The sequence below is a fragment of the Tachyglossus aculeatus genome, chromosome 4, assembly GCF_015852505.1.
Source record: "Tachyglossus aculeatus isolate mTacAcu1 chromosome 4, mTacAcu1.pri, whole genome shotgun sequence".
Classification (NCBI taxonomy): domain Eukaryota; kingdom Metazoa; phylum Chordata; class Mammalia; order Monotremata; family Tachyglossidae; genus Tachyglossus; species Tachyglossus aculeatus.
In genome coordinates, this window is record NC_052069.1 from 133,905,162 (window position 1) to 133,975,706 (window position 70,545).

General features: G+C 52.0%; 4 protein-coding genes across 4 annotated transcripts in view; 1 reads left to right on the top strand and 3 right to left on the bottom strand.

Moving 5' to 3' along the window:
• The window catches only part of CCDC142 (coiled-coil domain containing 142), a 4,410-nt gene extending 1,967 nt beyond the window's left edge, over positions 1–2,443 (bottom strand). Inside the window, exons 1-4 of the mRNA XM_038745719.1 lie at positions 2,017–2,443; positions 1,891–1,907; positions 1,355–1,441; positions 917–1,255 (exon numbers count right to left, since the gene is read on the bottom strand). Coding sequence (XP_038601647.1) covers positions 917–1,255; positions 1,355–1,441; positions 1,891–1,907; positions 2,017–2,443 — 870 coding nt within the window. The remainder of the gene's footprint in view (positions 1–916; positions 1,256–1,354; positions 1,442–1,890; positions 1,908–2,016) is intronic.
• Positions 2,444–9,721: 7,278 nt separating this feature from the next.
• On the top strand, positions 9,722–23,869 carry TTC31 (tetratricopeptide repeat domain 31). Its single transcript, XM_038745720.1, has 14 exons — positions 9,722–9,976; positions 16,089–16,400; positions 16,734–16,817; positions 16,901–16,963; positions 17,048–17,122; positions 17,726–18,034; positions 18,147–18,327; positions 18,929–19,019; positions 19,108–19,249; positions 19,349–19,453; positions 19,535–19,632; positions 19,697–19,821; positions 20,593–20,654; positions 23,508–23,869. The coding sequence occupies exons 2-14, from the start codon at positions 16,146–16,148 to the stop codon at positions 23,742–23,744; spliced, it is 1,827 nt and encodes a 608-aa protein (XP_038601648.1). The 5' UTR covers positions 9,722–9,976; positions 16,089–16,145; the 3' UTR covers positions 23,745–23,869.
• Positions 23,870–27,648: 3,779 nt separating this feature from the next.
• Positions 27,649–50,370, bottom strand: LBX2 (ladybird homeobox 2). The gene is given in 5 exon segments (XM_038745721.1): positions 27,649–27,989; positions 38,675–38,766; positions 38,768–38,954; positions 49,345–49,504; positions 50,350–50,370. Coding segments are annotated over 5 exon segments (789 nt in total). The 3' UTR covers positions 27,649–27,660.
• An 8,875-nt stretch (positions 50,371–59,245) lies between these two features.
• PCGF1 (polycomb group ring finger 1) lies at positions 59,246–64,130 on the bottom strand. Its single transcript, XM_038744525.1, has 9 exons — positions 64,015–64,130; positions 63,683–63,788; positions 61,528–61,680; positions 61,363–61,434; positions 61,091–61,196; positions 60,961–60,994; positions 59,680–59,766; positions 59,511–59,591; positions 59,246–59,429 (listed from the first exon to the last, which is right to left on the bottom strand). The coding sequence occupies exons 1-9, from the start codon at positions 64,105–64,107 to the stop codon at positions 59,382–59,384; spliced, it is 780 nt and encodes a 259-aa protein (XP_038600453.1). The 5' UTR covers positions 64,108–64,130; the 3' UTR covers positions 59,246–59,381.
• Positions 64,131–70,545: the final 6,415 nt, after the last annotated feature.

Sequence of the window (70,545 nt, forward strand, 5' to 3'; positions counted from 1 at the left end):
GGCCGTGGGCCCCGTTGATCAGCTCAGTCCGTCTTCCCCTCTAGACCCTAAGCTCGTTGAGGGCGAGGAATGGGTCTGTTTCTACTCTTCTCTCCCAAACGCCTAGTACAGTGCTCTGCACACTGTAAGTGCTCAATCAATAAAATCCAATCACGATTCCCCCCCACTTCAAAGCCTTACTGAATCAATCAATCAATCGTATTTGCTCAATCAATAAAATCCAATCACGATTCCCCCCCACTTCAAAGCCTGACTGAATCAATCAATCAACCGTATTTATTGAGTTTATTTACTGAAGGCCCATCGCTCCCAAGAGGCCTTCCCCGAGCCCCCCATTTCCTCGTCTCCCACTCCCTTCCGCGTCACCCCGACTCGCTCCCTTCTTCATCCCGGCCGCACGGCACTGCGTGGCCCCGCGGCAAGAGCGCGGCTTTTGGAGTCGGAGGCCGTGGGTTCAAATCCCGGCTCCGCCAACTGTCGGCGGTGTGACTTGGGGCAAGTCACTTCACTTCCGTGGGCCTCAGTTACCTCCCCTGTAAAACGGGGGTTAAGACCGTGAGACCCCGCCGTGGGACAACCTGATCACCTTGTAGCTATCCCGGTGCTTAGAACAGTGCTTTGCACGTAGTAAGCGCTTCATAAACGCCATCGTTATTATTATTATTTACCGATCTCTATTCGCGTCCGTCTCCCCCTCTGGACTGTAAACTCGTCGTGGGCAGGGGCTGTATCTGTTCTACTGTCCTCCCTCCGGGGCTCTGTACCCAGTAAGCGCTCAATCGAGACGACTGATCGATTCACATGGACCCCGGCGCGGAGCAGGCGCTTAATGGACTGTGCAGAAAGAGGGTGGGGGTGACCGCGACCCCCTCCCAAACCTCAAATACCCGCCGGCCCGGGCCGGCTCCGAACTCACGGGCAGGTCCCCGTGGGTCAGCAGCAGGAGGGGCCCCGGGGCCCAGCCGCTCACGTGTCGCTGGGTCTGCCCCAGGAGCCAAAGGGCGGCCGTCTGGAGAGTGGAGCGTAGGTGGGCGAGGGTCCGCAGGCGGGCCGGGGGAGACCCCTGGGAGGAGGGTGGACGGGGCCCCGGGGGGGGTCGTTCCGGACCCACCGTCGGGGCCGGCCCGGTCCCGCAGCGCTGACCGGAGCGTGGCGCACAGCTGCAGCAGAAGACCCCCGGTGGGGGAGTGGGGGGTCCCCGCAGAAGGGGCCTGGCCGTGGCCGCCCCCCAGGGACCCCAGGACCCTGCAGAACCCTGTTGGGGGGCAAGAGGTGGTGGGGGGCACCGCTCAGGCACCCAGCGTCGTCCGTGTCCGTGCGGCCCGCCACCCTCGGCCCCCCCGCCCCGCCGTACCTCGGTCCCAGGCCCGGCTCCGGCTCCGGCAGCGCAGGCCGCGGACCAGCCCGTCCAGCGCTTCTTCGCCTTCTCGGGGGAGCGAGGCTGCAGGGTGGGGAGAGCCTGGGGTCAGAACCTCGGAGGAGACCCTCCCCGCGTGGAGGAGTCCAGCACAGCCCCCACCCTCCTGGGATGAAGGAGTCCAGCGCGGCCCCCTACAGTGGGGCATCCGGCTCGGCCCCCACCCTCCCTGCATGAAGGTGCCCAGCTCAGCTCCCATGTTGTGGGGGGTCCAGCTCAGCCCCCCGCCTTTCACTCATACAATTGTATTTAATGAGCACTTCCTGTGTGCAGAGCACTGTACTAAGCACTTGGAAAGAGCAATTCGGCAACACGCACAGTCCCTACCCACCACCGGGCTCACGGTCTCGAAGGGGGTGACAGACAGCAAAACGGAACAAGTAGACGGGCGAAGGCGCCCGGCACAGGCCCCGTGTTGGGGCGTCCAGCTCAGCCCCTGTGTTGGGGTGCCCAGCGCAGCCCCCGGCTCTCACCTTGCCGGACGGCCCCGCTCAGCTCCCGTGCGGCCTCCTCGGGGTCCCTCCAGGGTCCCCAGTGGCGGTGGAGGCGGCGGGCGCAGGCGGACCACAGCAGCGCCCAGTACGGCCCCGAGGCCGGACGGGCCGCCCCCGGGACCCCCGCCAACAACGCGGCCAGCGCCTCCCGCTCTTCTACGCACAGGGCGTCGAGTGTGGCACCCAGGCCTGGCTCCGACCCCAGCCCTGACCCCTCCAGTGCCGCCCACAGCCGCCCGGCCGCCCGCCGCCCCCGCTCCGTCGCCACGACCCTCCAGGCCCGGGCTGGGGGGAAGGGGCTTGCCCCGGCCCCCAAGGTGCCCACCGCCTCCAGCGTCTGGTTGTAGGCCGGAAGCGCCCCCAGAAGTGGCGTCGGGGGGTCTCCCAGCGTGCCCGGGGAAGGGGAGCACGTGGCCGAAGGGCCCGTGGCGAGGGCTGCCGGAGGGACGGGGCCTGGGGTGGTGGTCCCCTTGGAGAGGGGGCCTGCGGAGGTGGTCCTCGTGCTCAGGATCGCCGGGAAGGAGGCGGCCATGGAGGGCATCTCCGTGGAGAGGGGAGCCACGGAGGGGGAGCCCGTAGCCGAGGTGGCCGGGGGGCCCGTGGAGGAGGTCCCTATGGAGACGAGGCCCACGGAGGAGGTGACCCTGGCGAGGGGGCCTGGGGAGAGGGGGCTCGTGGGCAGGCTGGCTGTCGCCATGGAGGAGGGCCCCGTGGAGAAGGTGGCCGTGGAAAGGGGGCTTGGGCAGAGAGGGCTTGTGGTCGGGGTGGTCATGGAGGTGGCCATGGAAAGGAGGCCCGTGGAGAGGGGGCTTGTGGTTGGGGTGGCCGTGCAGGTGGCCATGGAAAGGAGGCCCGCGGAGAGGGGGCTTGTGGTTGGGGTGGCCGTGGCCGGGGTCTCCGGGGAGGAGGGGGTTCGTGTGGAGAGGGGCCCGTCTGGGGCCAGGGTGGCCATGGAGGAGGTGGCCACGGGGAGGGGGCCCGGGGAGGAACTGCCCCTGGAGGGGGGGCCTGGGGAGGAGAGGGGGTCCATGGAGGAAGTGCCCCTGGAGGGGGGGCCCGGGGAGGAGAGGGGGTCCATGGAGGAAGTGCCCCTGGAGAGGAGGCCTGGGGGCCCCAAGGAGGAGGTGGCCATAGTCGGGGTGGCCACGGTGGGGGTCCCTGTGGAGAAAGGGTCTGTGGAGGAGGTGGCCATAGTTGGGGTGGCCATGGTGGGGGGGCAGTGTGGACAGGGGCCCGCCTGGGGACACGGTGGTCATGGAGGAGGGGGCCGTGGGGAGGGGGCCCGCGGAGGAACTGCCCCTGGAGAGGAGGCCTGAGGAGGAGGAGGAGGAGGAGGTGGCCGTAGTTGGGGTGGCCATGGTGGGGGTCAGTGTGGAGAGGGGCCCGCCCGGGGACAGGGTGGCCATGGAGGAGGGGGCCGTAGTTAGGGTGGCCATGGCGGGGGTCAGTGTGGAGATGGGCCCGCCCGGGGACAGGGTGGCCATGGAGGAGGGGGCCACGGGGAGGGGGCCTGTGGAGGAAGGGCCTCTGGGGAGGAGGCCTGGGGGGGAGGAGGTGGCCACGTCGGGGGGCCCTGGGGACAAAAGTTCTGTGGAGGAGGCGGCCATGGCGGCCATGGTCGGGGTGGTCGTGGACAGAGGGCCTGTGCAGACGATGGGGCCGGAAGTTGGGGCCCCTGGGGGGAGGAGGCCCAGGGAGGGGGTGCCCGTGGCGGGGGGCCCTGGGGAGAAAGGCTCCGTGGGGAAGGTGGCCGTGGAGGAGAAGGGCGGCGGGGGGCGTCGGGGGGCCTCCCGGGCCCTCAGCAGCAGCAGCAGCAGCAGCAGCAGCTCGGCTCGCTCCGCCTCCAGCCGGCGCAGGAGACCCCCGGCCCGCCGCAACGCCCGCCCCGGGACCCGCTCCCCGACACCGCCCGACGGCATCGCTCCCACAACGCGACCCCCGCCCGCTACTACGGCGCCCGCTCCCACCAAGCGAGGCCCCCACACGTTGCCCCGGCAACGCTCCAGCCCCACCGCGCGCCGACCGGGGCCCCGCCCCGTTCCCCCGGCAACGCCCCTGCCCACCCCCTCCGCGCGCCGACCGTGGACCCGCCCCGTTGCCCCGGCAACGCCCCTGCCCACCCCCTCCGCGCGCCGACAGTGGGCCCGCCCCGTCGCCCCGGCAACGCTCCAGCCCCCACCGCACCCCCCCACCGAGCGCCGGCCGTGGCCCCTCCCCGTTTCCCCGGCAACGCTCCAGCCCCACCCCCCCACCGCGCGCCGGCCGTGGCCCCGCCCCGTTTCCCCGGCAACGCCCCTGCCCACCCCCTCCGCGCGCCGACAGTGGACCCGCCCCGTTTCCCCGGCAACGCTCCAGCCCCACCCCCCCGCCGCGCCCCGGAAGTGGCCCCGCCCCGTTTCCCCGGCAACGCTCCAGCCCCACCCCTCCGCCGCGCGCCGGCCGTGGCCCCGCCCCGTTCCCCCGGCAACGCCCCTGCCCACCCCCTCCGCGCGCCGACCGTGGACCCGCCCCGTTCCCCCGGCAACGCCCCGGCCCACCCCCTCCGCGCGCCGACAGTGGACCCGCCCCGTTCCCCCGGCAACGCCCCTGCCCACCCCCTCCGCGCGCCGACCGTGGCCCCGCCCCGTTTCCCCGGCAACGCCCCGGCCCACCCCCTCCGCGCGCCGACAGTGGACCCGCCCCGTTTCCCCGGCAACGCCCCGGCCCACCCCCTCCGCGCGCCGACCGTGGACCCGCCCCGTTTCCCCGGCAACGCCCCGGCCCACCCCCTCCGCGCGCCGACAGTGGACCCGCCCCGTTTCCCCGGCAACGCCCTTGCCCACCCCCTCCGCGCGCCGACCGTGGACCCGCCCCGTTCCCCCGGCAACGCCCCAGCCCACCCCCTCCGCGCGCCGACCGTGGCCCCGCCCCGTTTCCCCGGCAACGCTCCAGCCCCACCCCCCCATCGCGCGCCGGCAATGGCCCCGCCCCGTTTCCCCGGCAACGCCCCTGCCCACCCCCTCCGGGCGCCGACAGTGGACCCGCCCCGTTTCCCCGGCAACGCCCCTGCCCACCCCCTCCGCGCGCCGACAGTGGACCCGCCCACTTCCGCCTGGTCTCTGGGCCGCGCCCCCAGCCCGTTCCCCCGGCAACGCTCCTGGCCCCCCCGCCATTACTCATTCATTCATTCATTCACTCTTCATTCATTCATTCATTTATTTATTAATTTATATATATTTATTTATTTATTTAGCTTGTACATAATTATTCTATTTATTTTATTTTGTTAATATGTTTAGTTTTGTTCTCTGTCTCCCCCTTCTAGACTGTGAGCCCGCCGTTGGGGAGGGACCGTCTCTAGATGCTGCCAGCAGCGTGGCTCAGTGGACAGGGCCCGGGCTTTGGAGTCAGAGGTCGTGGGTTCAAATCCCGCCTCTGCCAGTTGTCAGCTGTGTGGCTTTGGGCAAGTCACTTCACTTCTCTGTCCCTGCTAGCTCATCTGTAAAATGGGGATTAAGACTGAGCACCCCATGGGACAACCTGATCACCTTGTAACCTCCCCAGCGCTTAGAACGGTGCTTTGCACGTAGTAAGCGCTTAATAAATGCCATTATTATTATTATTATTATTCTTCACTTCTCTGGGCCTCAGTTCCCTCATCTGTCAAATGGGGATGAAGACTGGGAGCCCCCCGTGGGACAACCTGATCACCTTGTATCCCTCCCCGGCGCTTAGAACGGTGCTTTGCACATAGTAAGTGCTTAATAAATGCCATTATTATTATTATTATTTATTATTATTATTATTATTATTATTATTCTTCACTTCTCTGGGCCTCAGTTCCCTCATCTGTCAAATGGGGATGAAGACTGGGAGCCCCCCGTGGGACAACCTGATCACCTTGTATCCCCCCCCGGCGCTTAGAACGGTGCTTGGCACATAGTAAGCGCTTAATAAATGCTATCATTATGATTATTATTAATCATCAAGCGTATTTATTGAGCGCTTACTGTGTGCAGAGCACTGGCGCTCGGCGCACAGTAATGAATGAGGAAGAACGGCCCCGCCCCCAGCCCGTTCCCTTGGCAACGCCCAGTCTCCCCCCACCCAATGGGAGCGAAGAGCCCCACCCACTTCCCCCCGGCAGTAGTTGGCCACGCCCTGGCCCTCCCCTCCCCATCCTTCCGTTCCCCTGGCAACGCCCAGGCCCGCCCCCTCTTCCTCCTCCGTGCACTACCGGGGGTGGGCCGGAGGGTGGCGGCAACTGCTTCCGGGTCAACCTCGCCGGCCCCCCCCGTGGGGAGGAGGGGCGCTTCCGGCCGCCGCCACTTTTTCCGGAAGTGGCGTCACTTCCGCTTCCGGGTCCCGGGAGGCGGGAGATGTCACCGGTTCGAAAGAGGCCGGGGTCGGCGGAGCGGGGTGAGCGGGGACGGGGGGGGGAGGGGCGTCACCCCATCTGCCCTGGACCCTTGGGCAGGTCCCTTCCCCTCTCCGGGCCTCAGTTTCCTCCTCTGGACAATGGGGATGAATAATAGGACTAATGACAATGGTATTTATTATGCGCCTACTATGTGCCAAACACTGCTTTGGTTTGTTTTTTTAAAATGGCATTTATTAAGCACCTGCCCTGGACCCTTGGGCAGGTCCCTTCTCCTCTCCGGGCCTCAGTTTCCTCCTCTGGACAATAGGGATGAATAATAAGACTAATGACAATGGTGTTTATTAAGCGCTTACTATGTGGCAAGCACTGTTTTTGTTTTTTTTTTAAATGACATTTATTAAGCGCTTGCCCTGGACCCTTGGGCAGGTCCCTTCTCCTCTGCGGGCCTCAGTTTCCTCCTCTGGACAATGGGGATGAATAATAAGACTAATGACAATGGTATTTACTGAGCGCCTACTACGTGCCAAGCACTGCTTTTGTTTTTTGTTTTTAAATGACATTTATTAAGCGCCTGCCCTGGACCCTTGGGCAGGTCCCTTCTCCTCTCCGGGCCTCAGTTTCCTCCTTTGGACAATGGGAATGAATAATAAGACTAATGACAATGGTATTTATTAAGCGCTTACTACGTGCCAAGCACTGCTTTTGTTGTTTTTTTTAAATGGCATTTATTAAGCACCTGCCCTGGACCCTTGGGCAGGTCCCTTCTCCTCTCCGGGCCTCAGTTTCCTCCTCTGGACAATGGGGATGAATAATAAGACTGATGACGATGGTATTTATTAAGCGCTTACTATGTGCCAAGCACTGCTTTTGTTTTTTTTTTAAATGGCATTTATTAAGCGCTTACTATGTGCAAAGCACTGTTCTAAGCGTCTGCCCTGGACCCTTGGGCAGGTCCCTTCTCCTCTCCGGGCCTCAGTTTCCTCCTCTGGACAATGGGGATGAATAATAATACTAATGACAATGGTATTTATTAAGCGCTTACTACGTGCCAAGCACTGCTTTTGTATTTTTTTTTCTATGGCATTTATTAAGCGCCTGCCTTGGACCCATGGGCAGGTCCCTTCTCCTCTCCGGACCTCAGTTTCCTCCTCTGGACAATGGGGATGAGTAATAAGACTAATGGCAATGGTATTTATTAAGCGCTTACTATGTGCCAAGCACTGCTTTTTTTTTTAAATGGCATTTATTAAGCGCTTACTATGTGCAAAGCACTGTTCTAAGCGTCTTCCCAGGACCCTTGGGCAGGTCCCTTCTCCTCTCCGGGCCTCAGTTTCCTCCTCTGGACAATGGGGATGAGTAATAAGACTATTGACAATGGTATTTATTAAGCGCTTACTATGTGCCAAGCACTGCTTTTGGTTTTTTTAAAAAAAATGGCATTTATTAAGCGCTTACTATGTGCAAAGCACTGTTCTAAACGTCTGCCCTGGACCCTTGGGCAGGTCCCTTCTCCTCTCCGGGCCTCAGTTTCCTCCTCTGGACAATGGGGATGAATGATAATACTAATGACAGTGGTATTTATTAAGCGCTTACTATGTGCCAAGCACTGCTTTGGTTGTTTTTTTTTTTAAATGGCATTTATTAAGCGCTTACTATGTGCAAAGCACTGTTCTAAGCGTCTGCCCTGGACCCTTGGGCAGGTCCCTTCTCCTCTCCGGGCCTCAGTTTCCTCCTCTGGACAATGGGGTTGAATGATGAGACTAATGACAATGGTATTTATTAAGCGCTTACTATGTGCCAAGCACTGCTTTTGTTGTTTTTTTTAAAAAATGGCATTTATTAAGCGCTTACTATGCGCAAAGCACTATTCTAAGCGTCTGCCCTGAACCCTTGGGCAGGTCCCTTCTCCTCTCCGGGCCTCAGTTTCCTCCTCTGGACAATGGGGATGAGTAATAATACTAATGACAATGGTATTTATTAAGCGCTTACTTTGTGCCAAGCACTGCTTTTTCTTTTTTTTTTTTAAATGGCATTTATTAAGCGCTTACTATGTGCCAAGCACTGTTCTAAGCACCAGAGTGGATACGAGGTGGCCAGGTTGCCCCACATGAGGCCCACAGTCTTGAGAATTGGCGTGGCTCAGTGGAAGGAGCCCGGGCTTTGAAGTCAGAGGTCGTGGGTTCAAATCCCGGCCCCGCCAACCGTCAGCTGGGTGACCTTGGGCAAGCCGCTTCACTTCTGGGCCTCAGTTCCCTCATCTGCAAAATGGGAATGAAGACTGTGAGCCCCACGTGGGACAACCTGATCACCTTGTAACTTCCCCAGTGCTTAGAACAGGGCTTAGCACATAGTAAGCGCCTAATAAATGCCATCATCATTATTATTATTATAAGTGAGCCCCCCGTGGGACAACCTGATCACCTTGTAACTTTCCCAGCGCTTAGAACAGTTCTTTCACATAGTAGGCGCTTAATAAATGCCATCATTATTATTATAAGTGAGGCCCCACTGGGACAACCTGATCACCTTGTAACTTCCCCAGGGCTTTGCACATAGTAAGCGCCTAATAAATGCCATCATTATTATTATAAGTGAGCCCCCAGTGGGACAACCTGATCCCCTTGTAACTTCCCCAGCGCTTAGAACAGTGCTTTGCACATAGTAAGCGCCTAATAAATGCCATTATTATTATTATTATTATGAGTCCTCAGTTGGACAACCTGATCACCTTGTAACTTCCCCAGCGCTTCGAACAGTGCTTTGCACCTAGTAAGCGCCTAATAAATGCCATCATCATTATTATTATTATAAGTGAGTCCCCAGTGGGACAACCTGATTACCTTGTAACTTACCCAGCGCTTCGAACAGTGCTTTGCACATAGTAAGCGCCTAATAAATGCCATCATTTATTATTATTATGAGTCCTCAGTTGGACAACCTGATCACCTTGTAACTTCCCCAGCGCTTCGAACAGTGCTTTGCACATAGTAAGCGCCTAATAAATGCCATCATTATTATTATTATGAGTCCTCAGTTGGACAACCTGATCACCTTGTAACTCCCCCAGCGCTTCGAACAGTGCTTTGCACATAGTAAGCGCCTAATAAATGCCATCATTATTATTATTATTATGAGTCCTCAGTTGGACAACCTGATCACCTTGTAACTCCCCCAGCGCTTTGAACAGTGCTTTGGACATAGTAAGCGCTGAATAAGTGCCACCATTGTTATTATTCTCTGGGCCTCAGTTCCCTCATCTGTAAAATGGGGGTTAAGACCGTGAGCCCCCCGTGGGACAGCCTGATCCCCTTGGAACCTCCCCAGCGCTTAGAACAGTGCTTGGCACATAGTAGGCGCTTAACAAATGCCATTATTATCATTATTCTTCCCCGTGAGGGCGGTGGTTGTTCCGGGTGGCCACCAAGGTCGCCGGGCGACTAAAGAATTAGTCAGATGGCACGCGACTGCCGAAAGTTTTAATAAAGTTTTTATCGGCGAGGCCGAAGACCGAACAGGTATTGACCGTTTGGGAGAGTAGATGGAAGAGAAGCCGCCTGACCCGGGGAAGGAAAGCAACCGACGCCATCAATCAATCGTATTTATTGAGCGCTTGCCGTGTGCAGAGCACTGTACTAAGCGCTTGGCGCAGAACCGACTGCGTGAGGGAGAAGCTCCGTCTTCACCCGAGGATAATAACCGCACACGGTAAGCGCTCAATAAATACGAATGAATGAATGAATGAATGAACTGGCGTCTGCTAAGCGCTGACACTGTACTAAGCACCGGGCGGGGGTGGGGGGGGGATACAAGGTAATCGGGTTGGACACGGTCCCGGTTCCACGTGAGGCTCACCCTCCCCATCCCCATTTTACAGATGAGGTTCGAGTGCTAGTGGCCACAGCCCGGACCTGGGTTCTAATCCCGGCTCTGCCCCTTGTCTGCCGGGCGACCTGGGGCAAGTGGCTTCCCTGGGCCTCAGTTCCCTCCTCCGGAAAATGGGGGCGGAGACCGGGAGCCCCGCGCGGGACGGGGACCGTGTGGAAGCGAATTAGGCCGTCGCGGCCCCGACGCTCAGTACAGCGCCTGGCACGCGGTAAGTGCTTATTAACGGATGCCAGGAAAAGAGAACTAAGAGGTACAAACCCTGTCTTAAAGAAGCATTTATTAATAATAATAATAATAATGATGGCTGTGTTCAAAGCACTGTTCTAAGCGCTGGGGGGGGGGATACAAGGTGATCAGGTTATCCCACGGGGGGCTCACAGTCTTCACCCCCATTTTCCAGATGAGGGAACTGAGGGCACAGAGAAGTGAAGTGACTTGCCCGAAGTCACACAGCCGACAGTCGGTGGAGCCGGGATTCGGACCCACGACCTCGGACTCCAAAGCCTGGGCTCTTTCCACTGAGCCACACTGCTTCTCTTTTAGCTACATGAGGGAGGTGGAGGGCTGGAAGACAGATTGCAAGTACTGTAGCAATAGTCATGGTGCTACTACTGATAATAATGGTATCTGTTAAGCGCTTACTATGTGCCAAGCACTGTACTGAGTACTAGTAGACCCTTCCTTCCTCTCCCCCTCGTCCCCCTCTCCATCCCCCTCATCTTACCTCCTTCCCTTCCCCACAGCACCTGTATATATGTATATATTTTTGTAAATATTTATTACTCTATTTATTTATTTTACTTGTACCTATCTATTCTATTTATTTTATTTTGTTAGCATGTTTGGTTTTGTTCTCTGTCTCCCCCTTTTTGACTGTGAGCCCACTGTTGGGTAGGGACTGTCTCTAGACGTTGCCAGCTTGTACTTCCCAAGCGCTTAGTAAGCGCTCAATAAATACGATTGATTGATCGAGGCACAGAGAAGTTAACTGAGTTGCCCAAGGTCACACAGCTTAACGTTGCTTCCGGGCCCCAGCCGAGTCCAGCTCGATCGGAGAGCAGGGACAACGGTAACTCTTCCGTTCCTCCGAACAGGGAAAATGAGTCACGGGAGCCCCGCGAGAGACGCTGACCGTGTCCAACCGGACTAGCCTGCCTCTCCCGCGGCGCTCAGCACAGCGTCCGGCACGTAGCGGGCGTCTAACAGATACCAAAAAGTATATAGAGAGAGTCCTCCTGGGAGAGATGGGTTTTCAGGGAGGCGTCTTCGGTCATATTTACTGAGCGCTTACCGTGTGCGGAGCGCTGTCCTAAGTGCCTGGGTGAGTCCAATGGAGCAGTCAAACGGACACGTTTCCCTGCCCACAGCGAGCTGACGATCTAGAGGGGGAGGCGGACATTAATAGAAATCAAAAAATAGAAATAAAAAAATTCTAGATATATAAATAAATGACAGGTGGGTACCCAAGTAAATGACGGATAGAAACAAATAAATGACAGGTAGGTACCTAAGTAGATGACAGGTATAGAAGTAAATAAATTTCAGATGGGTGCAGAAGTAAATGGCAGATATATATGTAAATATATATATATGTATATGTAATAAGTACGATTGATTAAAGAAATGACATGTATAAATGAATCACAGATAAGCACATAAATGACAGATGTAGAAATAAATAGGTACAGGAGTAAACGACAGATATATAAATAAATGCCATAAATGAACAAATTACAGATATGTACATCAGTGAGATATATAAATAAATAAACTACAGATATGTACGTAAGTCAGTGAGGTATATAAATAAATAAACTACAGGTATGTACAGAAGTCAATGATAGGTCTATAAATAAGTGTTACAGATAAGAAGTAAATGACAAATATATAAATGAACAAATTACAGATATGTACATAAGTTGTATAAATAGGTACAGGAGTAAATGACAGATATATAAGTAAATGCTGTAAATGAACAAATTACAGATATGTACATAAGTCAGTGAGGCATATAAATAAATAAATTACAGGTATGTACAGAAGTCAATGATAGGTCTATAAATAAGTGTTACAGACAAGTACAGAATTAAATGACAAGTATATGAATGAACAAATTACAGGTATGTACATAAGTTGTATAAATAAACAGGTACATGAGTAAATGACAGCCATATAAATAAATGCTATAAATGAACAAATTACAGATATGTACATAAGTCAGTGAGGTATATAAATAAATAAACTACAGGTATGTACAGAAGTCAGTGATAGGAATATAAATAAATGTTACAGACAAGTGCAGAAGTAAATGACAAATATATAAATGAACAAATTACAGATATGTACATAAGTTGTATAAATAAATAGGTACAGGAGTAAATGACAGATATATAAGTAAATGCTATAAATGAACAAATTACAGATATGTACATAAGTCAGTGAGGTATATAAATAAGTAAATTACAGGTATGTGCAGAAGGCAATGATAGGTGTATAAATAAGTGTTACGGGCAAGTACAGAAGTAAATGACAAATATATAAATGAACAAATTACAGATATGTACATAAGTCAGTGAGGTACATAAATAATTTACAGATATGTACAGAAGTCAATGATAGGTATATAAATAAATGTTACAGATAAGTACAGAAGTAAATGACAAATATATAAATGAACAAATTACAGATATGTACAGAAGTCAGTGATAGGCATACAAATAAATGTTACAGATAAGTGCAGAAGTAAATGACAGATATATAAATGAACAAATTACAGATATGTACATAAGTCCGTGAGGTATATAAATAAATAAATTACAGATATGTACAGAAGTCAATGATAGGTATATAAATAAATGTTACAGATAAGTACAGAAGTAAATGACAAATATATAAATGAACAAATTACAGATATGTACAGAAGTCAGTGATAGGCATACAAATAAATGTTACAGATAAGTGCAGAAGTAAATGACAGATATATAAATGAACAAATTACAGATATGTACATAAGTCCGTGAGGTATATAAATAAATAAATTACAGATATGTACAGAAGTCAATGATAGGTATATAAGTAAATGTTACAGATAAGTACAGAAGTAAATGACAAATATATAAATGAACAAATTACAGATATGTACAGAAGCCAGTGATAGGTATATAAATAAATGTTACAGGTAAGTACAGAAGTAAATGACAAATATATAAATGAACAAATTACAGATATGTACATAAGTCCGTGAGATATGTAAATAAATAAATTACAGATATGTACAGAAGTCAATGATAGGTATATAAATAAATGTTACAGATAAGTGCAGAAGTAAATGACAAATATATAAATAAATGAATTACAGGTATGTACATCAGTAGATGATAGCTGTATGAATAGGCGGCATCTATGAGTAAATTTCAGATGGGTACATAAGTAAATGACAAATATATAAATAAATGATGGGGACGTAAATTACAGCTATGTACATATGTAAATGCCAGATATATAAATAAATAAATGGCATGTATAAGTAAATTACAGATATGTACATAAGTAAATGGCAAATATATAAATAAATGACAGGTATATGAATAAATGAATGGCAGATGTGAACATAAGTAAAAGAGATGTAGAAATAAATGACAGGTACAAATAAATTACAGATGGGTACATAAGTAAATGACAAATATATAAATAAATGATGGGGACGTAAATTACAGCTATGTACATATGTAAATGCCAGATATATAAATAAATAAATGGCATATATAAGTAAATTACAGATATGTACATAAGTAAATGGCAAATATATAAATAAATGACAGGTATATGAATAAATGAATGGCAGATGTGAACATAAGTAAAAGAGATGTAGAAATAAATGACAGGTACAAATAAATGAATTACAGATATGTACATAAGTAAAAGATATAGAAATAAACTAGTGACATCTATCAATAAATTACAGATATGTCTATCAGTCACTGACAAACGTAAATGAATGACAGGTATACCCATAAACGAGTCGCAGATATGCACGTAAGGAAATGATCGATATAGAAATAAATTAATGACATCTGAGTAAATTACAGATACGTACATGGGTCAGTGACAAACATAAATAAATGACAGGTATACCTATAAATGAATCGCAGATATGTACATAAGGAAACGATAGCTTTAGATAAGTAAATGACATCTGTAAATGACAGCGACGGACATAGGTAAATGACCGATGCAGAAATAAAGACATTCATTCAGTTGTATTTATTGAGCGCTTACTGTGTGCACTTGTACTTCCCAAGCGCTTAGTACAGTGCTCTGCACACAGTAAGCGCTCAATAAATACGATTGAATGAATGAATGTGCGCAGAGCACTGTAGTAAGCGCTTGGGAAGTACAAGTCGGCAACATATAGAGACGGTCCCTACCCCACTGGCAGAGCTACCCCAGTGCTTGGCGCACAGTAAGCGCTCAACTGATACCCTGATTATTATTATTATTAGATGCAGACACCAATGAGAGATACATGAGGAAATGACAGGCGTGGAAATCAGTTAAGGGCAGATGTATATATGTTCATTTATAGATGTATATATGTTTGTACATATTTATTACTCATTTTTTACTTGTACATATCCTATTTATTTTATTTTGTTAGTATGGTTTTGTTCTCTGTCTCCCCCTTTTACACTGTGAGCCCACTGTCGGCTAGGGACTGTCTCTAAATGTTCCCAGCTTGTACTTCCCAAGCGCTTAGTACAGTGCTGTGCACACAGTAAGCGCTCAATAAATACGATTGATGATGACGATGATGAAGTCGGCAACATATAGGGACGGTCCCTACCCCACTGGCAGATCTACCCCAGTGCTTGGCGCACAGTAAGCACTCAACAGATACCCTGATTATTATCATTATTAGATGCAGACACCAGTGAGAGATCCTTACATGAGGAAATGACAGGCGTGGAAATCAGTCGAGGGCAGATGTATATATGTTCATTTATAGATGTATATATGTTTGTACATATTTATTACTCTATTTTTTACTTGTACATATCTATTCTATTTATTTTATTTTGTTAGTACATTTGGTTTTGTTCTCTGTCTCCCCCTTCTAGACCGTGAGCCCACTGTTGGGTAGGGACCGTCTCTATATGTTGCCAACTTGTACTTCCCAAGCACTTAGTACAGTGCTCTGCACACAGTGAGCGCTCAATAAATGCGATTGATGATGACGATGATGAAGTCGGCAACATATAGGGACGGTCCCTACCCCACTGGCAGAGCTACCCCAGTGCTTGGCGCACAGTAAGCGCTCAACAGATACCCTGATTATTATTATTATTAGATGCCGACACCAATGAGAGATACTTACATGAGGAAATGACAGGCGTGGAAATCAGTCGAGGGCAGATGTATATATGTTCATTTATAGATGTGTATATATGTTTGTACATATTAATTACTCTATTTACTTTTTTATTTTACTTGTACCTATCTATTCTATTTATTTTATTTTGTTAGTACGTTTGGTTTTGTTCTCCGTCGCCCCCTTTTAGACTGGGAGCCCACTGTTGGGTAGGGACTGTCTCTATATGTTGCCGACTTCATCATCATCATCAATGGTATTTATTGAGCGCTTGGTACAGTGCTTTGCACACAGTAAGCGCTCAATAATACGATTGATTGAGATGTAGAAATCAATCGACGACAGATGTAGAGATAAAGGGGAAGTGTGCGCTTACTTCATGCCCACCACCGTCCTGAGGGCCGGGATTTTCATTCATTCATTCATTCAACCGTATTTATTGAGCGAAAGCACTGTACTGAGCGTTGGGGAAGTCCAAGCCGGCAACATATAGAGACGGCCCCCACCCAACAGCGGGCTCACAGTCTAGAAGATGACGGGGATCGGGATCCCGTGTCTCCCCAGGAGCCGGCCGACGTGTTGGAGCAGCTCGTGGAGCGCGCCGGCCGGGGGCTGCCGCCGATGAGCGCGGGCCGGGACTCGGGGTCCCCGGCGGCCCGAGGGAGCCCCTTCTTCGGCCCCCCGGGCCGGGCCGAGGAGGAGGAGGAGGACCGGAGGGCGGACGGCCCCGGACGTCACACCTTCTGCGGCTTCCAGAGGTCGTTCCTGTGCCCGCGGCCCGGCCCGGCCCCCGGCGCCCCGCGGCCCGCCCGCGGCGCCCTGAACCCCCTGAAGCCGAAGCTGGAGATGCCCCAGAGGGTCCAGGTGTCGGCGGAGGTAAGAGCCTAACGGGGACGGCCCGGGCACCCCGTGACCCCGGGCGGCCGGCCTCCCTCCTCGGGAAAGCGGGGACTCGTCCGTTGCGTCGGACGCACTGAGCGCTTACCGTGCGCGGACCGCCGCACCCACCGCCCGGGAGAGGACTGATCCCGCCGTAGACAGACACGCTCCCTGCCCGCCACGAGCTCGCAGGCTAGAGGGTGAAGACCGGGGGCGTGGACGGCGTCCCGCCTCGTTCCTGTCCCGGCGCCCAGCGCGGTGCCCGCCGCGTCGGAAGCGCTTCACGGGCACCGGTTAAAAAAAAAAAAAGCAACTTACCGCGTCCTTCAGGAAGCTAACCGCCTGGCGGAGGAACTGGTAGCGGAGGAGGAGCGGGCAAAGCGGCGGGCGGAGAAGAGGCGATCCAAGAAACAGGTGTCCGGGCGGGGCGGCGGGTGGGGGGCCGGGGCCCCCCCGGGGGAGGCGGGGGGCTTGACCCGCAGGGGGGTCCATTGCAGCGGCAGAAGGAGCGGAGGCGACTGGAGAGGCTCGACGGGAGCAAGGAGGATGGAAGCGTGAGGGTGAGCGAAGCTCGGACGAAGCGGCGGGGCCGGGGCGGGCAGGGGAGGTGCCAGCTGTGCCCACCCACCCGCCTCCCGCCGCAGCCCGACCAGAGCAAGGAAGCAACCTCAGGAGGAGACGGCTCGACCCAGAGCGTCAAGGAGGAAGAAGAAGAGGAGGTGAAGCCCACCTCCTTTCCCCTTCCTTCCTCTCCTCTCCCCCTGCTTTGTTTTGTCTTCACGGCATGTAATCAGCGCTTACTACGTGGCAAGCACTGTACTAGGCGCTGGGGGGATGTTCAAGAACGTCAGGTTGGACGCGGTGTCCCCGTTGGGCTCGCGGTCCTCACCCCCGCTTTGCGGACGGGGGAACCGAGGCCCAGAGAAGTGAAGTGACTTTTTTTTATGGTATTCAATCAATCAGTCGTATTTATTGAGCGCTCACTGTGTGCAGAGCACTGGACTAAGGGCTTGGGAAGTCCAAGTTGGCAACATATGCGTTAGGCGCTTACTCTGTGCCGGGCACTGCTGGGGGAGATTCAAGGTCGTCGGGTGAGGGACGGCGTCCCCGTCCCCCGTGGGGCTCCCGGTCCTCGTCCCCACTCTGCAGACGAGGAAACCGAGGCCCAGAGAGGCCAAGTGACCCGCCCGGGGTCGCCCAGGTGACGGAGCCGGGACCGGAACCCGGGTCCTTCGGCCGCCCGGGCTCCGTCGGCTAGGCCGTGCCGCTCCTGTCCCTCAGCCCCGTGTCCCCTCTGTCTCGGCCCCCGGCCCCGTCCCCAGGAGGAGGAGGAGGAGGAGCTGGACCTGTCCAGCACGTTCGTGTCCCAGGCCCGGCGCAAAGTCGGGGAGCGGCCCCCCACCGCCCGGCGAGAGCGAGGCCCGGGCCCCGAGGCGGCCCCGGGGAGTCCGGACCCCGGCCCGGGGAGCGCGGACCCCGGCCCCGGGAGCGCGGACCCCGGCCCCGGGAGCCGGACCCCGCGGCCCGAGGTCAGCTGGGCCCAGGGGCGGGACCGCCCGGGGACAGTCTCGCGGCGGGACGGGGTGGAAGAGGTTTCGGGGGCCCGGGGGGTGACCCCGAGGGCGGCCGAGGTCTCGGGGGTCATCATCATCATCAATCGTATTTATTGAGCGCTTACTATGTGCAGAGCACTGTACTAAGCGCTTGGGAAGTACAAATTGGCAACATATAGAGACAGTCCCTACCCAACAGTGGGCTCACAGTCTAAAAATCCCGGGAGTGACCCCGGGATTTGTCCGGCGTCAGGTGACCCCGGGGACGGACGAGGTTCCGGAGGCCCGGGGGGTGACCCCGGGACGGGCCTGGTGTCCGGCGGCCCCGGATGGGCCGGCGGCCGCTCTGAAGCGCAGCCTGGAGCTGGCGGGTGAGTGACGGACACCCCCTTCCTCTCCCGCGCTCCCCCCCCCCCCCCCCGTCCTATTTATTGAGCGCCCACCGGGTGCAGAGCGCTGGAGCTAGCACCCGGGAGAGGACGGTGGAACAACAGGGAGACGCGTTCCCCGTCCACAACGAGCTTACAGGCTAGAGGGCGGGGACGGGCATTAGTCTGAATCATCAATCGTATTTATTGAGCGCTTACTATGTGCAGAGCATATCAAATAGCATATCATCGTAAATCGATAAATGACAGATGGGGACATCAGCGCCGTGGGGTGGGACGGGGGGGGTGGGGGGGTGAAGAAAGGGAGCGAGTCGGGGGGCAATGCAGAAGGGAATGGGAGAAGAGGAAAGGGGGGCTTAGTCAGGGAAGGCCTCCGGGAGGAGGCATGGAGGGGAGAGGGCTTTCCAGGCCGGAGGCGGGACGGGGGCGAGATGGAGGCCCTGGGAGAAGCTTGGCATTAGAGGAGCCCAGCGGGCGGACTGGGTTGGAGGAGGAGAGGAGCGAGGTGAGGGAGGAGAGGGCCTCAGTTTCCCTCCCCCGCGGGGCTCTCCTCCTCCTTGCCGCCCTGTCCGTCCCTCCTCAGAGCTGGGGACCGCGGCGGCCCAGGAGGGCCTGTACCACGAGGCGGTGCTGCTCCTCACCCAGGCCATCGCGCTGAACCCCAAGGATCCCAGGTGCCCGAGGTCCCCGGGATCGGGGGGCGAAGGGCCGCCCCCCCCCCCCCCCCGGCCCCTGACCCCCTGCCCGCCCTCTCCCGCCCAGGCTGTTCGGGAACCGTTCCTTCTGCCACGAGCGTCTGGGCCAGCCGGGCTGGGCCCTGGGGGACGCCCGCATCGCCCTCGCCCTCCGGCCCCGCTGGCCCCGCGGCCTCTTCCGCCTCGGCAAGGCCCTGAGTGGGCTGAAGGTAGGGTGGGCGGGGGGGGCCGGGGGGCCGCCCGCCGGGCGGGGGGGAGGCCCCGGGGGCCCGGGGGAGCCCCCAGCCGTGCCCCTCCGTCCCCTCCAGCGGTACGGCGAGGCGGCCGCGGCCTTCCGCGAAGCCCTGCGCCTCGAGGGGGCCGAGCCGGACGCGGCCGGGGAACTGCGGCTCTGCCAGCTGGAGCTTGCCCTGGTGAGGGCCGTGGGCGCGGGGGCACGGGGGCGGCGGGCGGGCCGGGGCCCCGGGGTGACGGCCGCCCGGTCGCCTCCGCAGGAGCAGTGCAGGATCGGCCGTCCGCCCGCGCCCCCGGCCTGGACCCGCAGCCCCCGGTGCCCGCCCCCCGCGCACAGCCCCAGCCTCCTGCCCTTCCCGCAGCTGCCCCTCCCTCTGCCCCTGCCGCTGCCCCCGCCGAGCCCCCTGCCCCACCGGGCCCAGCCCAGACCCCCCCACTGGCCCGGGACCCCGGCCCCCGACCGGGCCGGCCCGCTCGGCGGCTCCTCGGCCAAGGGGAGGGGGATCCTGGGGCCGCAGCCCCTGCGGCTGCTGCCGTCGGCAGCCAGGTGAGAATCGGGGCGCGGTGGGGCGGTTTCTACAGTAGCTCGAGCGTGACTAGTAGCTGGTTAATACAGCCCCCGTTCCGCTTAGCTCTCGCCCTCCTCGTCCCCATCGTGACGCGTGGGAAACAACGCCTTGTGGGGTGTAGAGCCTGGAAATCGGGAGGTCACGGGTTCCGATCCGGGCCTCGCCTGCTGTGCGACCCTGGGCGGGTCACTTGCCCCCTCTGGGCCTTCCGTCCCCTCATCTGGGAGAAGGTCATCATCGTCATCATCAATCGTATTTATTGAGCGCTTACTGTGGGCAGAGCACTGTGCTATCATCATCATCAATCGTATTTATTGAGCGCTTACTGCGGGCAGAGCACTGGACTGTCATCATCATCATCATCAATCGTATTTAGTGAGCGCTTACTGTGGGCAGAGCACTGGACTAAGCGCTTGGGAAGTCCAAGTTGGCAACTTATAGAGACGGTCCCTACCCAACAGCGGGCTGACAGTTTAAAAATGAGCCCCCCGTGGGGCCGGGACCGGGTCCAACCCGATTTGCTCGCATCCACCCTGGCGCGGAGTAAGCGCCTAGCGCAGATGGTCACCGTGGTTATTACGACTTTTATTATTTCGTGAAGCGATTGGCCCAAGGCGATGCGGCAGACAAGGGGCCGAGCGGGATCGGAACCCAGGTCTTTCCGACCAGGGAGCGCGGGGTGGGGGGTCGGTGGGGGGCTTTGGCTCCTTCTTCCCTGCCTGACCCCCTTCCCTCACCTCCTCTTCCAGCCCCAACTCTTCCAACTCGCAATTCCTGGCTTGGCGCCGTCCTTGGGACTTCCCGCCATCAGGTAGTCCGGCCCCTCACTCCGCAGCCCTCATCGAGTGCCTCCCCCCGGGCGCGGGGCGCTGTGCTGAGCGCTGGGGACGGGAACGTGCGGGAAGGCTGCCCGACGCGGGCCCTGCTCACAAGGAGCGTACGGTCTCGGGGGGAAGATGGGTAGACATCCATCGCCGCCCCCCAATTGTTCAGTGGTATTTATTGAGCACTTACTGCACACAGAGCGCTGGACTAAGCAATCGATCGGTGGTGTTTATCGAGCACTTAGGATGAGCAGAGCGCAATCGGTGGTATTTATTGAGCACTTACTACGTGCAAAGCGCTGGACTAAGCAATCGATCGGTGGTATCTATCGAGCACTTAGGATGAGCAGAGCGCAATCAGTGGTATTTACTGAGCACTTACTACACGCAGAGTGCAATCAATCGGTGGTATTTATCGAGCACTTACGATGAGCAGAGCGCAATTGGTGGTATTTATTGAGCACTTACTACACGCAGAGCGCTGGACTAAGCAATCGATCGGTGGTATTTATCGAGCACTTAGGATGAGCAGAGCACAATCGGTGGTATTTATTGAGCACTTACTACACGCAGAGCGCAATCAATCGGTGGTATTTATCGAGCACTTAGGATGAGCAGAGCACAATCAGTGGTATTTATTGAGCACTTACTACACGCAGAGCACTGGACTAAGCAATCGATCGGTGGTATTTATCTAGCACTTAGGATGAGCAGAGCACAATCAGTGGTATTTATTGAGCACTTACTACACGCGGAGCGCTGGACTAAGCAATCGATCGGTGGTATTTATCGAGCACTTAGGATGAGCAGAGCGCAATTGGTGGTATTTATTGAGCACTTATTACACGCAGAGCGCTGGACTAAGCAATCGATCGGTGGTGTTTATCGAGCACTTAGGATGAGCAGAGCGCAATCAGTGGTATTTATTGAGCACTTCTGCGTGCAGAGCACTGGACTAAGCAATCGATCGGTGGTGTTTATCGAGCACTTTAGGATGAGCGGAGCGCAATCAGTGGTATTTATTGAGCACTTACTACATGCAGAGCGCTGGACTAAGCAATCGATCGGTGGTATTTATCGAGCACTTAGGATGAGCAGAGCGCAATCAGTGGTATTTATTGAGCACTTCTGCGTGCAGAGCACTGGACTAAGCAATCGATCGGTGGTATTTATCGAGCACTTAGGATGAGCAGAGCGCAATTGGTGGTATTTATTGAGCACTTACTACACGCAGAGCGCTGGACTAAGCAATCGATCGGTGGTGTTTATCGAGCACTTAGGATGAGCAGAGCGCAATCAGTGGTATTTATTGAGCACTTCTGCGTGCAGAGCACTGGACTTGAACGGTATTTATTGAGCCCTTACCATGTGCAGAGCACTGGACTAAGCGCTTGGCAGAGGACAGGCACGTTCCTGGCCCACAAGAAGCTCACAATCCAGAGGAAATTGAGTCCTCCCTCCCCGCCGCAGCGTGGGCAGGGAACGTGTCCCCGAACTCTGTCACGCTGTCCCTTCCTGAGAGCTCAGTACAGTGCTCCGCACCTAGTAAGCGCTCAATAAATAACGATAATGGCTCACTGTGCGCCAGCCACCGTAGTCAGCGCGGGGTCGGACACAAGCAGAAAGGGCTGGACGCAGTCCCTGTCCCAGTCTCCATCCCCATTTTACAGATGAGGCCACTGGGGCCCAGAGAAGTGAAGTGGCAGCGGGGCTCAGTGGAAAGAGCCAGAGGTCATGGGTTCGAATCCCAGCTCCGCCGCATGTCTGCTGTGTGACCTTAGTCAGTTCACTTCTCCGAGCCTCAGTTCCCTCATCTGTAAAATGGGGATGAAGACCGCGAGCCCCACGTGGGACAACCTGATCACCTTGTTTCCCCCCCAGCGCTTAGAACAGTGCTCTGCACATAGTAAGCGCTTAACAAATGCCATCATTATCGTCATTAAGTGACTTGCCCAAGGTCACCCGGCGGACAAGTGGCGGAGCCGGGATGAGAACCCGGGCTTTAGCCCCATCCCCACCCTTGTATCTCCCTCAACGCTTAGAACAGTGTTGGGCACATAGTAAGCGCTTAACAGCGTGGCTCAGCAGAAAGAGCCCGGGCTTTGGAGTCCGAGGTCGTGGGTTCAAATCCCGGCTCCACCACATGTCTGCTGTGTGACCTTAGTCACTTCACTTCTCCGAGCCTCAGTTCCCTCATCTGTAAAATGGGGATGAAGACTGGGAGCCCCCCGTGGGACAACCCGATCACCTTGCATCCACCCCAGCGCTTAGGACAGTGCTTTGCACATAGTAAGCGCTTAACAAATGCCATCATTATTGTCATTAAGTGACTTGCCCAAGGTCACCCGGCGGACAAGTGGCGGAGCCGGGATGAGAACCCGGGCTCTAGCCCCTCCCCCGGCCTTCTATCTCCCCCAGCGCTTAGAACAGCGTTGGGCACATAGTAAGCGCTTAACAGCGTGGCTCAGCGGAAAGAGCCCGGGCTTTGGAGCCGGAGGTCGTGGGTTCAGATCCCGGCTCCACCACACGTCTGCTGTGTGACCTTGGGCAAGTCGCCTGACTTCTCTGAGCCCGTCACCTCACCTGTAAAGTGGGGATTAACCCCGTGAGCCCTACACGGGGCAACCTGATCGCCCTGTATCCCCCCCCGCGAGAGCTTAGAGCAGTGCTCTGCACATAGTAGGCGCTTGATAAATGCCATCATCATTATTATTATTATTATCATTACGCCGCGCTGCTTCTGGCTTAGGGCGGCGCTCAGTCAAATCCGAGGGATCGATCCGTGCGGGCTGTCTAACCGTCCTCTCTGTCGTCTCTCCGTCTGTCCGCCCCGTCCCCAGGGACCCCCTCTCCTAGGCTGGTCTCCCCCGGAGGTGTCGGACCCCCGCTCTGGTTCCCGGACCGAACCGTGCCTGCCGCCGCCGCCGCCGGCCCCCCGGGGCCTGGAGACCCCCTCCCCTGGCCCCGCTTCCAGTCCTGACGGTGACCCGCATCTCCCACCACCACCACCACCACCGCCTTCCTCCTCCTCCTCCTCCTCCTCCGCCGCCAAGCCATCGTGGAGCCTGAAATGGTGACCCCCCGTCCACCCCGTACTACCTCAGGCTGGGACCGATTCTCCCTGGCTGGCACTTCCACCTCCGCAGGGAGGGGCTCAGGGAAACGCCGCACCTAAGAACTCAATAAAACAGTTGAACTCAGACCCCGGCCTTGCCCCCCCCCCCCCCCCCCCGGAGCGGCCCCGGTGGGCCCAGAGCAGCACGAGAAGCAGCGCGGCGTAGGGAGTCGACCAAGTAAGTGGACCGCGAGCCCACTGTTGGGTCGGGACCGTCTCTATACGTTGCCAACTTGGACTTCCCAAGCGCTTAGTACAGCGCTCTGCACACTGTAAGCGCTCAATAAATACGATTGATGATTGATAATCCCGGCTCCGAGCCTCAGGGACCTCATCTGCCAAGCGGCAGCGAAGCGTCACAATAACAGTGGTATTTAAGCGCTCACTATCATCATCATCCTCATCAATCGTATTTATTGAGCGCTCACTGTGTGCCGAGCACCGTTCTAAAGCGCTGGGGGAGAGCCCCCTGTCCCACCTGGAGCTCCCTGCCTTTAATCCCCATTTTAATAATAATAATAATGGCATTTATTAAGCGCTTACTATGTGCAAAGCACCGTTCTAAGCACTTGGGGAGGTCACGGGGTGATCAGGTTGTCCCACAGGGGGCTCACAAGTCTTAACCCCCAATTTACAGATGAGGTAACTGAGGCACAGAGAAGAATAATAATAATGGCATTTATTAAGCGCTTACTATGTGCAAAGCGCCGTTCTAAGCACTTGGGGAGGTCACGGGGTGATCACGTTGTCCCACGGGGGGGCTCACAAGTCTTACTCCCCAATTTACAGATGAGGTAACTGAGGCACAGAGAATAATAATAATGGCATTTATTAAGCGCTTACTATGTGCAAAGCGCCGTTCTAAGCACTTGGGGAGGTCACAGGGTGATCACGTTGTCCCATGGGGGCGCTCACAAGTCTTAACCCCCAATTTACAGATGAGGTAACTGAGGCACAGAGAAGAATAATAATGGCATTTATTAAGCACTTACTATGTGCAAAGCGCCGTTCTAATCGCTGGGGAGGTCACGGGGTGATCAGGTTGTCCCACGGGGGGGCTCACAGTCTTTATCCCCATTTTCCAGATGAGGGAACTGAGGCCCAGAGAAGTGAAGTGACTTGCCCAAAGTCACACAGCCGACAAGTGGCGGAGCCGGGATTTGAACCCATGACCTCCGACTCCAAAGCCCGGGCTCTCTCCACAGAGCCACGCGAAGTAACTGAGAGCCAGAGAATTGAAGTCCAGTGCTCTGCACATAGTAAGCGCTCAATAAATACGATTGATGATGATGATGATGATGAAGTGACTTACCCAAGGTCACCCGGCAGACCGTGTCCAACCCGATGGACTTGTAACTACCCGGGCGTGTAGTACAGTACACAGTGGCTGGAGCCCGGGCCTGGGCGTCAGAAGATCGTGGGTTCTCGTCCCGTGTCTGCCGGGTGGCTTTAGGTAATAATAATAATAAAGTCGGTATTTGTTAAGCGCTTACTATGTGCCAAACACTGTTCAAAGCGCTGGGGGGGGAATACAAGGCGATCAGGTTGTCCCATGCGGGGCTCACGGTCTTAATCCCCATTGTACATCGTCATCAATCGTATTTATTGAGCGCTTACTATGCGCAGAGCACTGTACTAAGCGCTTGGGAAGTACAGATGAGGTAACTGAGGCACAGAGAAGTTAAGTGACTTGCCCAAGGTGAGTTGCTTCCCTTTTCTGGGCCTCAGTCTCCTCATCTGTAAAATGGGGGTGAAGAGTGTGCGCCTCAGGTGGGACGGGGTCCGGCCCGATTTGCTTGAATCCCCCCCCAGCCTGACCCCAGTAAGCGCTCAATAGATACCGGAATTCTTAGTGGTGGTAGTAGTAGTAAGCACCTAACAAATAGTATAAAGAAAAAACCAAGCCCGTGGTGGGCCGGGCCGGTCCTCGGCTGCCCCGGGGGGCACCGTCCTGGCCGGGGCCACGAAGGGGCCCACGCCTTGCAGCTGTAGGTGGGTGAGGGTCGCCCTTAGCCCCCCATCATCATCAGTCGTATTTATTGAGCGCTTACTATGTGCAGAGCACTGGACTAAGCGCTTGGGAAGTACAAATTGGCAACATATACAGTCCCTCTTCACCGGGGCCCCCCGTTAATTCAGCCCAGCTGAATGCCCCCCCCCCCCCCCCGAGAGGTGCCCTTCCCTCCCTCTCCCCTGCCCTGGGAAATTGGGGTCTGGGGTCCGCCCTGCGGACCCCCTCCATCATCATCAGTCATATTTTATTGAGCGCTTACTGTGTGCAGAGCACTGTACTGAGCGCTTGGGAAGTACAAGTTGGCAACATGTTGGGGGAGGGAGGGGGTCTCTCTGGGGCTGGGGAGGGGGAGGGTCCGGCCCTGGCTGCGCCTCTCGTCTGTGGGACGGGGGGAGATAGGGGGACGGGATGGGGGGTCTCACCTAACACGTAGCTACTAAATCCGCCGCCGTGCCCGGATCAAAGGCGCGGCATCCCCCCCCGCCTGGGCCCAGTGACAAATGGGGCGGCCCCCCGCATGGCCGGCTTGTTGGGGGGGGTCTCCATTTGGGGAGGGGGCCACCCCTTAGTTCCCTCCCCTGGTTCCAGAATGAGTCGGCTGAGGCCCTCTTCCGCTTTATTCATTGGGGAGGGGAGGGATGGATGAGACCCCCCTTGCCCCCCAACCCTGGCAGCGTCCTCCGAGGGCCCGCACGGGGGGTGGGGGGAGAGGGCGGCCTGGTCGCCCACCGGAGAGGGTTAGCGGCGAAGGCCCAGGGAAGGGCCCTCCGGTCGCCCACCGGAGAGGGTTAGCCGCGAAGGGCCGGGGAAGGGTCCTCCGGTCGCCCACCGGAGAGGGTTAGCGGCGAAGGCCCAGGGAAGGGCCCTCCGGTCGCCCACCGGAGAGGGTTAGCGGCGAAGGCCCGGGGAAGGGCCCTCCGGTCGCCCACCGGAGAGGGTTAGCGGCGAAGGGCTGGGGAAGGGTCCTCTGGTCACCCACCGGAGAGGCCTAGCGGCGAAGGGCTGGGGAAGGGTCCTCCGGTCGCCCACCGGCGAGGGTTATCGGCGAAGGCCCGGGGAAGGGTCCTCCGGTCGCCCACTGGAGAGGCCTAGCCGCGAAGGGCTGGGGAAGGGTCCTCGGGTTGCCCACCGGAGAGGCCCGGGGAAGGGTCCTCCGGTCGCCCACCGGAGAGGGTTAGCGGTGAAGGCCCGGGGAAGGGTCCTCCGGTCACCCACTGGAGAGGCCTAGCGGCGAAGGGCCGGGGAAGGGTCCTCCGGTTGCCCACCGGAGAGGGTTAGCGGCGAAGGCCTGGGGAAGGGTCCTCCGGTCGCCCGCTGGCGAGGGTTATCGGTGAAGGGCTGGGGAAGGGTCCTCCGGTCGCCCACCGGAGAGGGTTAGCGGCGAAGGCCTGGGGAAAGGTCCTCCGGTCACCCACCGGCGAGGGTTATAGGTGAAGGGCTGGGGAAGGGTCCTCTGGTCGCCCGCCGGAGAGGGTTAGCCGCGAAGGCCCGGGGAAGGGTCCTCTGGTCGCCCGCCGGAGAGGCCTAGCCGCGAAGGCCCGGGGAAGGGTCCTCCGGTCGCCCACCGGAGTGGGTTAGCGGCGAAGGCCCGGGGAAGGGTCCTCCGGTCGCCCACCAGAGAGGGTTAGCGGCGAAGGCCTGGGGAAGGGTCCTCCGGTCGCCCACCGGAGAGGCCTGGGGAAGGGTCCTCCAGTTGCCCACCGGAGAAGGTTAGCGGCGAAGGCCTGGGGAAGGGTCCTCCGGTCGCCCGCCGGCGAGGCCTAGCCACGAAGGCCTCGTCCGGGAGGTCAAGTTCGAGGGGCGTCGGGACTGGCCCGCCGAGGGTCCTTCGTCCGTCCCCCCGGGCCGGGGCGCGAGGAGGCCTTCAGTCGTCCACCCGGATCTCCTCGTCCGACAGGTCGGGGGTCCCCCGGGGGCCGGAGGGGCCGAGGCGGCCCAGGGCGGCCACGTCGGCCCTGGCCTCGTCCAGGTCGCGCTTGAGCTTGGCCCGCCGGTTCTGGAACCAGGTGATGACCTGGGCGTGGGCCAGGCCCAGCCGGGCGGCCAGCCGCTCCCTCTCCGCCGGCGCCAGGTACTTCTGGAAGACGAAGCGCCGCTCCAGTTCCAGCACCTGCTGCGCCGTGAAGGCCGTGCGCGTCTTCCGCCGCCTCTTCGACGCCGGGCGGGCGCCCGGCCCGGCCGGCGGGGCCCGGCCTGCGGGGACAAGGACGGGGCCCGGCCCCGGGTGGGCGGGAGGTACCGTGCTCGGCGCCCGGGGAGCGCTCAGTAAGTACGACGGCTGGGTGGACGGAGGGGGCCGGGACCGACGCTCCCCCGCTCTGCGGCCCCCTCTGATAAGAAAGGCGGGCGCCGGGGTGGACGAGAAAACAACAGCAACGATGGCGTTTGTTCATCATCGATCGTATTTACGGAGCGCTTACTATGTGCAGAGCACCGTACTAAGCGCTTGGGAAGTACAAATTGGCAACGTTTGGTGCTTAACAGTGTTAAGCACTTACTACGTGCAGAGCGCCGTTCAGGATACAAGGTGATCAGGTTGTCCCACGTGGGGCTCACGGTCTTCCTCCCCATTTGACAGAGGGGGTAACTGAGGCCCCGGCTTGTTAGTATGTTTGGTTTTGTTCTCCGTCTCCCCCTTTTAGACTGTGAGCCCGCCGTTGGGTAGGGACCGTCTCTATATGTTGCCAATTTGGACTTCCCAAGCACTCAGTACAGTGCTCTGCACATAGTAAGCGCTTAATAAATACGATCGATGATGATGATGATGATGATGAAGTGACTTGCCCAAAGTCCCACAGCTGGGAGCCGGGGATTCGAACCCACGACCTCCGCCTCCCGAAGCCGGGCTCTTTCCACTGAGTCGGGCCGGACACAGCCCCCAGCCACTTGGGGGATGGCCGTCTTCCCGTTTTTCAGAGGGGGAAACTGAGGCCCAGAGGAGTGAAGTGACTCGCCCGGGGTCACACAGCAGCGGCGGAGCCGGGATTAGAAGGCCCGAGTCCTCTGCTCCCGGGCCTGCGCTCTTGCCACTATAATAATAATAACGACGGCATTTATTAATCCCCAATTTACAGATGAGGTAACTGAGGCACAGAGAATAATAATAACAATGGCATTTATTAAGCGCTTACTATGTGCCAAGCATCGGGGAGGTTACAAGGTGATCAGGTTGTCCCACGGTGGGCTCACAGTCTTCATCCCCATTTGACAGATGAGGTCACTGAGGCCCAGAGAATCAATCAGTCGTATTTATTGAGCGCTTACTGTGTGCACAGCACTGTACTAAGCGCTTGGGAAGTGGCTTGCCCAAAGTCCCACAACTGACAGTAGGCAGAGCCGGGATTTGAACCCATGACCTCTGACTCCGAAGCCCGGGCTCTTGCCACTGAGCCACGCTGCTAGGCCTCGGGGCCTCTAGACCGCGAGCGCGATGTGGGCCGGGCAAGGGTCTGTTTAGCGCCTAGTACAGTCCTCTGCACTCGGTGCTCAATAAATAACAGTTGGCCGATTGACCGGGAGGAGCCGGGCCCCACTCACCCCGGGGGTCTCCCAACCGGGGGGATTTTGGGATTTGTCAAATAGATTGGGTAGGTGGGGGTCACGCTCTCCTGACTGGACTTTATTAGTGATAATAACTGTGGTATTTGGCGCTTATTGGGTGCCAGGCACTGTACTAAGCGCTCAAGTGGATACGAGCAAAGCGGGCCGGGTACAGTCCCTCTCCCCCGTGGGGCTCACACTCTCAATCCCCATTTTACCCAGGAGGGAACTGTGGCCCAGAGAAGTGGCAGAGTCAGGATTAGAACCCAGGTCCCAGGGTTACCGTGGGCAAGCACTGTACTGAACGCTTGGGAGAGGACAGCATAACAGCGCGGGTAGCCACGATCCCTGGCCTCAAGAAGCAGGAAACTTGTGGAACCGTATTCACTCAATCAGTCCTTTCAATTCAGTGAATCAATTCATTCAATCAATTCACTCAATCCTATTTATTGAGCACTTACTGTGTGCGGAGCACTGTACTGAACGTTTGGGAGAGGGCAGTATAACAGTGCGGGTAGCCGTGATCCCTGGCCACAAGAAGCAGGAAACGTATGGAATGGTATTCATTCAATCAGTCCTTTCAATTCAGTGAGTCAATTCATTCAATCAATCCTATTTATTGAGCGCTTACTGTGTGCAGAGCACTGTACTGAGCGTTTGGGAGAGGACAGTATAAGAGCGTGGGTAGCCACGATCCCTGGCCTCAAGAAGCAGGAAACTTGTGGAACGGTTTTCATTCAATCATCAGTCCTTTCAATTCAGTGAGTCAATTCACTGAATCCTATTTATTGAGCGCTTACTGTGTGAGGAGCACTGTACTGAGCGTTTGGGAGAGGGCAGTATAAGAGCGTGGGTAGCCACGATCCCTGGCCTCAAGAAGCAGGAAACTTGTGGAACGGTTTTCATTCAATCATCAGTCCTTTCAATTCAGTGAGTCAATTCAATCAATCCTATTTATTGAGCGCTTACTGTGTGCGGAGCACTGTACTGAGCGTTTGGGAGAGGACAGTATAAGAGCGTGGGTAGCCACGATCCCTGGCCTCAAGAAGCAGGAAACTTGTGGAACGGTTTTCATTCAATCATCAGTCCTTTCAATTCAGTGAGTCAATTCACTCAATCCTATTTATTGAGCGCCTACTGTGTGCACAGCACTGTACTGAGCGTTTGGGAGAGGACAGTACAGCAGCGCAGTAGCCATGATCCCTGGCCTCAAGAAGCAGGAAACGTATGGGACGGTATTCATTCAATCAGGCCTTTCAATTCATTCAGTCAATTCACTCGATCCTATTTACTGAGCGCTTCCTGTGTGCGGAGCACTGTACTGAGCGTTTGGGAGAGTCCAAAGGAACACCAAACAAGCCGGCCCCGAGCAGGGTAGCCTCCAGCCGACTCTCCCAAGCGCTTGGCTCAGGGCGGCACGTACTGGCCGCCTCTCTGGCTACCTCTGATGGATAATGGCTAATTAGGGGGCCAATAAGGGGCACAGGGAGGGAGGGAGGAGTCGCCCCCCCGGCTCGGGACAAACGGTCCCAGCGGGGGGCGGTGAAACAAATGTCACAGTTGGGGGTTGGGGGGGCTAAATCAATCAATCAGTGGTATTTATTGAGCGCTTCCTGTGCGCAGAGCACTGTACTAAGCGCTTGGGAAGCCCAAGTTGGCAACACCTAGAGACGGTCCCCTACCCAACAGCGGGCTCACAGGCTAGAATCCGACCGCCCTGGCATTCATTCGGTGGTATTTATTGAGCGCCTACCGCGCGCCCAGCACTGTACTGAGCGCCTGGGAGCCATAAACATTCAATCGGATTTGTTGAGCGCCTACCGTATGCTAACTGGTCGGAAAGGTCAGTGGAGCAACGAGCTATCATCAATCGTATTTATTGAGCGCTTACTGAGGGCAGAGCACTGTACTAAGCGCTTGGGAAGTCCAAGTTGGCAACGTATACAGTCCCTACCCAACAGTGGGCTCGCAGTCTAAAAGGTCATTCATTCCATGTATTTATTGAGCGCTTACTGCGGGCAGAGCACTGTACTAAGCGCTTGGGAAGGCCAAGTTGGCAACATAGACAGTCCCTACCCAACAGTGGGCTCGCAGTCTAAAAGGTCATTCATTCCATGTATTTATTGAGCGCTTACTGCGGGCAGAGCACTGTACTAAGCGCTTGGGAAGGCCAAGTTGGCAACATATACAGTCCCTACCCAACAATGGGCTCACAGTCTAAGAGGTCATTCATTCCATGTATTTATTGAGCGCTTACTGCGGGCGGAGCACTGTACTAAGCGCTTGGGAAGTCCAAGTTGGCAACATATACAGTCCCTACCCAACAGTGGGCTCGCAGTCTAAAAGGTCATTCATTCCATGTATTTATTGAGCGCTTACTGCGGGCGGAGCACTGTACTAAGCGCTTGGGAAGTCCAAGTTGGCAACATATACAGTCCCTACCCAACAGCGGGCTCACAGTCTAAGAGGTCATTCATTCCATGTATTCATTGAGCGCTTACTGACTGCAGAGCACTGTACTAAGCGCTTGGGAAGTCCAAGTTGGCAACATATACAGTCCCTACCCAACAGCGGGCTCACAGTCTAAGAGGTCATTCATTCCATGTATTTATTGAGCGCTTACTGAGGGCAGAGCACTGTACTAAGCGCTTGGGAAGTCCAAGTTGGCAACATACAGTCCCCACCCAACAGTGGGCTCGCAGTCTAAAAGGTCATTCATTCCATGTATTTATTGAGCGCTTACTGCGGGCGGAGCACTGTACTAAGCGCTTGGGAAGTCCAAGTTGGCAACATATACAGTCCCTACCCAACAGTGGGCTCGCAGTCTAAAAGGTCATTCATTCCATGTATTTATTGAGCGCTTACTGCGGGCGGAGCACTGTACTAAGCACTTGGGAAGTCCAAGTTGGCAACATATACAGTCCCTACCCAACAGCGGGCTCACAGTCTAAGAGGTCATTCATTCCATGTATTTATTGAGCGCTTACTGACTGCAGAGCACTGTACTAAGCGCTTGGGAAGTCCAAGTTGGCAACATATACAGTCCCTACCCAACAATGGGCTCGCAGTCTAAAAGGTCATTCATTCCATGTATTTATTGAGCGCTTACTGAGGGCAGAGCACTGTACTAAGCGCTTGGGAAGTCCAAGTTGGCAACATACAGTCCCCACCCAACAGTGGGCTCGCAGTCTAAAAGGTCATTCATTCCATGTATTTATTGAGCGCTTACTGACTGCAGAGCACTGTACTAAGCGCTTGGGAAGTCCAAGTTGGCAACATATACAGTCCCTACCCAACAATGGGCTCGCAGTCTAAAAGGTCATTCATTCCATGTATTTATTGAGCGCTTACTGAGGGCAGAGCACTGTACTAAGCGCTTGGGAAGTCCAAGTTGGCAACATATACCATCCCTACCCAACAGTGGGCTCGCAGTCTAAAAGGTCATTCATTCCATGTATTTATTGAGCGCTTACTGCGGGCAGAGCACTGTACTAAGCGCTCGGGAGGTTTTACAAGTTGGCAACACATAGTAGACGGTCCCTACCCAACAACGGGGGGGATTCCCCGGTCGCGGTTACTGTGTGGCCTCCCCTCCCGGTCGGCCTCACGGTCCACCCCCATCGCTGTCCTGTCTCTAGACGTTGCCAATTTGTGCTTCCCAAGCGCTTAGTACAGTGCTCTGCACGTAGTAAGCGCTCAATAAATACGATTGATGATGATGATGATCCGTAAAACGGGGTGAAGTCCTAGAGCCCCATGGTGGGGGGTGGGGGGGAAGGGACGGGGGCCAACCTGATTGATTACCTTGGATCGACCCCGGCGCTTAGTACGTAGCCAGCGCTTACCAAATAGCACCGACATCATCCTTTAAAAGACTTTTTAACGAAGGCCGCTCCGATTTCTGGCGGGCCTCACGGACTGTGAGCCCACTGTTGGGCAGGGACTGTCTCTATATGTTGCCAATTTGTACTTCCCAAGCGCTTAGTACAGTGCTCTGCACATAGTAAGCGCTCAATACGATTGATGATGATGATGATACCCAGCTTAACAAATAGCACTGCAGTGGCCGGGACTGTAGTAAGCGCTCAACAACAGCCATCCTCATCACGGTTCAAAAGAATTGATTTTGAAAAGCTGCTCGAACGGTAGATACCAGCACAGTGCCTGGGACGTACTAAGCGCTCAAAAAATACCACCATCATCACGGTTCATTCATTCAATCGTATTTATTGAGCGCTTACTGTGTGCAGAGCACTGTACTAAGCGCTTGGGAAGGACAAGTCGGCAACATATAGATGGTTCAAAATAATTTTTTTTTAAAAAGCTGCTCAAATGTCCGGCGGGAATCGGGGCTATTCAGCTTAATTGATACCACTACAGTGCCTGGGACGTAGTAGGCGCTCATCAAATACCATCATCATCATGGTTCAAAATAATTAAAAAAAAAACCTGCTCAAATGTCCGGGGGGAATCAGGGCTGTTCAGCTTAGTTGATACCAGTACAGTGCCTGGGACGTAGTAAGCGCTCATCAAATACCATCATCATCATGGTTCAAAATAATTTTTTTTAAAAACCTGCACAAATCAGTACAGTGCCTGGGACGTAGTAAGCGCTCGTCAAATACCATCACCATCATGGTTCAAAATAATTTAAAAAAAAACCTGCTCTAATATCCGGGGGGAATCAGGGCTATTCAGCTTAGTTGATACCAGTACAGTGCCTGGGACGTAGTAGGCGCTCATCAAATACCATCACCATCATGGTTCAAAAGAATTTTTTTTAAAAACCTGCACAAATCAGTACAGTGCCTGGGACGTAGTAAGCGCTCATCAAATACCATCATCATCATGGTTCAAAAGAATTTAAAAAAAAAAAAACCTGCTCAAATATCCGGGGGGAATCAGGGCTGTTCAGCTTAGTTGATATCAGTACAGTGCCTGGGACGTAGTAGGCGCTCATCAAATACCATCACCATCATGGTTCAAAAGAATTTTTTTTAAAAACCTGCACAAATCAGTACAGTGCCTGGGACGTAGTAAGCGCTCATCAAATACCATCATCATCATGGTTCAAAAGAATTTTAAAAAAAAAAAAACCTGCTCAAATATCCGGGGGGAATCAGGGCTGTTCAGCTTAGTTGATATCAGTACAGTGCCTGGGACGTAGTAGGCGCTCATCAAATACCATCACCATCATGGTTCAAAATAATTTTTTTTTGAAACCTGCACAGATCAGTACAGTGCCTGGGACGTAGTAAGCGCTCATCAAATACCATCATCATCATGGTTCAAAATAATTTAAAAAAAAAAACCTGCTCAAATGTCCGGGGGGAATCAGGGCTATTCAGCTTAGTTGATACCAGTACAGTGCCTGGGACGTAGTGAGCGCTCATCAAATACCATCATCATCATGGTTCAAAATAATTAAAAAAAAAACCTGCTCAAATGTCCGGGGGGAATCGGGGCTGTTCAGCTTAGTTGATACCACTACAGTGCCTGGGACGTAGTAAGCGCTCATCAAATACCATCATCATCATGGTTCAAAATAATTTTAAAAAAAAAAACCTGCTCAAATATCCGGGGGGAATCAGGGCTGTTCAGCTTAGTTGATACCAGTACAGTGCCTGGGACGTAGTAAGCGCTCATCAAATACCATCATCATCATGGTTCAAAATAATTAAAAAAAAAAAACCTGCTCAAATATCCGGGGGGAATCAGGGCTGTTCAGCTTAGTTGATACCAGTACAGTGCCTGGGACGTAGTAAGCGCTCATCAAATACCATCATCATCCTGTATATATGTATATATAATTACTCTATTTTACTTGTACATATCTATTCTATTTATTTTATTTTGTTAGCATGTTTGGTTTTGTTCTCTGTCTCCCCCTTCTAGACCGTGAGCCCACTGTCGGGTAGGGACCGTCTCTATGTGTTGCCAACTTGTACTTCCCAAGCGCTTAGTACAGTGCTCTGCACACAGTAAGCGCTCAATACATACGATTGATTGATTGATCATGGTTCAAAATATATTTTTTTAAAAAAGCCTGCTCAAGTGACCGGCGGGAATCAGGGCTTAACAAACACCAGTACACTGCCCCTGGGACGTAGTGAGCGCCCAGCCCTATTACCGGCATCATCACGGTTCAAAAGAATTTTTTAAAAAATGGTTCTCAGATGTCCTGGGAAGGGACTCGGGGCTATTCAGCTTAACAAATACCAAGTACAATGTCCCTGGGACGTAGTAAGCGCCCAACAAACACCACCCCCATCATCATGGTTCAGAAGAATTTCTTTGAAAAACCTGCCCAAACGTCCGGCGGGAATCAGGGATATTCATCTTAATAAATACCACTACAGGGCTCGGGACTGTAGTAAGCGCTCAACAACTACCATCCTCATCATGGTTCAGAAGAATTTTTTTTTAAAAAAAGCCGCTCAAACGTCCGGCGGGAATCAGGGATATTCATCTTAATAAATACCACTACAGGGCCCGGGACTGTAGTAAGCGCTCAACAACTACCATCCTCATCATGGTTCAAAAGAATTTTTTTTTTAAAAGCTGCTCAAATGTCCGGCGGGAATCAGAGATCATCATCATCAATCGTATTTATTGAGCGCTTACTGTGCGCAGAGCACGGGACTAAGAGATATTCAGCTTAGTACATAGCGGTACAGTGCCTGGGATGTAGGAAGCGCTCCTTTTTTTTTTTTAGAAAAAGGCTGCTCAAATGTCCGGCGGGAATCAGGGCCATTCAGCTTAGTTGGGCCCAGTACAGTGCCTGGGACGTAGTAAGCGCTCAACAAATGCCACCGCCAACGTGGTCATGGTTCAAAAGAATCTTTTTTTTTTTAATTTGCTCAAATGACCGGCGGGAATGAGGGCTATTCAGCTGAACAAATAGCAGTACACTGCCCCTGGGACGTAGTGAGCGTTCAACCACTACCATCAACATCAGGGTACAAAAGAATATTTTAAAAAAGGTGTTCAAATGTCCGGCGGGAATCATCATCATCATCATCATCATCAATCGTATTTATTGAGCGCTTACTATGTGCAGAGCACTGTACTAAGCGCTTGGGAAGTACAAATTGGTAACAAATAGAGACAGTCCCTACCCGACAGTGGGCTCAGTCTAAAAGGGGGAGACAGAGAACAAAACCAAGCATACTAACAAAATAAAATAGAATAGATATGTACAAATAAAATAAATAAATAAATAGAATAAAAAATATGTACAAACATATATACATATATACAGGTATATACACATATATACACACATAGGTATATATATATATATATATATATATATATATATATATATATATATATATATACAGGTATAATCAGGGCTATTCAGCTCAGTAGATACCAATACAGTGTCTGGGACGTAGTAAGCGCTCAACCAACCACCACCACCACCATCATCATCATGGTTCAAAAGATTTTTTTTTTAAGAAGGTGGTCAAATGTCCGGCTGGACTCGGGGCTATTCGGCTTCACAAATACCAGTACAGTGCCCCTGGGACGTAGTAAGCGCCCAACAGGAGCCACCATTATCATCATCATCATGGTTCAAAAGAATTTTTTTTAAAGAAGGTGGTCCAAATGTCCGGCGGGAATCAGGGCTATTCAGCTTAGTAGATACCAGTCAGTACACTGCCCCTGGGACGTAGTAAGCGCTCAACCAATAGCACATGTTTTGTTTTGTTGTCTGTCTCCCCCTTCTAGACTTTGAGCCCGTTGTTGGGTAGGGATTGTCTCTGTTGCCCAATTGTACTTTCCAAGCGCTTAGTACAGTGCTCCGCACACAGTAAGGGCTCAGTAAATACGATTGAATGAATGAATGAACTATCATCATGGTTCAAAAGAGTTTTTTTTAAAGAAAGTGTTCAAATGTCCGGCGGGACTCAGGGCTAGTCACCTTAGAGGACGCCAGTACAGTGCCTGGGACGTACTAAGCGCTCAGCAAATGCCACCGGCATCATCATGGTTCAAAAGAATTTCTTTTTTAAAGAAGGTGGTCAAATGTCCGGCGGGAATCAGGGCTAGTTCATTCATTCAATCGTATTTATTGAGCGCTTACTGTGTGCAGAGCACTGTACTAAGCGCTTGGGAAGTACAAGTTGGTCACCTTTTAGTACATACCGGTACGGTGCCTGGGACGTAGTAAGCGCTCAACAAATACCACCACCATCATCATCATGGTTCAAAAGAGGTTTTTTTAAAGTAGGTGGTCAAATGTCCGGCGGGACTCCGGGCTATTCGGTTTCACAAGCACCAATACAGTGGCCCTGGGACGTAGTAAGCGCTCAACAGACGCCGCCACCATCATCATGGTTCAAAAGAATTTTTTTAAGGACTCGGTGGATATTCAGCTTTGCAGCAACCAGTCCAGTGGCCCTGGGACGTAGTGAGCGCTCAACAGACGCCGCCACCATCATCATGGTTCAAAATAACTTTTTTTAAAGACTCGGTGGATATTCAGCTTTACAGACAACCGATCCAGTGGCCCTGGGACGTAGTGAGCGCTCAACAAACGCGGCCACCATCATCATGCACACAGTAAGCGCTCAATAAATACGACTGATGATGATGATCATCATCAATCGCATTTATTGAGCGCTTAATGATGATTATCATCATCAATCGTATCTATTGAGCGCTTACTATGTGCAGAGCACTGTTCTAAGCGCTTGATGATGATGGTTCAAAATAACTTTTTTAAAGACGGTGGAGATTCGGCTTTACAGACAACCGGTCCAGTGGCCCTGGGACGTAGTGAGCGCTCAACAAACGCCGCCACCATCATTTCATGGTTCAAAATAATTTTTTTTAAGGACTCGGTGGATATTCGGCTTTGCAGACAACCGGTCCAGTGGCCCTGGGACGTAGTGAGCGCTCAACAAACGCCGCCACCATCATCATGCACACAGTAAGCGCTCAATAAATACGACTGATGATGATTATCATCATCAATCGCATTTATTGAGCGCTTAATGATGATTATCATCATCAATCGTATCTATTGAGCGCTTACTATGTGCAGAGCACTGTTCTAAGCGCTTGATGACGATGGTTCAAAAGAACTTTTTTAAAGACTCGGTGGAGATTCGGCTTTGCAGACAACCGGTCCAGTGGCCCTGGGACGTAGTGAGCGCTCAACAGACGCCGCCACCATCATCATGGTTCAAAAGAATTTTTTTAAGGACTCGGTGGATATTCGGCTTTGCAGGCAAGCGGTCCAGTGGCCCCGGGGACGTAGTGAGCGCTCCCCCGGCCAGTGCTCGGCACCTAAGGGAGGGGAGAGGGGCAAGTCCGGGGGCGGTGGGTACCTGGGTCGTCGTGCAGCGCTCTGCCCTCGATCCCTCGGAAGGTCTTGGTGGCCAACTCCTCCAGGGCGCCCAGGGGCGAGGCCGGGCCGGGCCGGGGGGGGGCCGGGGGGCCCGGGGGCCCCGGGGGTCCCGGGGGTCCGGCCCAGGATGTCGGCGATGCCGAAGGGGGTGAGCGGCTTCCCGGGGCCCGGGCCCCGGGGGGCCGCCGAGGGGCTGGCGCTGCTCATGGTCCCCGGGGCCCCCGGGGGGCCCGAGCCGTTGTGCCCGCACCGAGGGGCCCCTAGGCCCCGGGGGAGACCCCCGACCCCCCCCCCCCCAGCGGACGGACGGACGGACGGCCGGACAGACGGCCGGACAGACGGCCGGGGGCGTCGGGGCGGGAAGCCCAGATGGGGCCAGCGCCTCTGCCCCCTCAGCCCCTGGGCCCCTCCTCCCTCCCCCTGGGCCCCATTCGCTCCCCCACCGCCCCCTCCCCCCCTCCTCATCTCCCCCCCCATCATCATCATCATCACCTCCCCCTTCTCCGGCCTTCTTTCCCCCTGCCCCTCTCTTCCCGCCTCCCTTTCTCCCCCATTTGGCCTCCCTTTTCCCCTTCCCCTCTTTCCCTCCCTTTCCTTCTCCCCCCCTTGGTCTCCCCTTCCCTTCCTCTCCCTCCTCCCTTTCCTTCCCATTCCCCTCTTCCTTCTCCCCACTTTGGCCTCCCCTTCGCCTCTCCCTTCCCTCCTTGGCCTCCCTTTCTCCCCCTCTTGGCCTTCCCTTCCTCTTTCCCTCTTCCTCCTCCCCCCCTTGGCCTCCCCTTCCCCTTTTCCTTCTCCCCTCCTTGGCCTCCCTTCCCCTTTCCCTCTCCCTTCTCCCCCTCTTGGCCTCCCCTTCCCCTTTTCCTTCTCCCCTCCTTGGCCTCCCTTCCCCTTTCCCTCTCCCTTCTCCCCCTCTTGGCCTCCCCTTCCCCTCTTCCTCTCCCTCCTCCCCCCAGGCCTCCCCTTGCCCTCTTTCCCTCCCTTTCCTTCCCCTCTAACTCTCCTTTCTCCCGGCCTTGGCCTCCCCTTCCCCTTTCCCTCTTCCTTCTCCCCCCCTTGGCCTCCCCTTCCCCTCTCCCTTCTCCCCCTCTTGGGCTCCCTTCCCCTTTCCCGCCTCCCCTTCCCCTCCTTCCTCTCCCTCCTCCCCTTCAGGCCTCCCCTTCCCTTCCCCTCTCCTTTCTCCCCCTCCTTGGCCTCCCCTTCCCCTTTCCCTCTTCCTTCTCCCCTTCTTGGCCTCCCTTCCCCTTCCCCTCTCCCTTCTCCCCGCCTTGGCCTCCCCTTCCCCTTTCCCTCCCTTTCCTTCCCCTCTCCCTCTCCTTTCTCCCCACCTAGGCCTCCCCCTCCCCTTCCCCTCTCCCTCCCTCCCTCCCTCCCTTTCCTTCCCCTCCGCCCCCTGCCTCCCCCAGCCCCTTCCTCCCCCCCCCAGATGTCCCCCTCCCCACTTCTCATCTCTTGCCGAATTCTACTTTCCCTGGCGCTCAGTCCAGTGCTGGGCACGCAGCTCAGCGCTCAATAAAATCGACGGGATTGAATGGATCGACTGAGTCCTTTCCCCTGCCCCTTCTTTCCTCCCCGACGGAAGCCCCCCGGCCCAGAGTGGGTGGGCGACCCCCGGATGGCAAGGCTGACAGAGACTGAGGGCTTCGGACGGGGCGAGCGGCGGGGGAGACCCCAGACCCCCAGACCCCGGGGTGGGGGGTCCCAAGGCAAGGGGGCCCGGGTCTCCCATTCTCCCCCTCCCACCCAAAGGCCCCGCGGGAAGATCCCTGCCCTCTTGGAGACAGAAAAAGGGACCTTCAGAGACTTTTTCCAAATTGCCAGCCCGGAGGGGGAGGAAAGGGAAGGGACGGATTGGGCTGCGAGGGCACGAAGGGCAGTTGCCAGCTGGGTGACTTTGGGCAAGTCACTTCACTTCTCTGGGCCTCAGTTACCTCACCTGTAAAATGGGGGTGAAGGCTGTGAGCCCCCCGTGGGACAACCCGATCACCTTGTAACCTCCCCAGCGCTTAGAACAGTGCTTGGCACATCGTAAGCGCTTAATAAATGCCATTATTATTATTATATGCTCTCTTCACCCGATCCTCACCAAACTACCCGCTTCTCTCCAACTACCAGGCCCGGGACGGGCAGGGGAGGAGGCCAGTTGTGTCAGGAACTGGGGGGGATTAACTGTGCCAGGGAAAGGGGGCAGCTGTGCCAGGGAAAGGGGGAGGAGGAGGAGGCCAGCTGTGCCAGGGACAAGGAGGACCAGCAGTGCCAGGGAAGGGAGCATCTGTGAGCCCACTGTTGGGTAGGGACCGTCTCTATATGTTGCCAACTTGTACCTCCCAAGCGCTTAGTACAGTGCTCTGCACACAGTACGCGCTCAATAAATACGATTGATTGATTGATCTGTGCCAGAGCGTGGTGAGGAAGGGGCCCGGCTGTGCCAGCCGCCTCTATATGTTGCCAACTTGGACTTCCCAAGCGCTTAGTACAGTGCTCTGCACACAGTGAGCGCTCAATAAATACGATTGAATGAATGAATGAATTTGCTATTTATATTTATTTTATTTTGTTCATATCTTTTGTTTTGTTTGTTGTCTGTCTCCCCCCTTCTAGACTGTGAGCCCACTGTTGGGTAGGGACCGTCTCCAGATGTTGCCAACTTGGACTTCCCAAGCGCTTAGTACACAGTAAGCGCTCAATAAATACGATTGAATGAATGAATGTTGCCAGCTTGTACTTCCCAAGCGCTTAGTACAGTGCGCTGCACACCGTAAGCGCTCAATGAATACGATTAGATCAAGGAATGAATTTGCTATTCCATTTATTTTATTTTGTTCATATGTTTTTGGTTATCCGCCTCCCCCTTCTCGACTGGGAGCCCGCTGTTGGGTAGGGACTGTCCCTATATTATAATAATAATAATAATAATGACGGTATTTGTTAAGCGCTTACAATGTGCCAAGCACTGTTCTAAGCGCTGGGGGAGATACAATAATAATAATAATGATGGTGGTATTTGTTAAGCGCTTCCTGAACAAATAGACACACACACTTAACAAGTAGACACACGTAGGAACAGCCAAGCACTGTTCTAAGCGCTGGGAAGGTGTGTTGCCCTCTTGGACTTCCCAAGCGCTCAGTACAGTGCTCTGCACACAGGAAGCGCTCAATAAATACGACTGAAGGACTGACTGAATTTGCTAATTCTATTTATTTTATTTTGTGAATTTGGAGAGTGTCCTGGCACTGCCCCCCCTCCGCGGCCCCCCAAATCCCGCCCTAAAGAGGCGGCTGGAAGTGATTAGTGATGGGCGGGGGATGCTTGGGTTACACGAAGCCCAGAGGACCCCGGAGTTCCCGCCCCCTCCAGGCAGGCCTCCAGGTGAGTCCGGGGGTCCCGGAGCCCCCCACCCCGCCCCCCAGGAGACCAACCGGGGGGTGGGGGGCTTCCCCTTCTCCCCCCTCCCCCGACAACAACGAGTCCGACCGCTTAATCGGGCCCAGCTGGGGTCCCCCCAAGGCCCCACAGACGGCTGGGAGTCCGCATGGGACACAGAAAAAAATATAGATAGATATCTACATATATCTAGAGAGAGAGATACAGATACAGAGTTTTATATCTACATATAGAGAGGGATACAGATTTTTATATCTATATGTATCTAGATAGAGAGATACAGATACAGATTTTTTTATCTATATGTATCTACATAGAGAGATAGATACAGATTTTTATACCTATATGTATCTAGATATAGAGATGCAGATACAGATTTTTTATATCTATATGTGTCTAGATATAGAGAGAGCTACAGATACAGATTTTTATATCTATGTGTATCTAGATAGATACAGATATAGATTTTTATATCTCTATGTATCTAGATAGAGAGATACAGATACAGATTTTTATATCTATATGTACCTAGATAGAGATACAGATTTTTATATCTCTATGTATCTAGATAGAGAGATACAGATACAGATTTTTATATCTATATGTACCTAGATAGAGAGAGATACAGATATAGATTTTTATATCTATATGTATCTAGATAGATACAGATATAGATTTTTATATCTATATGTATCTAGATAGATACAGATAGATTTTTATATCTATGTATCTAGATAGAGATACAGATATGGATTTTTATATCTATATCTAGATAGAGATACAGATTTTTATATCTATATGTATCTAGATAGAGATACAGATATAGATTTTTGTATCTATATGTATCTAGATAGATACAGATATAGATTTTTATATCTATATGTATCTAGATAGAGAGATACAGATACGGATTTTTATATCTATATGTATCTACATAGGGAGATGCAGATATAGATTTTTATATCTATATGTATCTAGATAGATACAGATATAGATTTTTATATCTATATGTATCTAGATATAGAGAGAGATACAGATACAGATTTTTATATCTATGTGTATCTAGATATAGAGAGATACAGATATAGATTTTTATAACTATATGTATCTAGAGAGAGATACAGATATATATTTTTGTATATATGTATCTAGATATAGAGATACAGATACAGATTTTTATATCTATATGTATCTAGATAGAGAGATACAGATACAGATTTTTATATCTATATGTATCTAGATAGAGATACATATATAGATTTTAATATCTATATGTATATAGATATAGAGATACAGGTATAGATCTATGCCCCTGTATATCTAGATATAGAGAAATATACCTATATATTTCTATTTCTGGAGATATAGATCTATAACTTTAGATATAGATCTGTAGATATAGAGCTACAACTCTACATATAGATCAGTAGATAGAGATCTATAACTCTAGATATAGATCTCTAGAGATCTATATCTCTATATCTAGAGATAGATCTCTAGATACACAGAGATATAGATCGATAACCCTCTATATCTAGTTATCGATCTATATCTACATCTAGATAGATCTCTCTAGATATAGAGAGATATAGATCTATAGCTCTCTATATCTAGATATATAGATCTATATCTCTAGATGAGAGAGATATAGATCTATATTTCTCTTATCTAGATAGAGATCTAGATCTATATGTTCGTTCAATCGTATTTATCGAGAGCTTACGGTGTGCGCTGCACTGGACTAAGCATATATAATATATATACAGTATTACATATATATTGAGACAGAGAGAGATTTGGTGTTCCTACGTGTGTGGGCGCGCTCGTTGTGTTTTGTTGTTCTGTTGGACTCTCCCCATCATCATCATCATCATCAATCGTATTTATTGAGCGCTTACTATGTGCAGAGCACTGTACTAAGCGCTTGGGAAGTACAAGTTGGCAACATATAGAGACAGTCCCTACCCAACAGTGGGCTCACAGTCCCCAGCGCTTAAACCAGTGCCCTGCCACCCAGGAAGCGCTCAATAAATACGACAGACTGCGTGTGTGTGTTTGTGTACGTGGTTGTTGTGGGCAGGGGATGTGTCCTATTGTTCTGTTGGACTCTCCCAAGCGCTTAGTACGGTCTTCTGCCACACTGTAAGCGCTCAATAAATACGACTCTGTGTGTGTGTGTGTGTGTGATCGTTGTGTCCAGGGAATGAATTGTACTCTCCCAAGCGCTTAGTACAGTGCTCTGCACACATAAGCGCTCAGTAAATACGATTGAATGAATGAATGGGTCTGTTCTATTGTTCTATTGGACTCTCCCAAGCGCTTAGTAGAGTCCTCTGCCACGCAGTAAACGCTCAATAAATAGGATTGTGTGTGTATGTGTGTGATCGTTGTGGGCAGGGAATGAATTGTTGGTCCCAAGCGGTTAGTACAGTGCTCACAATTAGCGCTCTCTAAGAACGAATGAATGAACGTGTCTCTCCTATTGTTCTGTTGGACTCTCCCAAGCGTCTAGTCCACTGCCCTGCCACCCAGTAAGCGCTCAATAAATACGATGGACTGACAGCGGGAGTGTGTTTGTGTGTGTGCGTGGTTGTTGTGGGCGGGGGATATGCCTGTTCTAGTGGACTCTCCCAAGCGCTTAGTACAGTTCTCTGCCACATAGCGCTCAGTAAATACGATTGTGTGTGTGTGTGTGTGTCTGAAGCCCCCCCCTTCTTCTTCTCCCACTCCTTTCTGCCTGACTTTATTCATCGCCCCCCAGCTCTTATGCCTCGTATTTATTGATTTCCATTAAATCTAGACTATAAACTCGTCAGGGGCAAGAACTGGGTTTGTTCTATTCATTCATTCATTCAACCGTATTTATTGAGCGCTTACTGTGTGCAGAGCACTGTACTAAGCGCTTGGGAAGTCCAAGTTGGCAACATCTAGAGACGGTGGACAAAATAAAATAAATATAAATAGCAGATTCATTCATTCATTCAATCGTATTGTTCCCGGCGCTTAGCGCAGTGCTCCGCCCCCGGTGGGCGCTCAGTAAATAGGACTGCCTGAAGGAAGGCCCCTCTCCCGCCCACGGTTTAGGAGTCAAACGAACCCCCGGTTGAACGATAATTAGGGATAAGGATGGTACTTGTTAAGCGCTTACTATGAAAAAGGTGATCAACTCAAGGCCCAGGCCGGAATCACAGACACCCACAGACACCCACGCAGCCACACAATCAATCAATCAATCAATCAATCGTATTTATTGAGCGCTTACTATGAAAAGAGCACTGTACTGAGCGCTTGGGAAGTACAAATTGGCAACACATAGAGACAGTCCCTACCCACCAGTGGGCTCACAGTCTAAAAGGGGGAGACAGAGAACAAAACCAAGCATACCAACAAAAGAAAATAAATAGGATAGAAATGTACAAGTAAAATAAATAAATAAATAAATAACACAACACACACACACACACACACAAACACATACACACCGAGGGGACCGAAACCCTGCTCTTACGAATTCGCCACGACATCCGGGTAGGTTAAAAGGACCGTCTCTATATGCTGCCGACTAGTACTTCCCAAGCGCTTAGTACAGTGCTCTGCACACTTTAAACGCTCAATAAATACGACTGAATGAATGAATCCGGATCCCCCCTCCCCGCTTATTTCCCGCCCCCCAATTCCTCGTCTCCCACTCACCCTTCTGCCTCGCCCTCACTTGCTTCCCTTTCCTCTTCGTTCAGTAATATTTACTGAGCGCTTGCTGTGTGCGGAACACTGTACTAAGCGCTTGGACAGTACAATTGGGGCAGAGATAGAGACGGTCCCTACCCAACAACGGGCCCGCGGTCTAGAAGGGGGGAGACGGACAACAAAACGAAACAAGGAGACAGGCCTCAATTCCATTAAATAGATTCATTCACTCAATCGTATTTATTGATAGCTTGCACTGTACTAAGCGCTATAAATACATTCTATAGATATATATCTATAGATACAGATATTCTATAAATAGAATTAGAGATGATAATAATAATGACGGTATTTGTCAAGCGTTTACTATGTGCCAAGCACTGCTCTAAGCTCTGGGGGAGATACAACAATAATAATAATAATAATAATGATGGTATTTGTTAAGCGCTTCCTGAACAGACACACACACACACTTAACAAATAGACACACACACACACACTTAACAAGTAGTCACACGTAGGAACAGCCAAGCACTGTTCTAAGCGCTGGGAAGGTCATCAGGTTGTCCCATGGGGGGCTCACAGACTTAATCCTCATTTTACAGATGAGGGAACTGAGGCCCAGAGAAAGATAAATTTTATATATGTATATATATATTTATAGATACAGATATTCTATAAATAGAATTAGAGATGATAATAATAATGACGGTATTTGTTAAGCGCTTACTATGTGCCAAGCACTGTTCTAAGCACTGGGGGAGATACAATAATAATAATAATAATAATGGCTGGGAAGGTCATCAGGTTGTCCCATGGGGGGCTCACAGACTTAATCCTCATTTTACAGATGAGGGAACTGAGGCACAGAGAAAGATAAATTATGTATATATATATATATATATATATATATATACATATAAATACAGATATTCTATAAATAGAATTAGAGATGATAATAATAATGACGGTATTTGTTAAGCACTTACTATGTGCCAAGCACTGTTCTAAGCACTGGGGGAGATACGATAATAATAATAATGATGGTATTTGTTAAGCGCTTCCTGAACAAATAGACACACACACACACTTAACAAGTAGACACACGTAGGAACAGCCAAGCACTGTTCTAAGCGCTGGGAAGGTCATCAGGTTGTCCCATGGGGGGCTCACAGACTTAATCCTCATTTTACAGATGAGGGAACTGAGGCACAGAGAAAGATAAATTCTATATATATAGATAGATACAGATATTCTATAAATAGAGATGATAATAATAATGACGGTATTTGTTAAGCGCTTACTATGTGCCAAGCACTGTTCTAAGCGCTGGGGGAGATACAATAATAATAATAATAATAATAATAATAATGATGATGGTATTTGTTAAGTGCTTCCTGAACAAATAGACACACACACTTAGCAAGTAGACACACGTAGGAACAGCCAAGCACTGTTCTAAGCGTTGGGAAGGTCATCAGGTTGTCCCATGGGGGGGCTCACAGGCTTAATCCTCATTTTACAGATGAGGAAACTGAGGCCCAGAGCAAGATAAATTCTATAGATATATAGATAGATACAGATAGTCTATAAATAGAATTAGAGATGATAATAATAATGACGGTATTTGTTAAGCGCTTACTACGTGCCAAGCACTGCTCTAAGCGCTGGGGAGATACAATAATAATAATGATGGTGGTACAGCATGGCTCAGTGGAAAGAGCACGGCCTTTGGAGCCAGAGGTCATGAGTTCAAATCCCAGCTCTGTCAGCTGTGTGACTTTGGGCAAGTCACTTAACTTCTCCGGGCCTCAGTGACCTCATCTGTAAAATGAGGATTAAAACTGTGAGCCCCCCGCGGGCCAACCTGATCACCTTGTAACCTCCCCAGCGCTTAGAACAGTGCTTTGCACAGAGTAAGCGCTTAACAAATACCATTATTATTATTATTATTAAGCGCTTCCTGAACAAATAGACACACACACACTTAACAAGTAGACACACGTAGGAACAGCCAAGCACTGTCCTAAGCGCTGGGAAGGTCATCAGGTTGTCCCATGGGGGATCGCGGTCTCTCCCAGCGCTTAGAACAGTGCACGTGGCGCTTAATAAATACCATCATTGTTATTATTATCGCCTCTAATTTCTCTTTCTTCGTACTGATGTCCATCTCCCTCCCTCTGGACTGTGAGCTCGCTGTGGGCAGGGAATGTGTCCGTTGATTGTTGCGTTCTCCTCTCCCGAGCGCTCAGTACAGTGCTCTGCACGCAGTCGGCGCTCAGTACAGTGCTCTGCACGCAGTCGGCGCTCAGTAAATAGGACTGACGGAAAAGCGAGAGAGGGCGGCGCAGAAGGGAGCGGGAGATGAGGAAAAGGGGGGTTTAGGCAGGGAAGGCCTCTGGGAGGAGGTGGTAAAGAGAGGAATTCTCCCACCCCCAGCACGGACGTATAGATCCGTGATTTATTTATTTATAACAATAAATAAATAAATAAAACACATAAATCAATAATAAATAATTTGTACTTCCCAAGCGCTTAGTACAGTGCTCTGCACATAGTAAGCGCTCAATAAATACGATTGATTGATTGATTGATTGGCACATAGTAAGCGCTTAGCAAATACCATTATTATTCGACTACTTAAGAATCGGAAGACAACGAACCCAGCTCGATCGCTCCCCAACGAATTCCGCTCTACGTTTCCCAGTGTCCTCAGTTTACCGCCCAGGGCCGTGCAGAGGAGCGGGGCCTGGGTTCCAATCCCGACCCGCCACTTGTCTGCGGGGCAAAGTCGCTTTTCTGGGCCTCAGTTCCCTCACCTGGAAAATGGGGATTAAGATCTGCGACAGCCTGGGGACTGTGTCCAACCTGACTGGCTTGGCTCTCCCCCAGCGCTTTGTACAGTGCCTGGCACATAGTAGGCGCTTAACCAATACCCCCCCCCCCCACAAAAATTAATTCATTTAATCGTATTTATTGAGCGCTTACTGCACTAAGCGCTTGGGAAGTACAAGTCTGCAACAGATGGAGACTGTCACCCCACCGTCTCTATATGTTGCCAACTTGGACTTCCCCAGCGCTTAGTACAGTGCTCTGCACACAGTAAGCGCTCAATAAATACGATTGATTGATTGATTGATTCCCAAGCGCTTAGTCCAGTGCTCTGCACGCAGTAAGCGCTCAATAAATACGATTGATTGATTGATTGATTCCCAAGCGCTTAGTCCAGTGCTCTGCACACAGTAAGCGCTCAATAAATACGATTGATTGATTGATTCCCAAGCGCTTAGTCCAGTGCTCTGCACACAGTAAGCGCTCAATAAATACGACTGAATGAATGGAGACGGGCTCGCAGCCTAGAAGGGGGAGTGTAGACAGGTGTCAAAATCGTCAGAATAAATATAATTATAGCTCTATGCCCATCATTAACCGAATACACAGAACAGTTAAGTAGGTACAAGTAAAAGAGAGTGATAAATCTGTACAAATGAATCGTCCCCGCGTAGTAGGGGAAGAGGGGTCGCTTACGGGCGAGATGGGGTGGGGGTGGTCCCGGCTATAGGCTGGGGGTGGCCCCCCACCCTTCCCCTCCCCGGGGACCCCCGGAATGGCCCCAGCCGGGCCGCGACCACCCGGGGAAATTTCACGGATTTCGTTTCCGTGAAATTTCCCCCCAAGGAGCCGCCGCTGGCTGAAGGACGGTGGGGGCGGGGAGGCGTCCAGACAGTAATTCCCCCCTCCCTGGACCCCCCGACCCTGGCCTGGGCGCCCACCGGCCCTGGGGGGTCTCCTCCTCTCACCTTTTGTCTCGGAATCCCGACTCCGGGAAGGGAAGGGGAAAGGGAGACGTACAAACACACACACACACAGAGAAAGACACAGAGAGAAAGAGAGAGAGAGAGAAAAAGAAAAAGAGAAAAAGAGAGAAAGAAAAAAGAGAAAGAGAAAAAGAGAAAGAGAGAAACAGAGAAAGACAGAGAAAGAAAAAAGAGAGAAAGAAAAAAGAGAAAGAGAAAAAGAAAGAGAAAGAGAAAAAAGAGAAAGACAGAGAGAGAAAGAGAGAAAAAGAAAAAGAAAAAAAGGAGAAAGAAAAAAGAGAAAAAGAAAGGAGAGAAAGAGAAAGAGAAAAAAGAAACACAGACAGAGAGAAAGAGAAAAAGAGAGAAAGAAAAAAGAGAAAGAGAAAAAGAGAAAGAAAAAAGAGAAAAAGAAAGGAGAGAAAGAAAGAGAAAAAAGAGAGGAACACAAAGACAGAGAGAAAGAGAAAAAGAGAGAAAGAAAAAAGAGAAAGAGAAAAAGAGAGAAAGAAGAGAAAGAGAAAAAGAAAGAAAAGAGAAAAAGAAAGAGAAGAGAAAAAGAGAAACAGAGAAAGACAAAGAGAAAAAGAGGAAAGAAAAAAGCGAAAGAAAAAGAAAAAAAAGAGAAAGAGAAAAAGAGAAAGAAAAAGAGAAAAAGAGAGAAAGGAGAGAAAGAGAAAAAAGAGAGAAAGAGAAAAAGAAAGAGTAAAAGAGAGAGAGAAAAAAGAAGGGAAGAAGTGGGAAGGGCCGGGTTTAGCAGAAGGAGGGCGGGAGCGGCGACCTTCCCACCGATTTCTCCGTTTTCTTCATCTCCGTTTTTACAATTAACATTCGTCCCCTCTTTTTCTCTCCCATCCATATCTTTCTTCTATTTCCCTCTCCCTCCCCTCTTATTCTTCTCATTTCTCTCTCCCTTATTTTTCATCTCATTTCTTTCTCTATTTTTCTTCTCATTTTTCTTCTCTTATTTCTCTCCTTATTTTTCTTATTTCTCCCTCTTCATCTTTCTCTCCCTCCTCTCTCTCCCTCTCCCCCCCATCCGTCTCTTTCCTGTTGTTTTTTGTTTCTTTCTCTCCTCCCCTCTTTTTTCTCCTCACAGAGAGGAGGAGGGCAAGCTGATGAGAAGGGTATCTGGCAAATGGTGCTGAGGCGGCGAGGGGGCCAAAACATTAAAATCAAGGAAGGGGAAAAGCCCCGATAAGAATTATTTTCAGGGAAATCAGGAACCCCGGGATGGAGTGGAGAATTTAACGACACCCAAACAGTAACAGTGAAACCCCCTGACAATCAGAGTAACACACACGGACACACACACAAAGCTTTTAAACCTAAAACAAGATCCAGAGTCACTGGGAGACCCCGATTCGGTGACATGACACTTCACCGGCACACAATAGCAAATACAGCTCCTTATGGGCAGGGAATGAGTTTGCTAATTCAAGCGCTCAATAAATACGATTGATTGATTGATTGATTGTTGCATTGGACTCTCCCAAGTGCTTAGTACAGTGCCCTGCCTATCGTCAGTGCTCAATAAACACCACTGATGGACTGACTAAAGACTGTCCCTCTGGACTGGAAATTTATTAAGGGCAGGGAACGCGTCTAATTCTGTTGGATTGTACTCTCGCAAGCGCTTAGTACAGGCTGTGCGCATAGCAAGCGCTCAGTAAATACCATTGATCGATCGATTGACTATAGACTGTCCCTCTAGACTATAAACTCATTATGGGCAGGGAATGTGTCTGTTGATTCTGTTGGATTGCACTCTCGCAAGCGCTTAGTACAGTACTGTGCACATGGTAAGTGCTCAATAAATACCACTGATTAATTGATCCAATCCTGACCCATTCCTCTGCGGGACCCTGTCATCCCTGTCCCCCCCTTTTTTTTGTACTATTCGTTAAGCGCTTACTATGTGCCAGGGACTGTACTAAGTTTTGGGCAAATCAGGTTGGATAAAGTTCGTATCTCACTTGGGACTGCCAGTTGTGTGTGGTGCTCTCCCAAGCGCTTAGTACAGGGCTCTGCACATAGTAAGTGCTCAGTACATGCCATGGACTGATCGATTAATCCCCATTTTACAGATGAGGTAACCGAGGCGCAGAGAAGTGACGTGCTCATCCCTTCCATGGGACAAAACACGCTAGACTGTAAGCTCGTGGTGGGCAGGGAATACGTCTGCCAACTCGATTGCCCTGTACTCTCCCAAGCGCTTAATGATAATAATGATAGTATTTGTTAAGCGCTTACTACGTGCAAAGCACTGTTCTAAGCGCTGGCGGGATACGAGGTGATCAGGTTGTCCCACGTGGGGCTCACAGTCTTAATCCCCGTTTTACAGATGAGGTCACTGAGGCCCAGAGAAGAGAAGTGACTTGCCCAAAGTCACACAGCTGATTAGTGGCGGAGCCGGAATTAGAACCCACGTCCTCTGACTGCCAAGCCCGGGCTTTTTCCGCTAAGCGGCGCTCAGTACAGGGCTCGGCCCCTAGTGTTGTAGGGCTGAAGGGGGGGTGAAATAAAGGGAGCAAATCCAAGGAAAAGGGTACTTGCCCTTGGGGGAGAGTTGGGTAGGGACTATCTCTATATGTTGCCAATTTGTACTTCCCAAGCGCTTAGTACAGTGCTCTGCACATAGTAAGCGCTCAATAAATACGATTGATGATGATAAAGTCTCCCTATGTCTCCTCTGGGTCGCCCGTCTCTGTGTCTCTCCTCTTCCCGCCCTCCCCTCTTGCACCCCAACTGTTGACCAGTGGCCCGTGCGGCTTTTTGGAGCAATCAATCAATCAATCGTATTTATTGGGCGCTTCCTGTGCGCAGAGCACTAGACTAAGCGCTTGGGAAGTACAAGTCGGCAACACATAGAGACGGTCCCTACCCAACAGCGGGCTCACAGTCTAGAAGGGGGAGCAGAGGTCGGTTAGCGATGGTCATCACGGACGAGACCGTTCCTATCCCGATTCTCCCTAACCCACATCCTAACCCGGTTCTGGGAGTCAGGAGGACCTGGGTTCAAATCCTGCCTTCCCCACTTGTGTGCTGGGTGACCCTGGGCAAGTGACTTCTCTTCTCCGTGCCTCACCTGTAAAATGTGAAGACTGTGGGCCCCGTGTGGGATCTGAACTGTCCCCAACCTGATTACCTGGGGGACTCTCAATCAATCAATCAATCAATCGTATTTATTGAGCGCTGTGTGCAGAGCACTGGACTAAGCGCTTGGGAAGTCCAAGTTGGCAACATATAGAGACGGTCCCTACCCAACAGTGGGCTCACAGTCTAAAAGTCTCTTTACAGTCTAAAGACTCTCCCCAGAGCTTACTACAGTGCCTGGCACATGGCAAGCGCTTATTAAATATCATTAAAACAAAGGGAAGAGAGGAAAGAAAGAGAAAGACGGGTTTAGGGCTCTGTCTCCCCTTCTCTCGCTGGTTCCTAAAAACTTCTTCTCTGCCCTCACCCCCACTGAGAGCTCACCTCCTCCAGGAGGCCTTTCCAGACTGAGCCCCCTCTTTCCTCTCCCCCTCTTTCCCCTCTCCATCCCCGTCTTACCTCCTTCCCCTCCCCACAGCACCTGTATATATGTATATATGGTTGTACATATTTATTACTCTATTTATTTATTTATTTATTTATTTATTTTACTTGTACATTTCTATCCTACTTATTTTATTTTGTTGGTATGTTTGGTTCTGTTCTCTGTCTCCCCCTTTTAGACTGTGAGCCCACTGTTGGGTAGGGACTGTCTCTATGTGATGCCAATTTGTACTTCCCAAGCGCTTAGTACAGTGCTCTGCACATAGTAAGCGCTCAATAAATACGATTGATTGATTGATTGATTTATATATGTTTGTACATATTTATTACTCTATTTTTATTTATTTGACTTGTAAATATCTATTCTATTTATTTCATTTTGTTAGTATGTTTGGTTTTGTTCTCCGTCTCCCCCTTTTAGACTGTGAGCCCACTGTTGGGTAGGGACTGTCTCTAGGTGTTGCCAACTTGGACTTCCCAAGCGCTTAGTACAGTGCTGTGCACACAGTAAGCGCTCAATAAATACGATCGATTGATTGATTGATTGATTGATCTTTTATCTGAAAATTACCTTTGTCCTTCTACTTCCACATCTCTCCCTCTCCTCATCCCTGAGTTTCTCTGTCCCCATCTCTCCATATGAGTCTCTGTCCATCCCCTACACCTCTGCCTCACAATTTCACTTCCTCCCCATCCCTCTCCCGTCTCCTCTCAGGGTCTCCTTCTCCCCCTCTCCGTCCGATCTCCGTCCTCCCCGTCTCACCCAAACTGGCCTCTCCTGACCTCTCAGAGTCTCCCCATGTCTCCTCTGGGTCCCCCGTCTCTGTGTCTCTCCCCTTCCCGCCCTTCCCTCTTGCACCCCAACTGCCGGGCAACAGCAGGACGGGGCAGGCCAGCGGCCCGCGCGGCTTTTCGGAGCAGAGGTCGGTCAGCCGGGAGACCCATTCCTATCCCGATTCTCCCTAATCCGCATCCCAACCCTGACCCAAACCCTGCTCCTATCCTTAGCCTTAACCCTAAGCGTAGCCCAGGCTCTGATGCCCATTAGGAACCCCCGCCCGGCCCCTCGGCCTCCCCCAAGGTGGAGGGATGTCCGCGATGGGGCTGACCCCAAGCCCCAGGTCATCGCGCCCTCCTGCTCCTCTGCCCCACTTCATCTCCATCGGGTCACTCGAGGGCCTGAGGCACAGCTTAGTCTCCCAGGGGAACTGCTAAAGAGGCACAGCGGACACACACACACCCGTCGGCATGCACTCAGGGCAGACTAGGCCTTGAGCAGGGATGGACGGATGGGAGGACGGAAGGATGGATGGAGGGACAGAAGGCCGGTCACAGAGTGGGGGGCGGCGGGTCGGAGAAGCGTGGCTAAGCTGGGAGCGGAGGGACGGACAGAAACGGGGGTCTCCCCGTCGGACGACCCTCAGATCTCATCCCCCCCGGGCCTTCTGCAGGAACCCGAGACGGCGGGCACGGTGATTAACGACCCACACGTGAAACGGGGGCCCGGGCCGGGATCTTCATCCCCCCAAGCCCGCTTTGCGGCCACCCCCTCCCCCCCATTAGCATGGGGCGCCCCAAGGAGCGGAGACCGGGGGCTGAGGGCGAACGGTGGGGACGGGGCAGGGACCAGGCGGAGATGGAAAAGCCAAATATCCCCCCAAGAACTCAAGAGGGGTGGAGGGCTTCTCACACGGGCCCAGGAGAAAGGGGATGGGTGGAAGGCCTCCCCCCAAGGCCCTGGATCTGCCACCCTCAACTCACCCTCCTCCTTCCCCACCACTCCTCCCTCGGGCCCCAAAGTTTCGATCGAGCGGCCCGCCCCGCCCCTCCCCAAGTCTGAAAGCGAACCCCTCAAAAGGAGCCCCAGGAAGGGGTGGATTGGAAGCTCGCTGTGGGCACGAATTGGGTCTCCCAACTTGGTAGAGGATTCTCCAAGCACTCAGTATTCTGCCCCAAATAAGCGCTCAGTAAATACCACGGATGGACTGTAAACCATCAGGGACCGTGTCCACCACCTCCGTTGTATTAGACTCTCTCAGGCGCTGAAGTACAGTGCTCTGCACACGGTAAGCGCAGAGTGTAAGGGGCTGACGAGCGTGCGTGTTTTGGTGAGTGTGCGTGTCCGCGACTCCCATTAAAAAAACAATATGGTATTTGTTAAGCATTTACTACGAGCTAGGAACTGTACTAAGCACCGGGGGTAGAGATAAGCTCATCAGGTTGGACATAGTCCATGTCCCACATGGGGCTCACAGTCTTCATCCCCATTTTACAGAGGAGGGAACTGATGCCCAGAGAAATGAAATGACTTGACCTAGCGGATAAGGAGCGGTGGAGCCGGGATTACAACCCAGGTCCCTCTCTTAGGCCCGGGCTCTACCTACTAGGCCACACTGCTTCTTTTCCCATTTCCCCATCCCTGGACCGGCCACCCTGCCTCCGTTTCCCTCCCCTCGGGGGGTCCCCCAACCCGCCCCCCCCCATCACCTCCCTCCCCCGGCAGCCGTCTCCGGGGTGCTGGGTCAGGCTGGGATCTCTGTTTCCTGCACACAGTAAGCGCTCAATAAATACGATTGATTGATTGATTGATTGGGAGAAGGACGCTTGGGTTCGGTTTTCCTTCCCCTCGGTCAAGGCCGATTCCTGGTCCAGATTGACCACTAGTCCACTAGGTTCTGGCCCGAATAATTACGGCGCTTATTAAGCATCTATGTGCCAAGCACTGTACTAAGCACTGGGGTGGATACAAGCAGATCAGGTTGGACACAGTCCCTGTCCCACGTGGGGCTCACGCTCTTCATCCTTTTAGACTGTGAGCCCATTGTTGGGTAGGGACTGTCTCTATGTGTTGCCAATTTGTACTTCCCAAGCGCTTAGTACAGTGCTCTGCACATAGTAAGCGCTCAATAAATACGATTGATTGATTGATTGATTCATCCCCACTTTACAGATGGAGTCACTGGGGCCCAGAGAAGCAAAGTGACTCGCCCAAGGTCACCCAGCAGACCCGTGACGGAGCCGGGATTGGAAGCCAGGTCCTTCTGCCTCTCAGGCCTGGGCTCTGTAATAGTAGTTATTGGTATTTATTAAGAGCTTACTATGTGCCAGGCACCTAAGCGGAGGATTAAAAAGCAAATCGGGTTGGACACAGTCCCCGTCCCATGTGGGGCTCACAGTCTCCATCCTCCTTTTACAGATGAGGCACTTCTGAGGACCAGAAAATAATAATAACGGCATTTATTAAGCGCTTACTATGTGCAATGCGCCGTTCTAAGCGCTGGGGAGGTTACAAATCAATCAATCGTATTTATTGAGCGCTTACTGTGTGCAGAGCACTGTACTAAGCTACAAAGATCAGGTTGTCCCACGGGGGGCTCACGGTCTTAATCCCCATTTTAGTCATTCATTCAATCGTATTTATTGAGCGCTTACTGTGTGCACAGCACCCTATTAAGCGCTTTTACAGACGAGGGAACTGAGACCCAGACTTGCCCAAAGTCACACAGCTGATAATAGGCGGGGCGGGGATTTGAACCCATGACCTCTGACTCCAAAGCCCGGGCTCCTTCCGCCGAGCCCCGCCGCTTCTCTAAAAAGCAAGGTGACTCGCCCAGGGTGACACAGCCGACGAGGGGCGAACCCGTGACCTTCTGCCGCCCGGGCCCGTCTTCTACGCGCTAAGCCACGCATCATCAATCGTATTTATTGAGCGCTTACTATGTGCAGAGCACTGGACTAAGCGCTTGGGAAGTACAAATTGGCGACATATAGAGACAGTCCCTACCCAACAGTGGGCTCACAGTCTAAAAGGGGGCTTCTCTTAATTCTCCTCTCCCAGACTTGAACAGGGTGGGAAGAAGAGAGAGAGAGAGGGGGGTCTCCCGGCTATAGAGGGGTCCAAAGATGGGGGAGGGACAAGGGCCCCGCTGACGGGGCCTGATGGCTTCATCAATCGTCTGAGCCGCCGCTCTAATCCGGCCAAGACCGTGACGGCGGCTAGGGCCGGGGGTCTCCCCCGGGAATCCCCCTCCTCTCGGCCCCCTCGGCCGGCGCAGCTGTCCCGGGGCTGACGGACGGGACAGCTGCACCAGGGTGGGCGGGGGACGGAGGAGCAGCAGCCGGGGGGGACAATGGGGAGACCGAGGCAGGGCCGGGGGAGCAGAGACCGGCCGGTCGGTAAGCCCGCTGTGGGCAGGGACTGCGTCTGGTCATTGTGGCGCTCAGTAAATACCCCGGTGAACGAACCCAGGGCCCCGGGCTCCGCCTGACTGATTGCGGGAGACGGGACAACGGCGAGGGGAGCACCTGGGGAACTGCTGGGTGCCGCCAACGCGTGTGACCGCGTGTGCCTCGCTGAACACGGCTTGTGTCATTCCTAACGTGTGTTTGGAAACCGTGATGTCCGGGGACGGGGGTGTCGTTCCCTCGCCCCTGAGCCCTGGCCTTTTGTGTATCTCTGCGCGCTTCGCGCCACAATGTCTAATCCGTAAACTCATTACGGGCAGGGAACGCGTCTGCTTGTTCTGTTGTTGGATGCTCGGGAGCGCTTAGGACAGTGCTTTGCGCAGTGTAAGCGCTCTGAGCGACTGACTAGACCGTTCCTCTACACCGTAAGCTCCTTGTGGGCAGCGGGTTTAATCTACCAACTAATGGTAATTGTGGTATTTGGTAAGCGCTTACTCTGGGCCAGGTACTGTACTAAGTTATAATAATAATTATGGCATTTATTAAGCGCTTACTATGTGCAAAGACTTTTAGACTGTGAGCCCACTGTTGGGTAGGGGCTGTCTCCATGTGTTGCCAATTTGTACTTCCCAAGCGCTTAGTACAGTGCTCTGCACATAGTAAGCGCTCAATAAATACGATCGATCGATTGATTGCAAAGCACTGTTCTAAGCGCTGGGGAGGTTACAAGGTGATCAGGTTGTCCCACAGAGGGCTTACGGTCAATCCCCATTTTCCAGATGAGGGAACCGAGGCCCAGAGAGGTGAAGTGACTTGCCCGAAGTCACACAGCTGACAGTTGGTGGAGCTGGGATTTGAACCCACGACCCCTGACTCCAAAGCTCTTTCCACTGCGCCACACTGCTTCTCTTCTCTCATGAGATGCTTATCTCATCTGGAAAATGGGGACGAAGGCCGTGAGCCCCACGTGGGAAAGGGACTGCGTCCAACCTGATTAGCCTGTCTCTACCCTCGGCAGAGGAAGCGCTTAAGTATTATTTTGAAAAGGCAGGGGACATCGTGAAAGCCAGCGGGGAAGCAGGAGAGGCGAGGAGGTACTAGGAAAAATTCAGGTAAGTCTGACAAACAAGCAAGCACCGGTATTTGAGCATTCAGTCTGTGCCGAGCGCTGTGCTAAGCTCTCAGGACTATCAAAGAGGGAGTATAGAGGACCGCCACCGTCTCGTGGAGGGAGAAAGACATGAAAATGACAAAAACAATACGATTTTGAGACATCAAAGCAAGCAGACCGAGACGCAGCAGAGCCTAACGGACACGGCCCGGGCGTCAGGCGGATCTGAGTTCTAATGCTGACTCCGCCGCCTGTCAGCTGTGTGACTTCGGGCAAGTCCTTGCTCCGCGCCTCGGTTTCCTCGTCTGGAAATCGGGGACGAAGGCCCCCCGTGGGACGGGGACTAGAGTCCGCCCTGCCTACCCCCGTGCTTCGTCCAGTGCCTGGCCCATAGCAGGCATTAATAATAATAATAATGTTGGCATTTGTTAAGCGCTTACTATGTGCAAGGCACTGTTCTAAGCGCTGGGGGGGATACAAAGTGATCAGGTTGTCCCATGTGGGGTTCACAGTCTTAATCCCCATTTTACAGATGAGGTAACTGAGGCTCAGAGAAGTTAAGTGACTTGCTCAAGGTCACACAGCAGACATGTGGCGGAGCCAGGATTCGAACCCATGACCTCTGACTCCAAAGCCCGTGCTCTTTCCACTGAGCCACGCTGCTTCTCTAGACAAATTAGACAAATACTCTTCAAAACGAAAAAACAACGGGGGAGAAGGAAACAGGCAGGTCGCCCGCCCCTCTGTTAATCACCAAGAGCCTCTCCCTGGGAGTTGAAGCAGCTAAAGGGGTGCAAGAGGACGAAGCGCAAGGAAGGGAGGGGGACAAACACATCCAAACGCCGGAACCCTGGTTTACCTGTTTTTATTTTAAAAATAACACGGCGGGTTAGCTCTGCTGCATAAATATCTGGGACCCTGTTTGGTGGTGGCGGCGGCGGCGGGGGGGGGAATAAACAAAACGAAACACGAACGGCCTCCTCTTCTACCTCCTCTTCTCTTTCACACTGTATTGTAGGAGCAACGGTGCCGGCTGGGAGGGGATTAGAAGAGAGATGGTCTCTGTGGCCACCCCCGGGCCTCCTCCCCTCCCGCCGGGCCGCCCCCGACTCACCTTCCCGTACCAGCGCGACAGCCAGATCTGCTTCATCGTCATGTGGTCGGGGAGGACCTCGTTGTCGAAGAGGAGCTGCACCTGCTCGGAGCCGGGAGGCGCGAGGGTTAGCGAGGCGGGGGGGGGGGGGGCGGCCGCCAAGCCCCCTCCCACCCCCCCCGAAACTCACGTGCTGGGGACTGAGCGTGAGGCGGTGACACAGGACGCTGCGCAGCTGCCGCACCTGGGCCCGGACGGAGCACCGGACGAACTTGTGCTGGGGACGGGGGCGGAGAGGAGGGTTATACGGCGCGCGGGGGGGGGAGACGCGGGCAGGGCGGCCCGGTGGGTAGGGCCCGGGCGTCAGGGCCACCCGGGCTCCGCTCCTTGACCGCCGCGGAGACCTCGGGCCCGTCTCTGGGCCTCAGTCCTCTCGTCTGACGGGGGTTAAGGCCGCGAGCCCCACGGGGGACGCTTAGTACAGTACGGTGCTCAATAATAATAATAATAATAACGCTCTGGGCATATTACTCCCCTCCTCAAAAATCTCCAGTGGCTACCAATCAATCTGCGCATCAGGCAGAAACTCCTCACCCTGGGCTTCAAGGCTGTCCGTCCCCTGGCCCCCTCCTACCTCGCCTCCCTTCTCTCCTTCTCCAGCCCAGCCCGCACCCTCCGCTCCTCCGCCGCTCATCTCCTCACCGTCCCTCGCTCTCGCCTGTCCCTCCATCGACCCCCGGCCCACGTCGTCCCCCGGGCCTGGAATGCCCTCCCTCTGCCCACCCGCCAAGCTAGCTCTCTTCCTCCCTTCAGGGCCCTGCTGAGAGCTCACCTCCTCCAGGAGGCCTTCCCAGATTGAGCCCCTTCCTTCCTCTCCCCCTCGTCCCCCTCTCCATCCCCCCACCTTACCTCCTTCCCTTCCCCACAGCACCTGTATATGTGTATATATGTTTGTACATATTTATTACTCTATTTATTTATTTATTTTACTTGTACATGGCTATTCTATTTATTTTATTTTGTTAGTATGTTTGGTTCTGTTCTCCGTCTCCCCCTTTTAGACTGTGAGCCCACTGTGGGGTAGGGACCGTCTCTATATGTTGCCAATTTGTACTTCCCAAGCGCTTAGTACAGTGCTCTGCACATAGTAAGCGCTCAATAAATACGATTGATGATGATGATGACGATGATGGCATTTAGTAAGCGCTTACTACGTGCAAAGCCCCGTTCTAAGCGGTGGGGAGGTTAGAAGGCGATCGGGTTGCCCCACGGGGGGGCTCACAGTCCTCACCCCCGATTGACAGGTGAGGGAACTGAGGCCCAGAGAAGGGAGGCGACTCGCCCAAAGCCGCACAGCTGACGACTTGAACCCGCGACCCGTGACTCCAAAGCCCGGGCCCTTCGCCACTGAGCCACGCTGCGCTTCTCGGTGCCCTGAGAGGTAGCTCAGACCACCGCTCGGCCTCCTCACCTGCAGGACGGTGCGATTCTTCTCTTTGCCGGAGCTGGGGGGGGGGGATGAAATGGCCTTGGCTTTAGACGCCCCCGCCGCTCCCAGGGGGTCCGGAGACCGAGAACCCCCTCCCGTCCCCCCCTCGTACCTCAACCTCTCCAGACACAAGCTCAGCTGCTCGTCGTAGCGGTAGTAATGGGCGCGCGAGTGGTCGAAGGTGCTGTAGGGCAGGCCCAAGCCGCCGGCCACGGGCTCTGGGGAAGACGCGGTGGACGACAAACGGACACCCCCGGCAGGGTCGTCACGCTCCTGCCCTCCGGACGGAAAACTCGCGGCGCGCGGGGAAGGTGCCTGCTGTACGGTCCTTTCCCCAGCGCTTAGCCCAGTGCTCTGCACGGGCCCCCCCATCCCGGAAAATACCTTCTCCACTGGGCTGAGTGACGCGGTCCAGGCCTCGGGACTGGTAGAACTCGCGGATCCGCTTCTCCTCACCTGGGGGACGGAGAAAGAGAGTTTCTAGAGGCCCCGGGGACGGGTGACACCCGCTCCTGGCGCCGAGGAGGAGGAGGAGGAGGCGGCGCTTACTGTCCTGCAAGCCGGGCACCAGTTTGTACACGATGTCCTGCATCACCCGGTCCAGCTTGAGGTTGAGCAGCGGCTGGGTCTCGTGGATTTTGATGTTGCACATGGGACAGTACTTGCTGGTCTGGAGGTATTTCACGATGCAGCTCTTGCAGACTGGGGACGAGAGACGGGACGGGAAGGAGAAAGCATCAAGCTCGAATCTTTTTTAAAAAAAAATAGCATTTATTAGGCGCTTACTATGTGCACAGCACTGCTCTGAGCGCCGGGGAGGTTCCAAGGTGATCAGGTTGTCCCACGGGGGGCTCACGGCCTTCATCCCCATTTGAGAGGTGGGGCACAGAGAAGCTACGGAACTTGCCCCAAGTCACACAGCGGACAAGCGGCCCAGCCGGGACTGGAACCCACGTCCTCGGGCTCCCAAGCCCGGACTCCTTCCACTAAGCCACGCTGCTTTTTGTCTGGCATATAGTAACCGCTTAGCAAATACCGTGATTATTATAGTCTTCTCTGGGCCTCAGTTCTCGCATCTGGAAAGTGGGGATTAATTCATTCAATCGTACCACGGTCGATTAAAGGTTGGGAAGCCCACCCGGGACAACCCCTGCTCCATTCTAGACTGTGAGCCCGCTGTTGGGTAGGGACTGTCTCTATGTCTTGCCAACTTGTACTTCCCAAGCACTCAGTACAGTGCTCTGCACACAGTAAGCGCTCAATAAATACGACTTAATGAATGAATATATTTATATTACAGAATCTATTCAGCCCTATTACATATTTATTTTGCAATATTTATATATTACAATATCTATTATTTATTCAATACTATTACGTATTACCATTTATTTTGTATTATTTACTTTGGTATATTTATTTACATTATATTATAACATATTATGAGGGCATTATTAGGAGGAGCATTATTCAAGGCTATTACTATGAATAGCATTGAAGGTAACTGCTCCCTCCCCAGTGCTCTGCACACAGTAAGCGCTCAATAAATGATTGACTGATTGATTGGGATGGGACCATCTCTATATGTTGCCAACTTGTAATAATAGTAACAATAATGATGGCATTTATTAAGCACTCACTATGTGCAAAGCACCGTTATAAGCGCTGGGGGAGTTACAAGGTGATCAGATTGTCTCACAGTCTTCATCCCCATTTTACAGATGAGGTCACTGCGGCCCAGAGAAGTGAAGTGACTTGCCCACAGCTAATTGGCAGAGCCAGGATTTGAACCCATGACCTCTGACTTCAATGCCCAGGCTCTTTCCACTGAGCCACGCTGCTTCTCTACTTGGACTTCCCAAGCGCTTAGTACAGTGCTCTGCACACAGTAAGCGCTCAATAAATACGATCGAATGAATGAATGAATCCCCATCCCCCCGCCTTACCTCCTTCCCCTCCCCACAGCACCTGTATATGTTTGTACGCATTTATTACTCTATTTATTTATTTTACTTGGACATATTCTATTTATTTTATTTTAATATGTTTTGTTCTCTGTCTCCCCTTTCTAGACTGCGAGCCCACTGCTGGGTAGGGGCCGTCTCTATATGCTGCCAAATTGTACTTCCCAGGCGCTTAGTACAGTGCTCTGCACACAGTAAGTGCTCAATACATATCCATTCTACTTATTTTATGTTGTTAGTATGTTTGGTTTTGTCTCCCCCTTTTAGACTGTGAGCCCACTGTTGGGTAGGGGCTGTCTCTGGATGTTGCCAATTTGTACTTCCCAAGCGCTCAGTACAGTGCTCTGCACGCAGTAAGCGCTCAATAAGTACGATTGATGATGATGATGAATAAATACGACTGAATGAATGAATGAATGAATGAATCCGCTCGCTGCCGCGCCCCCTGGTGGCCGCCCCGGGTGCGGCGCGGAGCTGCGGCTGCCGCGCCCCCTGGCGGCCGCCCCGGAGCTGCGGCTGCCGCGCCCCCTGGCGGCCGCCCCGGGCGCGGCAGGCCTTGCACTCCGACGCCCCGGCCGCGGGGGGGCGCGCCAACCCATCATCATCATCGTCAATCGTATTTATTGAGCGCTTACTGCGTGCAGAGCACTGGACTAAGCGCTTGGGCAGTACAAATTGGCAACCTCTAGAGACGGGCCCTACCCAACAGCGGGCTCACCGTCCGAAAGTCTAAAACTCACAGGTGTGGAGGCATTCGGTGATGGTGGTGGCGTCCACGAAGTAGCCGGCGCAGAGGCAGCAGACGATGTGCTCGTTGAGGTCCTTGATCTTGACGCGGACTTCCTCCTGCGGCCGCGCGGCGGGTCGGTCGACGCGGCGCACGTGCTCGCCCCCCCCCCCCTCCCGCCGCCTCGCGCCACGCCCACGTGCCCGCCTGGCGCCACGCGCATGCGCGGAGGGCCCGCCCTCGGCGCAGGCGCACTGTGGCTCCCGTCGCCCCCCCCCCCCCATCACCTTATCCCCTCAGGCCCGACGCGACCCCCCGCTTTCCATCCCCCGTCCCCCGCCCCACCTCGTTCCTGAGGGGGTCCATCTTGTACACCGACTGCAGCTGGTTCCGCAGCCGCATCGCGATCGCCATCGGACCCCCCTGAGGAGACGCCATCTTAAAAGGGCGAGCTCCGCGGGCCGCTTCCGGTGCCGCCTGCGGGGGGGCGGGGCCCGTCTCCCGGCAACGGAGGCGGCCGGCGGGCGCTGATTGGTCGGCGCCCCGCAGGCCCCGCCCCCCGGCTTCTCACCTGCGGCACGCCCCCTTTCGGCCGGGAACCGCCTAGGTACCAATGATAATTAATAATCGTCATAATAATGGCATTTAATAATAATAATAATAATGATGGCATTTGTTAAGCGCTTACTACGTATTTGTGAAGCGCTTACTATGTGCCAGGCACTGTTCTAAGCGCTGGGGAGGACACAAGGTGATCAGGTGGTCCCACGTGGGGCTCCCAGTCTTCATCCCCATTTTACAGATGAGGTAACTGAGGCCCAGAGAAGTTCGGTTCATTCGTTCATTCATTCAATCGTATTTATTAATAATGATGGCATTTGTTAAGCGTTTACTATGGGCAAAGCACTGTTCTAAGCGCCGGGGAGGATACAAGGTGATCAGGTTGTCCCACGTGGGGCTCCCAGTCTTCATCCCCATTTTACAGATGAGGTAACTGAGGCCCAGAGAAGTTCGGTTCATTCGTTCATTCACTCAATCATATTTATTAATAATGACGGCATTTGTTAAGCGCTTACTATGTGCAAAGCACTGTTCTTAGCGCTGGAGGATACAAGGTGATCAGGTTGTCCCACGTGGGGCTCACAGTCTTAATCCCCATTTTACAGATGAGGTGACTGAGGCCCAGAGAAGTTCGGTTCATTCATTCATTCATTCAATCGTATTTATTAATAATGATGGCATTTGTTAAGCGTTTACTATGGGCAAAGCACTGTTCTAAGCGCCGGGGAGGATACAAGGTGATCAGGTTGTCCCACGTGGGGCTCCCAGTCTTCATCCCCATTTTACAGATGAGGTAACTGAGGCCCAGAGAAGTTCGGTTCATTCGTTCATTCACTCAATCATATTTATTAATAATGACGGCATTTGTTAAGCGCTTACTATGTGCAAAGCACTGTTCTTAGCGCTGGAGGATACAAGGTGATCAGGTTGTCCCACGTGGGGCTCACAGTCTTAATCCCCATTTTACAGATGAGGTGACTGAGGCCCAGAGAAGTTCGGTTCATTTGTTCATTCATTCAATCGTATTTATTAATAATGATGGCATTTGTTAAGCGCTTACTATGTGCAAAGCACTGTTCTAAGCGCTGGGGGGGAAACAAGGTGATCAGGTTGTCGCACGTGGTCCTCACAGTCTTCATCCCCATTTTCCAGATGAGGGAACTGAGGCACAGAGAAGTTAAGTTCATTCATTCAGTCATTCATTCAATCGTTTTTATTAATAAAGATGGCATTTGTTAAGTGCTTACTATAATAATAATAATAATGATGGCATTTGTTAAGCGCTTACTATGTGCCAAGCACTGTTCTAAGCGCCGGGGAGGATACAAGGTGATCAGGTTGTCCCACGTGGGGCTCCCTGTCTTCATCCCCATTTTACAGAGGAGGTAACTGAGGCCCAGAGAAGTTCGGCTCATTCATTCATTCATTCAATGGTATTTATTAATAATGATGGCATTTGTGAATGATTAATAATGATGACATTTTACAGATGAGGTCATTGAGGCTCAGAGAAGTTAAGTTCATTCATTCAATCGTATTTATTAATAATGATGGCATTTGTTAAGTGCTTACTATGTGCAAAGCACTGTTCTAAGCGCTGGGGAGGATACAAGGTGATCAGGTTGTCCCACGTGGGGCTCCCAGTCTTCATCCCCATTTTACAGAGGAGGTGACTGAGGCCCAGAGAAGTTCGGCTCATTCATTCAATGGTATTTATTAATAATGATGGCATTTGTTAATGATTAATAATGATGGCATTTTACAGATGAGGTAATTGACGCTCAGAGAAGTTAAGTTCATTCGTTCATTCATTCAATGGTATTTATTAATAATGATGGCATTTGTTAAGCGCTTACTATGTGCTAAGCACTGTTCTAACCGCCGGGGAGGATACAAGGTGATCAGGTTGTCCCACGTGGGGCTCCCTGTCTTCATCCCCATTTTACAGAGGAGGTAACTGAGGCCCAGAGAAGTTTGGTTCATTCATTCATTCATTCAATGGTATTTATTAATAATGATGGCATTTGTGAATGATTAATAATGATGGCATTTTACAGATGAGGTAATTGAGGCTCAGAGAAGTTAAGTTCATTCATTCAATGATATTTATTAATAATGATGGCATTTGTTAAGCGCTTACTATGTGCAAAGCAGTGTTCTTAGCGCCGGGGAGGATACAAGGTGATCAGGTTGTCCCACGTGGGGCTCCCAGTCTTAATCCCCATTTTACAGATGAGGTAACTGAGGCCCAGAGAAGTTCGGTTCATTCATTCATTCATTCATTCAATCAATCGTATTTATTAATAATGATGGCATTTATTAAGTGCTTACTATGTGCCAAGCACTGTTCTAAGCTCCGGGAAGGATACAAGGTGATCAGGTTGTCCCACGTGGGGCTCACCGTCTTAATCCCCATTTTACAGAGGAGGTAACTGAGGCCCAGAGAAGTTCGGCTCATTCATTCATTCATTCAATGGTATTTATTAATAATGATGGCATTTGTTAATGATTAATAATGATAGCATTCTACAGATGAGGTAATTGAGGCTCAGAGAAGTTCACTCGATCATTCATTCAATCGTAGTTATTAATAATGACGGCATTTGTTAAGCTCTTACTATGTGCCAAGCAGTGTTCTAAGTGCTGGGGGATACAAGGTGATCAGGTTGTCCCACGTGGGGCTCCCAGTCTTCATCCCCATTTTACAGATGAGGTAACTGAGGCCCAGAGAAGTTCGGTTCATTTGTTCATTCATTCAATCGTATTTATTAATAATGATGGCATTTGTTAAGCGCTTACTATGTGCAAAGCACTGTTCTAAGCGCCGGGGAGGATACAAGGTGATCAGGTTGTCCCACGTGGGGCTCCCAGTCTTCATCCCCATTTTACAGAGGAGGTAACTGAGGCACAGAGAAGTTAAGTTCATTCATTCAGTCATTCATTCAATCGTTTTTTATTAATAATGATGGCATTTGTTAAGCGCTTACTATAATAATAATAATAATGATGGCATTTGTTAAGCGCTTACTATGTGCCAAGCACTGTTCTAACCACCGGGGAGGATACAAGGTGATCAGGTTGACCCACGTGGGGCTCCCAGTCTTCATCCCCATTTTACAGAGGAGGTAACTGAGGCCCAGAGAAGTTCGGCTCATTCATTCATTCATTCAATGGTATTTATTAATAATGATGGCATTTGTGAATGATTAATAATGATGGCATTTTACAGATGAGGTCATTGAGGCTCAGAGAAGTTAAGTTCATTCGCTCATTCATTCAATGGTATTTATTAATAATGATGGCATTTGTTAAGCGCTTACTATGTGCCAAGCACTGTTCTAAGCGCCGGGTAGGATACAAGGTGATCAGGTTGTCCCACGTGGGGCTCCCAGTCTTCATCCCCATTTTACAGAGGAGGTAACTGAGGCCCAGAGAAGTTCGGTTCATTCATTCATTCATTCATTCATTCATTCAATCAATCGTATTTATTAATAATGATGGCATTTGTTAAGCGCTTACTATGTGCCAAGCACTGTTCTAAGCTCCGGGAAGGATACAAGGTGATCAGGTTGTCCCACGTGGGGCTCACCGTCTTAATCCCCATTTTACAGAGGAGGGAACTGAGGCCCAGAGAAGTTCGGCTCATTCATTCATTCATTCAATGGTATTTATTAATAATGATGGCATTTGTTAATGATTGATAATGATGGCATTTTACAGATGAGGTAATTGAGGCTCAGAGAAGTTCACTCGATCATTCATTCAATCGTAGTTATTAATAATGACGGCATTTGTTAAGCTCTTACTATGTGCCAAGCAGTGTTCTAAGTGCTGGGGGATACAAGGTGATCAGGTTGTCCCACGTGGGGCTCCCAGTCTTCATCCCCATTTTACAGATGAGGTAACTGAGGCCCAGAGAAGTTCGGTTCATTCGTTCATTCATTCAATCGTATTTATTAATAATGATGGCATTTGTTAAGCGCTTACTATGTGGAAATCACTGTTCTAAGCGCCGGGGAGGATACAAGGTGATCAGGTTGTCCCACGTGGGGCTCCCAGTCTTCATCCCCATTTTCCAGATGAGGGAACTGAGGCACAGAGAAGTTAAGTTCATTCATTCAGTCATTCATTCAATCGTTTTTATTAATAATGACGGCATTTGTTAAGCGCTTGCTATGTGCAAAGCACTGTTCTAAGCGCTGGGGAGGATACAAGGTGATCAGGTTGTCCCACGTGGGGCTCCCAGTCTTCATCCCCATTTTACAGATGAGGGAACTGAGGCCCAGAGAAGTTAAGTTCATTCATTCAGTCATTCATTCAATCGTTTTTATTAATAATGACGGCATTTGTTAAGCGCTTACTATGGGCCAAGCACTGTTCTAAGCGCCGGGGAGGATACAAGGTGATCAGGTTGTCCCACGTGGGGCTCCCAGTCTTCACCCCCATTTTACAGAGGAGGTAACTGAGGCCCAGAGAAGTTCGGCTCATTCATTCATTCATTCAATGGTATATATTAATAATGATGGCATTTGTTAATGATTAATAATGATGGCATTTTACAGATGAGGTAATTGAGGCTCAGAGAAGTTCATTCGTTCATTCATTCAATGGTATTTATTAATAATGATGGCATTTGTTAAGCGCTTACTATGTGCCAAGCACTGTTCTAAGCGCCGGGTAGGATACAAGGTGATCAGGTTGTCCCACGTGGGGCTCCCAGTCTTCATCCCCATTTTACACAGGAGGTAACTGAGGCCCAGAGAAGTTCGGCTCATTCATTCATTCATTCAATGGTATTTATTAATAATGATGGCATTTGTTAATGATTAATAATGATGGCATTTTACAGATGAGGTAATTGAGGCTCAGAGAAGTTAAGTTAATTCATTTAATGGTATTTATTAATAATGATGGCATTTGTTAAGCGCTTACTATGTGCAAAGCACTGTTCTAAGCGCTGGGGAGGATACAAGGTGATCAGGTTGTCCCACGTGGGGCTCCCAGTCTTCATCCCCATTTTACAGAGGAGGTAACTGAGGCCCAGAGAAGTTCGGTTCATTCGTTCATTCACTCAATCATATTTATTAATAATGACGGCATTTGTTAAGCGCTTACTATGTGCAAAGCACTGTTCTTAGCGCTGGAGGATACAAGGTGATCAGGTTGTCCCACGTGGGGCTCCCAGTCTTCATCCCCATTTTACAGAGGAGGTAACTGAGGCCCAGAGAAGTTCGGCTCATTCATTCATTCATTCAATGGTATATATTAATAATGATGGCATTTGTTAATGATTAATAATGATGGCATTTTACAGATGAGGTAATTGAGGCTCAGAGAAGTTCATTCGTTCATTCATTCAATGGTATTTATTAATAATGATGGCATTTGTTAAGCGCTTACTATGTGCCAAGCACTGTTCTAAGCGCCGGGTAGGATACAAGGTGATCAGGTTGTCCCACGTGGGGCTCCCAGTCTTCATCCCCATTTTACAGAGGAGGTAACTGAGGCCCAGAGAAGTTCGGCTCATTCATTCATTCATTCAATGGTATTTATTAATAATGATGGCATTTGTTAATGATTAATAATGATGGCATTTTACAGATGAGGTAATTGAGGCTCAGAGAAGTTAAGTTAATTCATTCAATCGTATTTATTAATAATGATGGCATTTGTTAAGCGCTTACTATGTGCAAAGCACTGTTTTAAGCGCTGGGGGGGATAGAAGGTGATCAGGTTGTCCCACGTGGTCCTCCCAGTCTTCATCCCCATTTTCCAGATGAGGGAACTGAGGCACAGAGAAGTTAAGTTCATTCATTCAGTCATTCATTCAATCGTTTTTCATTAATAATGATGGCATTTGTTAAGGGCTTACTATGTGCAAAGCACTGTTCTAAGCGCTGTGGGGATACAGGGTGATCAAGTTGTCCCACGTGGGGCTCACAGTCTTAATCCCCATTTTACAGATGAGGTAACTGAGGCCCAGAGAAGTGAAGTGACTTGCCCAAAGTCCCACAGCTGACAATTGGCGGAGTAGGGATTTGAACCCATGACCTCTGGCTCCAAAGCCCGGGCTCTTTCCAATGAGCCACGCTGCTTCTCTAGCAGCTTACTTATTAATGGTGGTATTTGTTAAGCGCTTACTATGTGCAAAGCCCTGTTTTTTTATAGCATTTATTAAGCGCTTACTATGTGCAAAGCACTGTTCTAAGCGCTGGAGAGGTTACAAGTTGATCAGGTTGTCCCACCTGGGGCTTACAGTCTTAGCCCCCATTTTCCAGATGAGGGAACTGAGGCACAGAGAAGTGAAGTGACTTG

Excerpts from the sequence above, each read along its gene's own strand:
- TTC31 (XM_038745720.1), top strand. The coding sequence starts at position 16,146 with ATGAGCGCGGGCCGGGACTCGGGGTCCCCGGCGGCCCGAGGGAGCCCC. Across the intron at positions 17,123-17,725 it reads AGGAGGAAGAAGAAGAGGAG|GAGGAGGAGGAGGAGGAGCT; the intron begins GTGAAGCCCACC and ends CCCCGTCCCCAG. Across the intron at positions 20,655-23,507 it reads TTGGGACTTCCCGCCATCAG|GGACCCCCTCTCCTAGGCTG; the intron begins GTAGTCCGGCCC and ends CCCCGTCCCCAG.
- PCGF1 (XM_038744525.1), bottom strand. The coding sequence starts at position 64,107 with ATGGCGTCTCCTCAGGGGGGTCCGATGGCGATCGCGATGCGGCTGCGG. Across the intron at positions 61,681-63,682 it reads CACCGAATGCCTCCACACCT|TCTGCAAGAGCTGCATCGTG; the intron begins GTGAGTTTTAGA and ends TCTCGTCCCCAG. Across the intron at positions 61,435-61,527 it reads GGTGCCCGGCTTGCAGGACA|GTGAGGAGAAGCGGATCCGC; the intron begins GTAAGCGCCGCC and ends TCCGTCCCCCAG.